The following is a 58,643-nucleotide window of genomic DNA, read 5'->3' as shown; positions in this document are numbered from 1 at the left end:
GCTGCAAGAGTAAGATAAGCATTACTCATAAACATTACTCATCCCTGCTGCAAGAGTGAGATAAGCATTACTCGCCCCTGCTGTAAGAGTGAGATAAGCATTACTCGGCCCTGCCACAAGAGTGAGATAAGCATTACTCGCCCCTGCTGTAAAAGTGAGATAAGCATTACCCATTACCCCGCTGCAAAAGTAAGATAAGCATTACTCATAAACATTACTCATCCCTGCTGTAAGAATGAGATAAGCATTACTCGCCCCTGCTGCAAGAGTGAGATAAGCATTACTCACCCCGCTGTAAGAATAAGATAAGCATTACTCACCCCTGCTGCAAGAGTGAGATAAGCATTACTAGCCCCCGCTGTAAGAGTGAGACAAGCATTACTAGCCCCCGCTGTAAGAGTGAGATAAACATATCTTAACCCGCAACAAGTGAGTACAACATAATTCACTCTTGCAACAAGACTGAGATATACATAACACACTCATGTCAGAAGAATGAGATAGACATGCCTCACTTCCACTGTAAGAGTGTGATAAACACAACTCATTCCTGTGGTAAGAGTGAGATAAAAATAACTCAGTCCTATGGTAAGAGTGAATTAAATACATTTCCCTCCTGCAGTAAGAGTGAATTAAACATAACTCACTGCTGTAGTGACAGTAAAAGAGTGTGACATTACACATTTCTGAAGAAAAATACATAACTCACTCCTGCAATGAGAGAGAGAGAGGTGGGAGAATGAGTTAGTGTTATAAATGAATTTTTGTGATTATTTTCACCTATTTTATTGCCTGGTGGGTGAAGATACTGATCTCTTAGAAAGCTTTCCTCAATAATCTATCACTTCTGTATCTGTAACATGTGATATGGATATTTATATTCTATATAATTATCTAGTTTGATGTTTTCTGACTGTGTGATATTAAATCAAGCCATTGCGCGAGCAACAGTTTCTAAATCAGTGGTTCTCAAACTTTTTTGGCATGTGGTCCCCATTGTGTACGGTGCATACCTTCGATGCCCCCCCAAAGAGAAATTATGCCATAAAACATTCTAAACTTAAATTATACAACATAGTGCTGTTGGTTAGTAGCCTTATTTTTCTGAGGTTTAATTACACAAAATTCATAAAAAATTAATAAATCCATTGATCTAGTGAACTATGACTTACATTTGAGTTAGTCTATCACACAAAGCTCTTGTATGGCCATAAAAGACTGAAAATGTGGAGCACGAGAGACGGACGATGATTCACAAGGTTTTTGAGGTTGGACTGCTTGTCGCTGTAACATTTTTCAAATCAATATAAGTCAAATAAATACTGTACAGATGTACATGTGACACACACACACACCCGGGTAGGGGGGTTATTAGATTGTCAAAACTGTCTGATTGACCAGACCTACAATTTCTTATGATTCATGTTCTCCATGGTAACAAGTGAATATCGGAGAATCAAAGTGGCTCCTAAAGTGAGAGAGAGAGAGAGAGAGCTTGACATTTACAGAACACAAAGAGAAAAATGAGAGCGAATGATTCCCTCTCTAGAGACAAAGAGCAAAGCAAAAGGTGCATTTGTTTCTTTTTTCACATTAGTTTAGTTTTTTCCTGATGTCGACAATATCACACAGTGATAATTCAGGGACAGGGAAATCGAGAAATAAAGCAATAAACAAGTGAACGAACCACAGCGTTACTCAGTTATTCACCGCAAAAACCACACGGTACAAAAATAGAGCAACTCTCATAAAGGTCCACGAACACGAAGCTTCGTCTTTTACATCCATTCAACAACACTTGAATTACTCCTACACATTCAATGTGTTCATCTTAGGACAATAATGATCTTGAAATATTAACAAATCAAACGATCCACTGAGTATGAATAGTCAAAATAATAAGAATTCAACAAAAACGTAAAAAACTTGATCGTCAGTTTTCTTAGGCATTCTTATGTTTTGTTATAAATCTTTCTGTCACTTTATAAACATTCAGCATTCCCGTGTCGCTTCATGAACGACTGTGACAGATCAGATATCAGTTTGACGTATTCAGCAAGCCATGCCCGAAAGATGCGACCGGGGAACAGGCGTTATGTCATCAAGACCCAGAATGCAATGGGGCATGACATCATATAAGGAGCGAGATTACACAACAGCCAAATCCACAAACCGTGCTAAACAACTGGACGTCCAGATCCAAACATTTATGATTCACATTCAGTTCGGCACTTGCAAGACATGCAGAGATAATAAGGTCGATGTCAGTCTTTTGTTCCTCGTTTGTAAAACTTTTAGCGCTTTTGTTTTTAGTTGGAGAATGTTCAAGTTTAGTATTTTTCACCATTTGGTAAAGAAACACAAGATTAAAGGTCAAACCACAAGAGCAAATGGTGTCCAGAATTCAACGAGAAAAGACCGAAATGCAAATTAGTCCAAAACAAACATGCAGAGTCAAAACCGGTCACTGCTCTTCCTCTTCATCCCCGTCCACTTCTTCCTCGTCGAGCGAGACTACGCCAGACGACGCCACGTCCGACACCTTTCTACGAGAGGAATACTCCGGAGGAAGGCAGACTCTTCCTCCGCAATCCTTACAAGGAGTGTCCTCGTTTTCGAATGTCTCGGAATACGTCGCCAAGCAACAAGGGGAGTGGCCTCGTCTGTGGCCCATCCTCTGGAGGCGGGCCAACAACAGCTCCTCCCCTCCCTGAAGAGCTCCGAGGATTTTGGCGGCGAGGTCGGCGGCGGGGGTGTCCGAGTGGCGTCCGAGGTCTCGCAGCAGCGGGTGTCTTTCGTCCAAACTGCACATGCTGGAGCAGAGCGTTTCGGACGGTGACCCCGGCGACCCTACGGGAGGCGAAAGGTCAGCTCCGACGCCGCTCTCCGCCTCGCACAGACCTCGAACCCGCAGGCGATTCTGACACACCTGAGTGTGTATCAGATCTCTCAGGTAGTGAGGGTACGAGGGAAGATCTGGGATCAGAGAACAGGTGCATTAGATTAACGTGCAAAACATTATTGCGACATTTTCTCACCTTACGATTTCACATCGTTGCATATAAAACGTGTTGCTCTGGCTGTAATTGTGTTGTTTAGTTATAGGACACAATATAAATCTGTAAGGCTGCAGACGAGTTTTTCTCTTTGCTCTTTCCGTCAGTGCAAGCCACATTAAACTTGCAAGGGAAATGAATGCTGGGATATCAAGTAGCGGCGAAGAACAAAATGAGTGCATGAGAGAGAGAATAAAAGTAGGGCAGTGGGACAAACAGGACGGCAAGGAAAAATATCACAATTCATGTTGTGGTGATATCAGCATAGATAGAGGAAGTAGGGCTGCAGAATATTGGAGAAATTGTTTGTTTACTGCAATGTTTACTGCGATATGAGAAATACTTGATTACTTCACCAGGTGACTTGAAAAGCTCTCTTAGAGAGGAATTCAATTCTGCCTTGCATTTCCTGTATAGCTCTTGCAAATTGAGGAAAATAGTTGCGTGATGGTATTTGATACCAGTTAACGTCGTATTAAGGCGTAATTACACTGAAAAAGGCATCTGAAAAATGCTCTGCTGTGACTGTTGCAGATGCACACATTGCCATGTCAATATATTGCGCAATCTTATTAAGAAGTTTACCAATCAAATAAATTGATAAAAATTCGTAACTTTGTGATTTAACTCCATGATGTGATCACTATAGATGAAGTGTTTGTGTGTTACCTGTGCTCTGTGTGACCGGCTCATTTGCAGGTAGAAAATCTTCATCATATGAATCATCATTCGATTCATCACCATCTACTGAAGACCAAGCACGAAGTTTCGCCTCCGCGATGGCAAACTGCTCCGCTACCCCTACAAACACACAAATGCATTGATTGAAAACTTATTTCCGATAAATTCAATAGAGTTAATATTTGTACACCAGATCAGTTATTAGCCGCTGTGGTCATTTTAACACGTAGATATGAATGGAGATAATGCAACATGGCTCAATATGGCCACTCTGGGTTCAGCCTTCCAGCCAATCATAAATCAATAAAGATGCAATTTTTGCACACATTTTTTGACTTTCCTCATTCAAGTAGATAAGACTCTACATATTTCTGGACTGGATTGCATATTATAGATTCAAGCACTTTCAATGACCTGTATCTATGTATGTATATTTTCAAAAACTTCCCCCAGATTCACAAACTTTCAATGATTTCAAGGACCTTTGGGAACCCTGTCTTTTACAATTTTATTTTCAATTTATTGTCAATATGTAGATTTGTATTGCATTAGATTAGGGAAGATTAGCATGGTGATGTGCTTCACCAGACACGTACATCAAACCAGCATAAACCACCACCAGCATAAACCAGCACCAGACCAGCACAGAACTTTAATGATTTAAGGTTTATGGGTGAAAGCAGTGATATTATGAATAAATGAATGAATTAAGACTACTGATGACAAGCTAAATGAAATGTACAGCACTAAGTTTAGTTTGACTCTCGTTCATTGATTGACAGATTGATTCTTTCATTAATCTCTTACCCTCTGAAGAAAGCTTTGTCAGCAAACACACACCGTATTTTGTTGAGTTTGGCAATTTTCCCGGATGTAAGCATAGTTTGATTTTATCCAAAGAGTCACGGTGTGCGTTTGTGTGTAGCAGTAAATGCACATCCACACATTCACAAGGACACAGACACACATTAAACAGTGCCAGAGAAAACTCACAACTCAGCTGTATATACACACACACACACACAATCGAATGAATATTTAGTGACTTTTTCAAAAGGAAAGACCAGAGAAAGATGCTGTGACATTGATAAAGTGCAGGGGTTTGTGGGAAACAACACGAGCGAGCTCTCAATGAATTCTGCTCAGGTACGACCAATAAATGGCTGCGGTGGGAAAACGCTTTGTCACAGCGGTGAGCAACAGAAAAGCGATTAACCTTCAGAGAGACAAACCTCAGATAATCAGTCCAAATCTAAATCAATCTCACATGAAGTTTTAAATCAAGATTACACTGCATCTTATTCATTTAGACTTCAGGGAAATCAGCGCTTATTGATATTGAACAGACAGACAATACGGTTGCAAAGAAGTGGAAAGTTTTCTGTAAATTTCTGAAAACTTTTCATGGCAAATTAATCTGGAAAATTTTGGAAATATTCCAATTATTTGGAAACTTAGGGAAATGTACACAAACTATATCATATACAAACATAAATAAACATTTAGTTTGATCATAAGCAGGCATGCATGCAAGGAAATACACATTTTGTACACATCATCAAGCCTGAATTTCCGTTTACATTCCATATATATATATATATATATATATATATATATATATATATATATATATATATATATATATATATATATATATATATATATATATATATATATATATATATATATGGAATGTAAACGGAAATTCAGGCTAATATATATATATATATCCCAAGGGTTTTTACCTCCTAGGACTTTTTGTCCCTCCCAGGCTAAAAAAGTCGGGAGGTTTTTGTCCTAGGGGTTTTTTCAACCCCGGGGAGTCAGTCGACAGCTTGTAAAGTTTATTTATAGCCCCTGTATTTTGCTACTTATATTGTCTGTCGATTTTTCTGTGTTTTCCCTGCTTCTATTAATGTAAAGCAGCTTTGAAACAATTACCAATTATGAAGAGCACTATATAAATAAAGTTGAACTGAATTTATTTGATAAAAAAATCCTTCAGAAACCATTATAAGTGATTTCTGAAGGATTTGTAATAGATAAATGCAGGTTTTTAAAGAAACTTTAAAAATAGTAATGTGTCCAAACTTTTGGGTGGGTTTTGGGTACTTTTTTAATGATCTCAACTAGATGTTATCTCTGTCAGTGTATTTGTCTTTACAATGTTATTGCAAACTAGGTTACACACAGCACAAGAAAGTTTTAAACACATGTATGCAATTTTCGTGAATACATGATTGAAGAAATGATCTGTGCGTGTTATGGATGAATGTAAGTAAGTAGATGCAGGGGGTGTGGCCTCAATGGCCCTTCAGTAAGCAGTGTGCTGTAGTTACATTACATCTTGTGGTTTTTTTTACAACATTTAGGCCTACAGGTATTTTTATTTGTAGTTTTTCCTCCAAAAATATTCCGTCCACACATGCTCGGTTTAAAAGAAATCAAAAACACGCTATCAAGCACTGTCAAGAATCGAACAGCCACCTTGGCCAATCAGAAGCCTAACAAAAATTAACTTTTGTCTACATGACAGCACTGCAACCGGCATTTCTTCAAATCCTCACCCTGGCAGAGGTTTTCAAAAATGTTTGGTTTCAGTGCCCTGATACTGCGTTTTCATGTGGACAAACGGCCGAATTGCGTAAAAAACGTCACGGTTATAAAAATACCTGTGTCCGTGTGGACTAGGCCTTAAGTTTCCTATTATAGAGAACTCTGCATTTTTTTTTTCAATTTCCAGCCTTGAAATTCCCAGAATGTTGCAACCCTAGAGAGAAATACTCTACGTCCTGTATTTTCTGTTTTTGAGGATGTTCAATGTTCTGACTCTCAGAGATGATGTTGTGTTATTGTGAGGACATCAAGGTCTTAATGTTTAGCCTGATTGCTCACGATACACTGACTCATGATGACACAGAATAGAGAAGAAAGAGTCAAACTGACCTGCAGCAAATCTGGCCTCCTGTTCCCCCTCAGACAGATGTGAGTATGATGTGAGGTGAGACTCCAGAGCGCTGGGTGTGTCTGTGGGTTTACGCCAACCATTCCACTCGATCAGGTGTGCCACACGCCCCTGTGCCATCGCTGTGGGCTTTGTCACATGATCCTTAACCACCTGTGAGATACCTGTATGCACACACACACACACACACACACACACACACACACACACACACACACACACACACACACGGTAAGACACGATGAGTCATAGACCTAAACTGTTGTGTCTTTTTGCCTTTTTTTTTGTGTTTTTTTGTTTGTTTGTATATGTTTGTTTTTGAGTGTGTTTCTGTTTTTGTCTTTGTGTTTGTGTGTTTATTTTTGTGTGTGTTTTGGATTGTGTGTTTATTTGTATGTTTGTTTGTTTGTTTGTTTGTATGTATGTTTGTTTTTGTCAGTATATGCTTGTTTTTGTGTGTGTGTTTCTGTCTTTGTGTGTGTTTTTCGGTTTGTGTTTATGTTTTTGTTTGTTTGTATGTGTGTATGTTTCTGAGTCTTTGTGTGTTTTTTGGTTTGTATGTGTGATTGTTTGTATGTGTGTGTTTCTTTGTGTGTGTGTGTGTGTGTGTGTGTGTGTGTGTGTGTGTGTGTGTGTGTGTGTGTGTGTGTGTGTGTGTGTGTTTCGGTTTGTGTGTTTGTTTGTATGTCTGTTTGTATGTATGTTTGTTTTTGACAATATGTGTTTGTAGCTTTGTGTGTGTTTTTCTGTTTGTGTGTTGTTGTTTGTATGTGTGTTTGTTTCTGTGTCTTTGTGTGTGTTTTTCTGTTTGTGTTTATGTTTTTGTTTGTTTGTATGTATGTGTGTATGTTTCTGTGTCTTTGTGTTTTTTTTTTGTTTGTATGTGTGATTGTTTGTATGTGTTTCTTTGTGTGTGTGTGTGTGTGTGTGTGTGTGTGTGTGTGTGTGTGTGTGTGTGTGTTGTGTGTGTGTGTGTGTGTGTGTGTTTCGGTTTGTGTGTTTTTTTTGTATGTCTGTTTGTATGTATGTATGTTTGTTTTTGTCAGTATGTGTTTGTAGCTTTGTGTGTGTTTTTCTGTTTGTGTGTTATTGTTTGTATGTGTGTTTGTTTCTGTGTCTTTGTGTGTGTTTTTCTGTTTGTGTTTATGGTTTTGTTTGTGTGTATGTTTCTGTGTCTTTGTGTGTTTTTTGGTTTGTATGTGTGATTGTTTGTATGTGTTTCTTTGTGTGTGTGTTTCAGTTTTGTGTGTTTGTTTGTATGTCTGTTTGTATGTATGTTTGTTTTTGTCAGTATGTGTTTGTAGCTTTGTGTGTGTTTTTCTGTTTGTGTGTTATTGTTTGTATGTGTGTTTGTTTCTGTGTCTTTGTGTGTGTTTTTCTGTTTGTGTTTATGTTTTGTTTGTTTGTATGTGTGTATGTTTCTGTGTCTTTGTGTGTTTTTTGGTTTGTATGTGTGATTGTTTGTATGTGAGTCTTTGTGTGTGTGTTTCGGTTTTTATGTCTGTCTGTTTGTATGTATGTTTGTTTTTGTTTGTAGCTTTGTGCGTGTTTTTCTGTTTGTTTGTTTGTTTGTTTGTTTGTGTGTGTGTGTGTGTGTGTGTGTGTGTGTGTGTGTGTGTGTGTGTGTGTGTGTGTGTGTGTGTTTTGTATTTGTAATTGTTTGTATATGTTTGTTTTTGTGTGTGTGTTTCTGTTTGTGTCTCTGTGTGTTTTTCTGTTTGTGTTTTTGCTTGTTTGTATGTGTGTATGTTTCTGGGTCTTTGCGTGTGTTTTTTTTGTTTGTATGTGTGATTGTTTGTATGTGTTTGTCTGTGTGTGTGTTTTTGTTTGTCTAACCGTGAAGTGAAGATCTAGCAAGCGCTGCGATCTCTTGAATGGTAACAGCGCGTCGAGGTTTTGGTAACATGTCGTTGTTGTCTTCAACATTTACCTAAGTGATGACAAAATAACAAGATCAGTAAAAACATTTTTTTTTTTATAATTTTATTTTCAATTTAATATAGTAAGTCAACATCCTGTAATATTGGCATAAAAACAACATGCATTCTTTATACAAACTACAACAAATGATATTCTGCTTTCTAACTATGACTCACTTCTCTCTGAAGTCTGTGAGAAATATTTCTGTTTTAACCTCAAAACAAAACCATTAAAGTAAGAGTCATGATGTGATGATCATTCAAACTAGCGCTGCACGATTATCACAAAAATCATAATTGTCGATAATTCATTGTTATTGTCGTTATTATTGCAGATTAATAGACTTTGAAGGTTTGAATGTTTTGTAACTTTCTGTGAAAGAGCTGCAAGGTAAAACTCATCTAAAGCTTTTGTGAGCATCTTGGAAAAATTCTGTCTAGAAAAGAAACCCACTGAAGAGAATCACAAGCAGTTCATTCACACACATATACAGTACACATACACACACTTTGTGCTGCTGTGTTGTGTAAGATCACAGGTTGTGTTGTCTACTGTATGTAACCTCAGGGGCCGTGTGACACGTGTGCACCTGTTGTACTCAAACACTCCAGACGTGACACCTGAACAGGTAAGAGGTTATTCACCAACGTAAATACATTAGTGAATACATCACAGCACAATTAGTGAACAAAATAACAACTGTGTGTATGAAAAAACACACAATCTTGTTTCTGGAAGCTAACACACACACACGCACGCACGCTTGCGCACGTGCGCACATACGCGCCTAATTAACAGATAACCAATGAATAACATCTCTATTAACATGCAAACCATCTCTTTCAGCGCGCACACACACAAAGAGAGAGAGAGAGAGAAAGAGCGAGAGACACACACAAAACGACAGCTACAGGTTTCCTTAAGCGCAAGGAAACAACAACCCGTTTGCACGCGCCTCACGTCTCTCTTTCTCGTTTGTCTCTCGGTAATACACAGGCATACCGTGACCGTGAATCACAGAGCAACTAAAGCCCGGGTCGGTACAGTACAGCGGCACGGGCGCACTCGAAGCATCCACGCGAATCACAGCTCTCTCTCTCTCACACAGGCGCGCGCACACACGGACAGAATGACGGTCATTGAGCAGTTTTACCCCCGTAGTCGCCGCGCCGCACAGAAACACGAGCTTCTCCATTGAGTCCGCGCTCACCGACATGCCGAGTCAAGCGCGCGCGCCCCGCTATATTCCGCTGCAACTCGGAAGGAAACGAGCATTTCTATGGCAACCGGTCACCATGGAGCGACTTCTCCAAGGATACGGCGGGCTGGATGCTCGGATGACGTCACATGCACCACATCTGATGATGGTTTAGTGTCTGTCTGTCTGTCTGTCTGTCTGTCTCTGAACTGTATTCGCAGTCTGTTTGTGAGTCTGTTGTATTTGAGCATCACGTGTTGAAAGCATGAATTGTGATGTTCTTCTCTCTCAAGACTCGCTTGATAAACACACTGAGATTAAAAACATCAATTTGGAGTATTTGAATATTTCGCATGTTTCCCCATTTGTACAGCACCACAACTCTTCTTAAAATAAAAAAAAACCTTTATAAAGCACACACACAACATCACACTATAGTAATGTTTGGTTTCCAAATGTTTCCTGGATATAGATTTTTGCTCTCATTAATTCACATCATATGGTTTGTGTAGACTGAGTTTGACTAAAATACGAAGCTGTTCTTGTCCAAATAAAGCTACAGTCAACATGCTTTTCAAAACATTTAGAGCTCCAACACACACGAGAGAAACCTCAGACAGAGAACTGAATTAATGTGAAGGCGGCAGATGAATTTTATAGAGCGTGGAAAGAACAGGTCAGTTTGATATCGTACAGCAAACAGCACATCTGTTTGAGAAGCAATTGATTCACAACGTAACCTCTGGTGTGTTCATGACTAAAATATCCACTACGATTAATCGCAACTAATCGATTGCAGAATAAAAGTTTTTGTTTAAGTCACATATGCGTGCATTGTGTATAATAATTATGCATATATAAATACACACACTTGCATGTATAATTAAATAAACATACATGTATATATTAAGTATTCATATTACTATATAATATAAACTAATATGTAAATATTTCTTAAAGGGACACTCCACTTTTTTGAAAATATGCTCATTTTCCAGCTCCCCTAGAGTTAAACATTTGATTTTTACCGTTTTGGAATCCATTCAGCTGATCTCGGGGTCTGGCCGTACCACTTTTAGCATTAGCACAATCCATTGAATCTGATTAGTACATTAGCATTGTGCTAAAATTTTAATATTTTTATTTTTCCTATTTAAAACTTGACTTGTAGTGGACGGTGCTCCAACACATGGTGCAGACGCAGTTCTGGCGACCCGAGTTTGAATCCCGGCTCGAGGTCCTTTGCCAATCCCCAGAGGTGTATAATACTTAAGTATTTTAGTTCATTTTCCAAGCATCTGTGCTTTATCAGAGTGTTTGTCTTTGGAAAAAAATTACTTTTCTTTACTAAAAAATGTTCACTACATTCTAAAGCATAGAATCATACATGTGTATTCATTATATATTGCATATTCAAATTGATTTAATGCCTACATTACATAAAAATTTTGTACTTTTACTTTCTTGAGTAAAAGTACGAAAAATTTTTTTACTTAAGTAAAAGTACAAAAAAATTACTAGATGTTTAATGTACTTAAATATTAAATATAAACCAAAAACTTGAAATTATGAAATGTAGTGGAGTAAAAATTATGAAAATATGTTTTGGAATGTTTGTTTTCCAAAGAAAAACACTAATAAAATACGAATAATTGAAAATTTACTTTTATGTAGAAAGTAAAAATACTTAAGTACTATACAACTCTGCCAATCCCATACCCCTCTCTTCACCCTATACTTTCCTGTCATCTCCTTAATTACTGTCTATGTAATAAAAAGGCAAAAATGGGCCAAAAAAAAAACTTGACTCTTCTGTAGTTACATCGTGTACTAAGACCGACAGAAAATTAAAACCTGCGATTTTCTAGGCCGATATGGTTAGGAACTATACACTCAATCTGGCGTAATACTCAAAGACTTTGCTGCTGTAACATGGCTGCAGCAGGCGTAGTGATATTACGTAGTTCCCGAAAATAGTCCCCTTGGTAACTCTTAATAGCAGGGGACTATTTTCAGCTGCTGCGTAATATCATTGCGCCTGCTGCAGCCATGTTACGGCAGCAATATTAAAAAAAAGTGGAGTGTCCCTTTAAACGTATAAATGCGTGTGTGTATTTAAATATGCATAATTATATTGTATAGAATACTCACACATATGATGTAAACTTTTATTTTGCAAACAGTTAGTTGCGAAAAATCATTAAACTTTTAGTTGGCAAAGATTAGTTTTGAAAAATGATTATACTTTTATTCTGCGAATGATTAGTTGCGATTAATCGTTAAAACTTTTATTCTGCAAATGATTAGTTGTGATTAATCAATAAAACTTTTTTCTGTAAATGATTAGCTTCGATGAATTGTTATGCAGCCCTAAGCATCGCTGTCAGTGAAATACTGTTTAAAACACAGAGAAATATAAACATCTATTATCCCGCAGTTACGTAAAGACACCCTGTGGATTATTTTTACTGCACATTAAATAAACACATTACTGTCGAAAAACACATTAAGAATTAATTGCTAATTACTCTGAATGACTTGTAAATGATTAGAAAATTAACTAGTGAACATTAATAAAAACCTAGAGCAAGGAACCAGGTTTAAAATTAACCCTCTAATGACTCTCGGGTCTAATGACACTTGGGTTAATGAGGCATCATTATCAATCCCAGAAAAGACAGAAAAATTTTTTTTTAATTCTAATTCAGACACTTCGGTGCGAAACACGTCATCATATGAATAGAAATAGTTTGTGAATGACAGACGGTATCTGTGGCCCACTTTCTAACGGACTGAGCGGACACAGCGCTCGTCCACATTCAGTGTTGGGTGAGTAACAGGAGGGGATGGTGAGCGTTTCCGGATACTGAGAAATAAAAACGGATACAGAACAGATTGAGAAGGGAACTTTGGCACCTTCAGGTAACGCTCGGCGTGCCCAAATGTCTCATACAGGCCGCTCGCCAGACTCGTCCGTGTGTTGCCCAGGAGCACGAGGTCGGAGTACGAACTCCTCGGACTCCAGTCCACACGCAATCTGTCACCCGCCACTGTTGGGTAAAGACAGAAGTCTGACCAACTCAAAAAACCCATTGACTGATGGGGTAACCAGATCTTAATATACATCATTACTGCTGATGTATATAACAAGGTGACATGACAGATCATCTGGTCACCCTGATATACAAGTTTCAAGAGACTTGATGTCTCCGCTATTAAACATCATTTAATTTATTATGATGGCAGATGAGAGGATATTTACTGTGCATCTCTGTAATGCACTCATGCATCATCATGCAACAGCTTACTGCCAAACACAAAGCACCGCCATGCTGTTTAAATTTCTATCAATTTCTGATTTTCTTGAAATAACAAAAAGATACCCAAAGTAAGATTTATGGGATTTAATAGCAAGCATTATTGTCCAGCAGATTCCCTTCATGTTTTCAGTCCAGCAGGTCACAGATCAGCACTGCTGTGTAATGATGTTTGGTCTAAATGTGCAGTTAATGACATGCAGTGTGCACCAGACATGTCAATGGTTTGGTTACATGCAGCCTTTTCTTTCATTGGTTCTCTCATTTCTGACCCATAATCCTGACTGAATGACACAGATCAGCACCACAGGAGGCGTCACGCTGTCACAGCCAAATGTCACACTCATCACGCACCTATGATGTCATTTCCTGCGTGCATGTGTGGGAATATTAACATGTGTAACTTCATTAACACTTCCAACTCATCGCATGTACGTCTTCAGGTCAAAAGATCTTCTGATCTGTGTTCGGATCTCAATGTGAGTCTTATTGTCTGTCCTGTGGAGAGAAATAATGTCTCATCCACGCAGACGGTCAAAGTGAGAAATGAAACCGTTTTGTTGGTCCATCTTTCAGTCTGGACTCCAGCGGCGGTGTACCTTTCTCTTGTGTGCACCAATTAACTTAATGGATGAATATTGTGACACCTGTGAAAAACATCTTCAGGTCATATTTCACCCCAAACTCAAGAAACTAAATGTGATCCTGGACCACAAAACCAGCCATAAGTCACACGGGGATATTTGTAGCAATAGCTAAAAATACATTGTATGTGGGTCAAAATTATAAAATGTTTTCATGCCATATTAGATAATTAGTAAAGATCATGTTTCATGAAGATATTTTGTAAATGTCCTACCGTATATATATTGAAATCTATACTATCTATTTAGTAATGTGTGTGCCAAGGACTTAATTTGGACAACTTTAAAGGCAATTCTCTCAATATTTAGATTGTTTGGCATCCTCAGATTCCATATGATCAAATAGTTGTATCTTAGCCAAATATCCCGACAAACCAAACATCAATGGAAAGGCTAACAACTTTCAGACCATATAAAGTAAATGCAAAAATAAAAAAAATGAAACTAAACGACAATTTTTCTGGATAACCTCGTCAAAGGATTATTGCCATTTTAGCTCCTTTTCTTAATTTTACTTAATTGTTATTTAGGAAGTAAAATGGAAACAAACGAAAAAGCGATTTTCTTTTTTTGTATTTTTTGTTTTTCTGTTTGCGGGTCGAACATTATTAGGGGGGTATGACGCACACTCTTTCAATGACATACTGTAATAATAGTAATTAGCACATATATTGTCCACGGTTGGTCAGTATTGCGATTGATCCACATCACTCTTTTAAAACATGTCCAGAAACAGTGTTAAGATAAATCAGAACAATCTATCGCTGTACTGACAGAAAGACGATCACATGTAATTATTTTGCTATGACTTATTTGATGTACTTTACCTTGGCCTTTTTTTGCCCTAAGATATTTTGGCAGAAAAATGTGAAATAAAAAGCATGTATCATGTCAAATGTGTACGGAGCCCCTAAGGGGAGAATTTTTTTTAAAAAGTTTAGTTTCGCATGCGCACATAAAACTATCGCGTGTGCATGTGAAATTATCGCCTGTGCACATGAAATTATCGTGTTTAGTTTCATGTGCGCACGCGAAACTAAACTTTTTTTAAGAATTCTGCACATGAAGGTTTCGTGTGAGCATATGAAACTAAACTTTAATTTTTTTACTCCAATGTCACCTTAGGGGCTCGGTAATACGTGTTATACGTATATATTAATGTAAAACACAGATTTGAAACACAGGCTAAAATACGTTACTTTATTTAATGTTACCTTATTACGTTAACATAAACTTATAAAGAAAGAAAAGATGAAAGGAAAACATCATGTGAACTGGTTAATTCATTACTATATTATTATTTATAATACCTCCAGATATATCTGTGATTATAGGCAGTCAAAAACATTTGGAAATACCACATTGTAACATCATGTAATAATGATGACGTAATCAAACATTTAGTTTTTATTTAACTGAAATCACATTGTCAATAATCAAAGTCAATAACTTATGGCCAGTGTTGGGGTAACCCATTACAAGTAATGCGCATTACGTAATAATATTACTTTTCTGAAGTAACGAGTAAAGTAACACATTACTTTATAAATGTACACATTAATATTTGAGTTACTATTTTAAAAAAGTAATGCGAGTTACTTTTCAGTTTAATTAATTTGATTGTAAAAAAACTAAATTAAACTGGACGTATTAATTTAGAATGATGATGGGAGAATGGACGTGCAGGGTGGGATCTGAGGATAATTCATGTAAGTCAAGTCAAATTTATTTAATCCATAAAAATAGAAATTACAGTGCTTACACCCACCGTCATGCTCATATAAATAGATGAAATACAAAAGAATAAAAATAACATACGAATAACACTACAAAATAATAAATAATAATAAATAATGTATGCACACTTGCAGGTCATCTGTGATTTATAAAGGGAGCATTGCATTTTTAAGTCTTAATATTTTTTTACCGTATGCCATTTTTGGCTTTTGGGTGCACGTAAACTTTTAGTAAGGATCCTACACACAGTTTTATAAATGAGACTCCAGAGCTTGACATTTTTGTGATAGAAATATGCAATTTCTGAATGCAAAATATCTCAGACGTAAAAACACCTACAAGGCCTGAAAGAGATCAAGCCTTAGCCAAGTAAGAAAAAGTGACGCAAAAGTAACTTAAAGTAACGTAAGTGCATTACTGTCTATGAAAAGTAACTAAGTAACGGAATAAATTTCTTTTTTGAGGAGAAACTTAATATTGTAATGCATTATTTTCCCCATCACTGCTTAAGGCTCCAAACTGTTTATTATATATCTCCAGTGCATCTGAAAATTCAATACTATAACCTACGAGAGGGGCATAATAAATGCTATGCTGACGACCACAGATTTTCCCTCTGCAGCTGGAGGTCAGGGTAGCTATAAAGAGGGTCTTGTCTATATGGTGATATACAGTATACGTTCAACTACCTCCATTGTTAATATCGTCCGCAGCCACAACCTCGAATGCCCTTGTGTGGAATTGTGTCCCATCAGGCAACATTTAGAAGTAATGCAAGAAACACAGTGTTTGAAAAAGGATCATCCATCACCATATGGACAAAACCCTCTTTATTGCTACCCTGACCTCCAGCTGCAGAGAGAAAATCGAATTGAAAAATTAACGTTTAGTTTCATTGTTTTATTTTTTGTTTTTGCATTAACATTGTATGGTCTGAAAATCGAAATTGTGACGCATTACACGGACTCTTACTTATTCAAATTTCAGATTATGTAAATTTCAGAAAATTGACAATTATGACTTGGAAAAAGTATTTAAGTACCTTTGAAATATTTAGCATTATTGCATGCGAAAAATATATATTACATAAGTTGATTTGTTTTCAAATGTATCATCATCATATTTGCATGCATGCATTTGGCAGATACTTTTATCCAAAGCAACTTACAGTGCATGCGAGTTATGGGAAAACCTGTGAATTAAACCCATGATATTTTGAGCTTTTAATACAATGCTCAACCAACTATAGGAACACAAGGAAGTTATGTTAATAAACCGCATCTAAAATATTTTTAATATACAAGAAATATAAGCTTAATTTTTCTTACACAAAATAGATTTTTTGGCGGGTGAAATATGACCTGAATATGTTTACATAAGATTGTATTTAATTTATTTTTCTGTGTCTCTATAACAGACCTGATCTGTTGCATAAAAAAGTTTTTTCTACGATAATAATAGCTCAGTCAACAGACTGCTCACCGACTCGCCCATATGATTTAACAGACACTTAGTTCAAGCTGGGTGACCCAAAAACGGAGCTGACAATTATCAGAAAAATAAAGTTAGAGCTTTAGAAATGTACTGTATGTAATGTACTAACACACGCTCCTCTATACCGTATCCAATCCATCTGCTTTATAATGTTCAGGACACTCCGGGCCACCGGCGGACCGGGCCATCTGGGGCCGGCGTGTGTCTGACCTCACTCAATCTCAATATGAGCGTGTAACCTCTAAGTGCTGTTTGACTTTTACGTTTGACAGTGAAGCTTTTTTATGCGCTGACGAGTATATGTGCTGATAACTGTACCGAAACAAATATCCTACACCCTTGTCTTCACGAGGAACACTGTATGACTTATAAATCATCAAGTTCTTGGGTCAAAACTGACACAATCTCCCAACAGCATTGCTTTGGCTGGTTTTAAAGAAGATGTTGGTGCGTTTATATTCAGCAGAACAGATGAGGACAAAGTCAAGCAAAGACAGTCATATAAAAGCAGAAATGAGCGCTGACAGAGATGCTGAGGGAATCATCACTGACTTGAGACTGTTCAGAGGTCAAGTGGACGAGAGGAAAATCTAACCTGGGGTGCGTTCTCCGAAACTACCTTAACGCTACGTCGTTCTTAAGTTGTACCTTAAGCTGTACCTTATCGCTAATACGTGTTTTCCGAAACGTTCTTAGTTACGTATCACTTCTGTAAGTCGTTCGTTCGGAAGGTTGGTCTGGAGCACTCTTAGCTATACCTTATCCCACATGATCTCCACTAGGGGCCATCACTTTCATAAAAGCTTACATTGTAGTCTATATAACTAAATATTTGTAAAAAAAAATATGCAATACACTCCGTGTTTAATTAGGCAAATATTTTTATATTTAAATAATAAAACATTTACATAATTAGACATCATTACATTGATGGTTGTTAGATTTTTAATTATGTTTTCCAAAGGGACATCAACTGCGAACTATTATATGCTACAGGATTAAGAAACTATTTAAAAAATATATTTTGGGTGATGGAGTTGGTGAAACTGGCAGCTATACAGCGAATCCTACTATTTCATTTGTGCATTTCATATCCGTTAAATCTTAGTCTAACGGCTAGTATGTTAGCTGCATAAATAAATCGGGTAAAATTACAAAATAATTATGATTATTAATGTTAATTCGACTTTGCATCGAAGTTTTTTAATGTTTTATAACTTTGAGGCAACTGCATGCCATATTCTTTATAAACATTCAAAATAAACTGTGCACTTGATTACTGCTTTGATAATCTAAGGTCAACAAAATTTCCACATTAAAACTAATCAAAGCTAAAATCTAAAGCAATCATACTATATATTTATAGGATATTATATAATATTTGATATGTTATATTTAGACAGACAGGCTCCAGAAATGCGTCCATTAAGCTTAATCCGCATTGTTAACGCGCTGCTTGTGCATACAGTGTCCAAGCACAATAAACGCGTGAACTAATGAACAACAGCAGTTTGTTTTTATATGCACAGCCAAGTACTTGTACAACCCACTTTATTCCCCTGTGCAACGCACTTATTGGGAACCCCTAATATAAATGATCCTTTCAAGGCATAGCGGATGAATTGGAGCAGTTTAAATATGATACGTTTGGAAATAAAGTTGCGGGTTTTGCACGGGTTTGATATCAAATATAGAAGGCTGAATTTAGTTGTTTGCAATTTGAAATATTTTTTACCAGATATTCCTAATAAATTGAACTTGAACTATTTCTAAAATGTTTATTTAATAAAGAACACCGCTATCTCATAACGCAGCGAAACCTATCACATGAAGTGAATAATTGATTGTCGAGCAATCGATATCAACCTATTCAGCACCTTCACCATGGACAGCACCCGCTAAGGTCGAACTTAAGAACGTTTACCTTAAGCAACATCCTAAGGTATAGTTCGGAGAACACACGTAGGAAAGGTATACCTGTAGTTAAGGTTTAACTTAAGAGTCTTCGTAGCGCGCTAAGAGACAACGTTATCGGAGAACGCACCCCTGTTCATTTTCTACAGATAAACGTGTCAACAGGGTTAAACCCAAACACTGTCACAGTAAGGAGGTCAAACCTTAACCACTCGTTTACCTGCAATTAACAAGACACTCGTGGTGTACGGCCCGGAGTAATGATGTGTGCCCGGTATCATGATATCCCATTAATAATTACAGCACAAGATCTGAGGTGAAAATAAATCTGAGGTTGTTTGTTTGGGACTCTCAGAGTGGAACGGCATTGTAGTTTTTTTCCGTACTCGTGTGAGGAAACACTTGATGGACAGACAACATCTTAATGTTTCCTAATCTAAAGAAGAACAGTCTGTTCAACAGATTGTTCGATTTATGTCAAAGATTATGGGGTCACCTAGCTATGCAGGCTAAGCCCCCCTCCCCGTCATCATTATAGGGTCGCTGTGATTTCACAAAGTAACATGTGTTCATTTTTTGTTGGTCCTGGATTAACGTTTTAAATAAAAATTACCCTTTTTACACTGTAAAAAATTAGCTGTAGTTATGCAGCTGTTTGCCAGTAACTTACTGTAGAATTTAAATTTATGTTATTTACTCGCAACAGTTTGTTTAATGTTAAATGAACATTAAACATTAACAAGTCTTTATCTTTACAGAATAAAATTATAAAATAATAGCCACATGCAAAGCATTTTGGGACCCAAAATCTGTTTTTTCATTCAGATTTTGTTTCTCAAAATGCTAAATCTGAATGCTAAGTTACTGTTTTAACAGTGCACCCATACAGCAAAAATATATTTTATATAATTTTAAATATATTTCAAAATATACAAAAATGGCCAAAAAATATATTTGCTGAAAATTATTTAGAAAACAGTTACAAAAAGTATTTTTCACCAATACATATTTTTGGCCATTTTTGTATATTTTGAAACATATTTAAAAAATAAAAGCATTTAAATTCATATTGCACTGAAAGAAAAACTTTGTTTTTGTTAAAAACCTGTAAACATAAAAGGTTTGAAAAGGTTTAAAGTAAATATTCAACTGTAAAAATGTACAAACTTCTAAAAATATGCTTAATATTTTTTTCCTGTATGGCCGGTAAAATTAAAAAAGTATTTGTTGCCCTGAAATACATTTTGAAATATATGTTAATAAATATATGTTAATATATATGTAACTAAATATATGGTCAAAATAAAAAATATATATATAACTTTTACTTTCTTCAAAATGTATTTAGCATATTTTTTTAATTGGCCAGAGACATTTATTTTTTGCCATATGGGTAACCAATTTTACCCCTCAAATGAGTGTGAAATAATAAATTGAGAAGCTTTAAAAACCCTTACCCAATCCTAAATATAACCCAAAATCTAACAATCTGTCAATTACTCCACATGCACAGCATGAGGTGCACTTAAGAGTTTATATTTATTTCAGAAATTTGGATTAGTTTATTGCGAAATTGCACCAAATAATGGACAGTATTGATTTGTGGCAGCGCAGCACTAGAATTTTAAATCCATGTATTATTTTAATTTGAATACCCCCCCTTTAATTATAATTTTGTGCTTTATAGGGGGTCAGGGACCACCCCAGCCCTCCCCCACAATTTAAACACTAGTTCAACATACTGGTTAGCTGTAATTGTCAACAGTTTTCCCCCAAATTTTTGTCTAATGTGAGCACACAGCTCCATCAATAAGACTTATGCACACCTCCATTATTATGAATAAATAATTCATCATAATTCATTTTTACATTAAAACATGATTGAAAGACTCACCACTAAACTCTTAATAAAGGTTCATTCATAATGATGTCATAGAAGAAGCAATTTTGGCTCCACAAAGAACCATTTAGTCAAAGTTTATTTTCTTTCAAGGGTACTTTACAGCCAAAAATCATTATTCTTTGGAATCATTTGGCACATTGTTTTAAGTGTTTAGCTTCCTGAAGCAATTACTATATTTATCTGTTATTTTACAAACGCATTTGTTTTGTATTGGTTTGGCTGGATGGATGAGACCCAACACATATTAGTTTAAATGTAACTGGATGTAAATGTATAAATCTAATGAAGAACAAGTATAAAGTACACATGCGCACACTCACTCACTGCTGTAAACAACCCTATAGATGTAGACGTGGCTCGTTCTACTTCTGTTTACATGCGGCATGACTCACGTACGCTGCACAAAAGCTCTGTAACCGGATCCATGTGAGAGAGAAGAAATAATCTACAGCATGCTAAATGAGCGCTGAAGCGGTTTAAAATGCATCTGCATGCGCAGGACGTCCACATTCAATGTTTCTGCAGTGAGGAAAACCTCTGTAATCTAATCTGATCATTCAGTCCCATCCACTCACACATAATGCAGATCAGCATCCATGCAGTCCCTGTAAATCAGAACTGTGTGTGTGTGTGTGGGCTGCGGTCTGCAGGCTCAGGTTACATATATATAAATAAATATATATGAGTGCTCTGATGAGATCTGATCTCGACTCTTTCTCATGCGCACGGGAGGAATAACAGAGAGTGAGATTCTCACCTACTGGTGTTCTGGAGGCGACACAGCCCATGCTCCAGGTAATTATGTGGCAAAAAATAAACCATAGAGCTGTATAGACGCAATGATGGAAGCTCTCTCTCCTCTGCCCTCTCTCTCTTTCTCTCCCTCTCTCTCTCTCTCACTCATCCTGCACGCACTTCTTTTACAACTCAAGTTGCTGCACTGCTGAGGCTTGCAGGAAAACCCCTCTGCTCTCATAAACACGTGAAGAAGACTCAACCGCTGTTCACTTAAACCTGTGAAGACTAAACCACTTTTCACCTAAACACCTGAAAACTAAACCGCTGTTCTATTAAACACATGAAGACTAAACCGCTGTTCACTTAAACATGTGAAGACTAAACCGCTGTTCACTTAAACGTGTGAAGACTAAACCGCTGTTCACTTAAACGTGTGAAGACTAAACCACTGTTCCCTTACACACATGACGACTAAACCACTGTTCTCTTACACACATGAAGACTAAACTGCTGATCACTTAAACACATGAAGACTAAATCGTTGTTCACTTAAATGCATGAAGACTAAACTGCTGTTCACTTAAACACATGATGACTAAAACACTGTTCTGTTAAACGCGTGAAGACTAACCCGCTGTTCCCTTAAACACGTAAAGACTAACTCGCTGTCCCCTTAAACACGTGAAGACTAACCCGCTGTTCCCTTAAACATGTGAAGACTAAACCGCTGTTCACTTAAACGTGTGAAGACTAAACCGCTGTTCACTTAAACGTGTGAAGACTAAACCGCTGTTCACTTAAACGTGTGAAGACTAAACCACTGTTCCCTTACACACATGACGACTAAACCACTGTTCTCTTACACACATGAAGACTAAACTGCTGATCACTTAAACACGTGAAGACTAAATCGTTGTTCACTTAAATGCATGAAGACTAAACTGCTGTTCACTTAAACACATGATGACTAAAACACTGTTCTGTTAAACGCGTGAAGACTAACCCGCTGTTCCCTTAAACACGTGAAGACTAACTCGCTGTTCCCTTAAACACGTGAAGACTAACCCGCTGTTCCCTTAAACATGTGAAGACTAAACCGCTGTTCCCTTAAACACGTGAAGACTAAACCGCTGTTCCCTTGCACACATGAAGACTAAACTGCTGTTCTCTTAAACACGTGAAGACTAAAATGCTGTTCTGTTAAACACGTGAAGACTAAACCGCTGTTCTCTTAAACACGTGAAGACTAAACCGCTGTTCTGTTAAACACGTGAAGACTAACCCGCTGTTCCCTTGCACACATGAAGACTAAACCGCTGTTCTCTTAAACATGTGAAGACTAAACCGCTGTTCTGTTAACCACGTGAAGACTAAACCGCTGTTCTCTAAAACACGTGAAGAGTAAACCGCTGTTCTCTTAAATGCGTGAAGACTAACCCGCTGTTCCCTTAAACATGTGAAGACTAAACCGCTGTTCCCTTAAACATGTGAAGACTAAACCGCTGATCTCTTAAATGCGTGAAGACTAAACCGCTGTTCTCTTAAACGCGTGAAGACTAAACCGCCGTTCTCTTAAACCCGTGAAGACTAACCTGCTGTTCCCTTAAACATGTAGGGGTGGTTTCCCGGACAGGGATTAGTTTAAGCCAGGACTAGGCCGTAGTTTAATTAGGAAATATAACTAGTTTTAACAAACATGCCTTACTAAAAACGTTACCTGTGTGCATTTTGAAGTAAAATAAAGGGCCCTGATGTATTTTAAGATATGTAAGTGTAAGTTGTTTTCAGTTTGGACAGCTCTTTCATTTATTTTAGTCTAGGACTAGTCTAATCTCTGTCTGGGAAACTGCCCCGTAAAGACCAAACTGATGTTCTCTTAAACGCATGAAGACTAAACTGCTGTTCCCTTAAACATGTGAAGACTAAACCGCTGTTCTCTTAATCACGTGAAGACTAAACCGCTGTTCTCTTAAACGCATGAAGACTAAACCACTATTTACTTAAATGTGAAGACTAAACCACTGTACACGTAAACGCGTGAAGACTAAACTGCTGTTCACTTAAACGTGTGAAAACTAAACCACTGTTCACTTAAACGTGTGAAGACTAAACCACTGTTCACTAAAACACATGAAGACTAAACCACTGTTCACTTAAACGAGTGAAGACTAAACCACTGATCACTAAAACACATGAAGACTAAACCACTCTTCACTTAAACGAGTGAAGACTAAAACACTGTTCACTTAAACACGTGAAGACTAAACCACTGTTCAATTAAACACATGAATACTAAAACACTGTTCACTTAAACACGTGAAGACTAAACCGTTGTCCTCTTATACATGTGAAGACTAAACTGCTGTTCTTTTAAACAATTAAAGATTCTTGCTTAAATATAAAGTAATGTTGAGTAAAGGCATATATCAATCATAAACTAAGGAAGAGTCATCATTAACTACAACTTGACTCATGACTCAACACGTGAATTCATTGTTAATTAATAAAACATTAAAAAACATGGCATCTCTTGTACTTAAAGATGACTCTTCATTATTTATTATCAGTATATGCCTTAACTTTACTTCACTTTAACATGTGAAGACTAAACCGCTGTTTTCTCAAACACGTGATGATTAGCCGTTTACTTAAACATGTGCATCCAACACAGTCTCACACCCTATTCGTCACATACTGCCGTTTGGTCATGACCCCCTCACGTTCATAGCCGACGTTGAGGGTACCCCCTATTCGTCGCTTGAAAACGTAGAGGGTCGCCCTGTAGATTTGAATGCAAACCCCTCATCTTTGAATTTTGACGAAATGGGTTTATCGGTTTGCCTGCGCAATATGGTTTTAGGCGATTGATTATATGCTGCAAATGTGCATTTTGCACAAGCGTGCGGCGCATAAACGGTTACAATCATTATTAATGCGGTGACCAAACATTTTCGTGGAGCGGAAAGCCTTGTCTGAATCGGTGTATCACGACTTTTCTCTCTCTCTTTTTTATATAGATATATTTGGTATACAATAAAATGACATATTTACAGGGCTGTATTTGCTGTGTGTTTAAAACATGCCTTAATTAACGTAGATATTAAGATATTTTATTATTTTCGATCACGCACAGTTGGTCATTCCCCTCACGTCTATAAGCTGACGTTGAGGGTACCCCCCAATTCGTCGCTTGACAACGTAGAAGGGTCGTCCGATATTTGAATCCAAATCCCTCATCTTTGGATTTTGACGAAATGGGGGTATTCATGCCTGCGCTGCAAGTATGTTTTAGGCGATTGATTTTATTGTTCAAATGTGTATTTTGCAGTAGCGTGCGGCTGTTACATTCATTGGTGCGGTGACTACATTTTCGTGGGGCAGAATCCCTTGTCTGAAGCGGTATCACGACTTTCTCTCTCTTTAAGTTATATATATATATATATATTGTTCTACATTAAAATGACATGTTTACAGGACTGTATATTTGCTGTATGTTTAATTAAGATAGGACCCAGTCTCAAGGCAGTTCGTGTAATTTAATCTATTGATTCGTGTCCATGGACACGATTTTCCCCTTTTTTCGTGCCAGTCAGAACGACTTTCAATCTAATGTATTTCAATAGGAAGTATTTTTCGTGCCTGCACCACGTTTTTTTGTCCTATTATTTTTTTCGTGTTTATAAGCACGAATTTAATCTAATGTATTGCAATGGTATATACCAGGGATTGTTTTACTTTATTTGTCATTAATTGATTACACTTTAAGCGCTACTTTACTCAACATTTAATCAGGAGATGTTTATCCTATAATATTGATTTTTCGATCGGTTTCGTGTGTCAAATACAAGAGTAAATACTACAGTACCCATGAGCCTTATCGACATCTACTATGGTGAAGGCACCAGCTAAAACTACATGTGGGCCCGCTGCAGATCACAATATTTTCTCAACACATGAACACTAACGTGTGCTTGATAATTCAACAATACGATGTTATGGCCATCAATTTTGATTGTTTCTACTTTGATTGTAAAAAAAAATAAGTCAGTTTCGGACGCCTGCATTTCCCAGAATCCTCTCTGCCTCCGTTGCTATGGAATCTGAGCCAGTCCTCTTTGCTATTGGGTGATTTCTTCTTCGGTACTCGTGACAGGGATTCTCTCATACGCGAAAATCATTGTCCAGGTAAGTCACGATGCTTTCGTTTAAAGTTCACTATTTGTTTAAATGTTATAATTCACGCCTTTCTTTTGGCATTAGGCTGACATTGCCATACCCGTACGAAAATTAACCATGTTTTTGTGGTAAAAGTGTAGTATCTACGGTTTGTGTATCGATTATTTGCAAAATGGTTTTACTAAACCAAACATGGTTTAACTTTTTTTTTTTTCAAATTCATGGTTCTTTCTTAACTTGCAACCTATCTCTATATACTGCATCTGTTGTACCTGTCTGTCCAGCTGTGTGTTTGTCTTTCTGTCTTTGTCTGCTTTGCAATGGCCACCAGATATACCCATCACAAACAGGATCCCCACTACCAAGAGGGGAGGCTCATGGCTCTTGAGCTGAACCATGACCACATTCTAGCTGAAGCCAAGGTTAGAGTTTTTATTTACCTGTTAGTTTATACTTAAACATAATGGATGTGTGACAACTTAAAATAAAAATTATAAATATGGAAAAGAGATGAGTGTTGAAGATTTAATACGGTATATTGTAATAGCAACTTATTTAGCAACTAATATCCTATAATGTTCCGTGGCATGTTTTAATAAGGTAATATATTTTGGAAAAGAGAGGTTTCATCCCCTGAGTTTCAGAGGCTTGGAGAATCTATGCCAAGGCTCATTTAGGTGTTTCAATACTTACACTATGCTGTGTTTCCTTTTAGTTGTTGCATGTCTTTCACGTCCTGTACCTTTATTAGTCTTACAAGAAATATTCACTTCAACACACAGAGAGCAGCTGTGGAGACGAAACGTTTATGCCCTAGAAGAGACCCTTCACAGACCTCTAAAAGGATCTTTGTTGGCTGGGGCAAGCCGAGGGGGAGGCAAGGAGGGTGACGCCAAGCCTCAGCTACAGGGTATATCTGAATTATTTCAGATTTGTAGGAATTGAAATGTAAATGGTGGACCAAATCAAATTACGGAATAACATTGTAATTGTATTTGAGTATTAACAGTTTAAAACATTTAAATATGACAAAACACGTAAGAAATAGAGTATAACACTTAAGTATACTATCATGTCAAGTACTTCGTTATGTCTTTACCAAACCCTTAACAGAAATACATCTGATTTCATAAACAGTTCTGTATATAAGTTGAAAAGATCATGTATGTAGTGATAGCCTAACCTGTTCTGTGTACTGTTGCAGTCACTTTTACAGGTTTAGTGCTTCCTGTCATCCAGTGTGGAGTTTCCACCTAACTGTACCCTCAGCAAAACTAAATCCTCATGAGGAATTTGGTAAGTCGCATTGATTAATTTGAGTTTAATTTTATTTAGTCAATAATATTAAACTTTAATTACTTAAAGTATGCTTGCTAAGAATTAATGCACAGTGCCCTGCTTTATGGTTTAAGATGCATGTTTTTGGGGGGATTTGAGAAACCAGATAAAAACACATTTAAGAGAAAATTAAATCTAGGACCTTCTTGCTGTGAGGTGATAGTGCTAAACGTTGAACCACTATGCATTCCCATACAAAAAAATCAAACCTAGAATCCAACTAAATCTTGAATAGTCTGGTTTAGTGTATTATTTTTATATGAGTTATTCACCTAGAATAATGTTAATTTATTTTTCTCCCAAGGTGCAGAGAGTGGTTCTGTGGGGACCGTGATGTATTACGTCACAAAAAACAGCCACTCCCCAATAGGGAATGTGTAATTAATAGGTTTTTTGTAGCCATCCGTCCAACCAAATGCATCATTAAAGGGGAAGATGGATATTGCACTCAACACAAGGTATGTTCTCAAAAAAGCCCTAATTTTGATGTTTTTATGTGTCTGCAGCGAGTAACAGGTAATCTAAACTAGTGGTTTTCTTTCTTTTTGGCAGTCGGCAAGATGACATACCACTGTTGTAAACGCACAAACGTAATAATGCTTTCAGGCAAACCAATCATTTTAATTACCATCAATGGTAAAACCAATTCACAGTTTAGATTTCCATTTTAGATTTGATGTTTTTCACACTATGTTTTGATGTTTTCAATGCTGTGGCATTGTGCTTACAATTGCAGTAGAGTCAATGTGCATTGTATAGCACATTACAATCCAAGTAGGGCATCGTGAGCAAGGCCTGTTGTGGGAGTCTAAACGGGGGTCAACTGCATGCAATTTATGTTTAGTTATTATTTATTTATTTTGTGATTTTAGATATGTTCATCATTCATCAGTTCTCACTTCCCTGGACTTTAACCTTGCTACACACATGGTATCGTTATTAATCGAAACAAAGACAGATATCTTTATATTTTTGTTCTCTGCAGACAAACAAAAAATGTTAGCTGTTGCAAAGCAATTTGGTGAGTTAGCAAATGATACTACTCGAGAAGTTAGGCAGGAAGGAGTGCTATACTTGGATTATAGAAACTTATAAGATGTCTCTTAAACATTCACAATGTGCAGAATGAACTAACTGTTTTAAAATATAGTATGTGGTAAATGTTTTTTTTTCCAAGGGTGTTTTGACTTGCATTAGCCACTATATGTCTGTTAAACATGCAAACAGCAAAGGACCCCAGACCTGAAAGACCTTCTGAGGAGTGGATATTGGCCAGCTTCAATAAACAACACCACACTTTACACACTGGACCTCCTGATCTCCTTTCAAGAACTCAAGGTCATCTCTCCAAGCTTCTCCAGACAAGCCTTCGCAAAGCTGCTGGAGCATCGCACGAAGTGTGGAGGAAGAGTAAGTGTAAATGTTATCATTTTATTCAAAACTCCATAAGCAGACAATATCACAATTACTATTTCATTCTATATATCTTCCAGTTTGGATATATCAATGGCGATGCACTGCAACGCAGCTTCTTGGAGTTTTCATACGCTTCATTTGAAGCAGACCAGCTCTGGTGTGGTGCTCCTTTCACCTGCCAAGCCTGGACGCTAGAATTGTTGGCTGCTTCAGCAGATCGAAACAGAAAGCTATATCGCTTTTGCCCAAACAGAAGGTGGTCTTTATTCCAGTATTTTTATTGGTTTATTTATTTACTTTAATTGATGGATTTCCTATTTTTCTTTCTTAGCTCTGGTGATCCTGTTTTTTGTGGCTGAAGACAGTGCGGTGTCTAGATTTGTCAACACCATACAAAAAGCACTGAAAATGCAAGTTTTAATCATAACTTGACAAAATAGTTGTTACACAAAAAAATCTTGTTCGGAGTTGATTTCTACTTTTGCCTACCAAGTACTCCTAAATCAAATTAGGAATAAATGCCATATACTGTATTGTATGACACCATCATTTTAATTTGATTTGTTGTGTTTGTTGTGTGTTTCATAGACTGTGGCTTGCAAATATTGGCCATACTTGAAGAAAGTTGCTAGTGTCCTTCCTGATCTTCAGGAGCTGACCTCAATGAAACCTTTCCTTAATGTTATGCATGCTTGAGCCACACAAAAAAGTTTGAGGTATGTATAATATTTTTGCTTCATACGTACATGTGTAATGTACATTCATAAGAAATAGAAGTTAATGGCTTGACTACACTATTTAGATTCTTTTTGGCATAACCATTTCTTGTACAGGTTGTAAAAGCCTTTTGAGGACAAATGTGATATTGGGCTATATAAATTAAATTTATTTGAATTGAATTAGTCTTGAATTCTTAAATTAGTCTTCCACCATTTATTCACAGATTAAATGAAGTGGTAGGAACCAGGAAGGAACAGGGACAACCACCGGTGAGTGGAGCAAGTGAACAGCTACCGTTCACGTTGTGCCCGTACAACCAAATATATGTCCAAAGCAGGTGATCAGAGTGTTTGTAAGATTTTTGTATACTTTTTTATATTGAGCATCATACCCTCATTATTTTCTTTCAACGGCAGGGGTGGACATGCTTACATTGCATGCAATGGGCTGGAACCATAAAAAAGTATCTCTCTACATCAGGCACTTTCCACAATATATGTGAAAGTAAGTTTTTATTTTTATTTTTTTATAAATGTTTTGTGTGTCTTTTAGTTGTTGTGTGCATTTTGCCTGTTGTTAATTGTACAATGTACAACAATCCTGATTATTGAATAACACTGTTCATCAGACATCCAGCACGAGACTGCAAGGCTAGCAGAACTAAAAACAAAGCTACATCGCACAGATAAAGGAATGTCACAATGGCTTTCTGATGTGAAAGAATGGGTAGCTCGTGGTACTACTATGTAACATTTTTAGTTTGATATTAAACAAGTGCCAAAGATGGTAGGCTTATCATCTATTTCTTAACCTCCTAAGACCTGGTGTGTCCACATACATGGACATCACATTTTTTGTTGTTTGCATCATAATACTTTATTCTGTGTAACTGGAACCTGGTACACAAACATGAACAATTACACTGCTTCATTTTCAAAAAAAATATATTTGGTTAATATATTTGTTGATTTTTCCTGACCCCAAATAGCTGGAAGAAATCTAAAATGCAAGCCAAACCAAAGCTCGGGTCTTAGGAGGTTAAACAGTTGGTGACATCTCCTGCCACCATAAACAAGCCAACTTCATCTCACCATCAGATGTTATTGCACATTTATGTTGTGTTTATGTTTATTATAGTTCTTTGCAGGAACCATACATATCAAGTAAAGTTGTTTTAAACCATTAAAATGGCTTTTATATACAAATTTATCCTCTGAAATGTTTGTGTGTTGTTTAAACAGTGAATTTGCTTTCATTATCCCTTCTACAGAGACATCAGAAACATCTCATGCCAGTCAAGACACCACACACAGAAAACTTCAGCAGTCATTTGAGGGGCTTTATCTTAGTGTGATGCTGCGCAAGCAAACTCTCTACTGTCAGAATGGTATAACTATTATAATTTAATAGCTTGATAAATTCAAGCTAATGTATGCATCCTACTTTCCAACAACAATTACATGGAATTAGCATTTAATTCTGAATTCTGTTCTTGAAATGTCTAGTCTGTAGGATTTATGTAGCTGTAACATTTTAGCTTCCTCCCCCAAATGGATCTTTCAGTTACCTCTTTGTCAATCTAAATTGTAATTTTCACATAAAATTCAATTGCTGCTTTCCCTTTTGCTTGTAACATTTTTTCTTGGTGAACAGTATACAAATCCCTGTAAATGTCTTTCTAGACAGCAGCAAGCTTTGCCACCGCCTTCAAAGGAAGCTGGCAGATGACAAAAGCTCCTTCTTCAGGAGATACAGAACTACAATGATCTTGTACTAGACTCTGCCACAAACATCATTGACCTAGCTGTGGTGGAGCATTCCCTCACTGGAGAGAGCAGTGTGTCTCAGATATGGCCATGGGACCTTCATGGCAGTGGTATGTCAAGAATTTATTTACAGTTTTGCTTTATAGAGTATTCTGAACAAAAGCATGCAAAATAGTCAGTGTTAAAATATTCATTTAATTTATTGGTGTTTGCTTATTATGTATCAGTTTGTAACAAATATGCATAATGCTATTATGCAATATGGTCTCAAATTAACATATAACTGTTGATTGATTCTTAGCAAACATTTCAGTCAAGAAACGATTGCATGACCAAGTGATGTTGACAATGCGACTGCACGAGGAAAGGGGCATTGTGGTGTTGGAGATGGCTCAACAATACACATGTGTGCAGAGCCTGGCAGTGGCTCTCAAGAACAAGATGGCTGAGGAGGGTAAGTTAAATAAAAATCCTGTCAATTCAAAGTTTGAATAAAGAAGTCACCCTCAGTCTCCGAACTTATATGGAGTAGAACGGTTATTGCTCTGTTTACCATGGTCATTTGGCTTGTACATAATAAAATAGGCATTATTGTTGTTTTCAACAAATACGGCTTTGCTAGACTGTGATTTAGGTAGTACTAGTTTAACACAGGACAGAGTTAAATATTTAAAACAATGCCAGTTTCTTTAACTCACGAAAGTTTTAAAGGGGTCATATTATGACATGTTTTATTGTGTTAAATAAATGTTTGGTGTCCCCAGAATGCGTATGTGAAGTTTTAGCTTAAAATACCCCACACATAATTTATTATAGCATGTTAAAATTGCCACTTTGTAAGTGCGAGCAAAAACGTGCCATTTTGGAGTGTGTGGTTTAAAGGAAACAGCCAACATCTAAACCTGAGTTAAGAAAATAACACATAACACAGAGATGGTGATAGAGAGAATAAAGTAAAAGATTGCAGATCTTCATCAGTGTTACTTTTTAACACACTTTAAGATTGGGACAATATATATATATATATATATATATATATATATATATATATATATATATATATATATATATATATATATATATATATATATATATATATATATATATATATATATATATATATATAACCCAGCAGTGTTCGTTTAACTAGGGTTCAAGGAAAACGAACACAAAAAGTTTAAAAAAGTTCGTTACAGTTAAAATAGGAGCATTAAAAATGAGTTTAAATAATTTAGTTTCACTGAATGACAGGCGACCAGCCCAAACGGAAGACTGAAATGTGTGGGTGGACTGTAATTGCATCTCTAACTGTATGTTCACAACGCTGATGGAGACTGCTTAAAAAACCCTCTGGCTGCCCTGCAAACGACGCTATAGAAAAAGAGTAGCAGACACTCGAATACATTCTCTGGAATCCTTTTCCACCTTCTGATTGGTTGCCGCCGAATGTTTTCTCTGACTTCTGGCCACATTAACGCTCTCGTCGGTGGCGGTGTGAACGCATAGTAAGGAAACTGGCATTATTAACTCTGTCAATTAACTCCAACTCTGAACAACAATTTACTCTGAATATGTTAAATCTACTCTTTAGGTGTTCAATTCAAGTCAGAAATGTTTAACACTGAAATTTTTACTGTCCAATTTTGCTGTGTACTTAAGCACAACTATATTGAAGAAGAAAACGGTTAACCAAAAGGACCTATCAGACATTGGCTGAAACACAAAATGCTTTTTTCTGCTTTTGGTCTTTCTGCATTAAATTACCTCAGTGAGCCATCATGTTGCCTCAGTTTATACAGAATCATCTAGCTGGGTACCATTGCAACAATGCACAGAAAAATGACAGCCATTCTTGTATGTAGATTTGAATGGGTGAAATTTTTTTACTCTATTGAAGTTCTTTGGCCTCAAAAAGCAAAATTAATATCAAGTTAGTTTACATTAAAGACAATCTCTTTTGTATTTTAGACAAGGGAAATGAAGGACTTTGCTGTCTCTTAAGAAGAAGATCGTCAGTGGTGTCAGAAGGGTTACAAGTCGTCCTTCAACAATACAAGACTGCATTAGGTCTTGAGGCCTCTGTCCTTCTACATGTTGAAGAAGAAGATCAAAGTGGCCTCAGCAGTCCAGATACCAGCGAGGATGAAGAGGAAAACATAATTTAGGTATTTTATTTATTTATTTATTTATTTGTTTGTTTGTATGTTTGTTCTCAAAAATTGACCAGAGGCTGTTCCATCAAAGTGGATAAAGGAAAAGATTTTTGATAAGTCTCACAAATTTAAGTGGGAGTTATGTTCCATTACTGTGGCTTAAGCCCAGTTCAGATCAAAGATTCACAACAAGACAAAGCTGTTTTAAAAGTTAACAGGGGGAAGTTGCAGCCACATGAACTGGCTCATCTCAGCTCTACTCAAGCCAGCTAATGGGGTTGCTGCAACACAGCTTGTCAATTTGCCAGCTGCTGGTTTTAGAAGGTTTCAACACACTGTCAGCTTGTAACAGAGTCAACTGGTCAAGTCACTATTCAACTAAGTCAACTATTGGCTGGTTCAAGTTTTGGACGAAAGAAATTGGGGAACAATTAGTTTATTTGTTTGAGGAACAGCTGTGTCTGTTTGCCTAAAAACGTAAAATGTACTTAACTCTTCAGGGCACCTTATGTGCACGAGCACACTATATACCTATTCTGGCTCGGTTAAAGTCAACATGGACTTGTAATTGCTATATTACACTGACTTTCACTGTAGGCTCAAGCCATTTCACTGACAATGTTAATTTAAGCAAGGTGTTTTCAAGTGAGCACAGCTTTCCTTAGCTGCATTGATGGAATATCCCCATTACTGTTACATTAAATCACATTTTTGTGTAATTAATAATGCTTTACACACTTAAAACAGCTGAACTTAACCTTCTTTTCCTACCTCTTGCTTTCCCAGATAGAAACTGCACAAAGGACTGCGTTTAAGGAAATGGACTTGGCATATATCTGTGTAGTGTTAGTATGCTAACTACATTATTATCTGTATGCATCCTATATTGTTGAAATGTTCAACCTGTGTCTAGATTATCAAGCATGTTATTTAGCACGTTGATGCTCCTTAAATATGCACAAACATCTCAATATAGGTGCAACCATTGTATGATATTATCAGATGTAATAATTGAACTGATGTTATATTTGGCTAGTGTATTCATAATTTGTGTATTTAAAGTTGCTAATGGGCATTGTTAGCCACATCACAAACTCACTGTTAAAACACTGCTTGTTGTGCCTTATTGTGTTTATGTACTTGCATTGGTGCAGTAATATCGATGTTATGCAGTAAGGTCATTGGTGTGTTTTACAATGGCTTTGAACAGAGCTCAGTCCAATCAGAATAATCATTGATAATAAAGTAAGTTTTATAATGGGTAAGTTGATATGAAATATTGTAAGCACATTCATCAGGATGACTTTGCTGACCTTGTGACCTTTATTACCACATTTAGGCCAAAATGTGAAAACTCTACTTGATTGAGTGTATTATAGGATTGTGCACCATTGAAGATAAACATCATAAATTCTTTCTTAAAGATGGATAATTTGTTGGCAATGTGTCTGTCACTATCAGTTCTGTTCTTATAAGCACATTGTACATTAAAGACTATAGTATGCAAAAGAAAAATACACTACATTTATATTTTATGATTACACTTATATTGTGTATTACTACATTTGATAGATAACTTTATTCCCTGTTCTGCTGGTGGTTTTCAAGTGAACTTCACAGTCTAGTGTTATTAAATTCAGCCTTATGGCTTGATTGACAAATTTGCATTTCATGTATTTTCATTGCTTTTATTGTGAAAGACAAAAAATAAAGTGTTTCTAAACATGAGCATATTATGTTTTTACTTGTTCATACATTTTTAGTTAAAAACAAAATGTGATTATGCATATTTATATGGGGTTTCTTGGTTAATTTGACAACAGACTGCATTATATAATAAATGCATTACTTTAAAGCAGGGGTGGGCATTCCTGGTCCTGGAGGGCTACTGTCCTGCAATGTTTAGCGCCAACCTTAATCAAACCTTTGATTGCAGCCTTTGATTAGGGTTTTCAGGTGTGTTTGATTAAGGTTGGCGCTAAACTTTGCAGGACAGTAGCCCTCCAGAACCAGGAATGCCCACCCCTGCTTTAAAGCATTGGTTTCCAACAAGGTTGCCCTGTGAATTGTCTGCCAAAGCACACTCTGGACTATTTATGTATTACATATTTTATATTAGCTTGGCTTCTTTTATGTATGTTTACATTTTAAACAATTATAAAACATCAAGTAAAATAAAATAAAAATCACCAAGTAAAACAAAAAAGTTTTAGTAGACTATTTAAAAAACGTGGCCCTGCAGAATTGTTTTATCCATTGTGGTAGCCCTTGCTCACAAAAAGGTTGGAGTACCATGCTTTAAGGCAGGGGTCAACAATCCTGCTCCCGATGGGTCGGTGTCTCTGCAGAGTTTAGCCCCAAACCTAATCAAACTCACCTGAAGGGCTGGAGCTAAACTCTGCAGAGACACCAGCCCTCCAGGAGCAAGATTGGTGGTGACCCTTCCTTTAATACATATATTTTACTTAACTTCAAACCGCTTGCTTTTGCTTATATTTGATGATGTAATGATTTTGTATTGGTATTTATACATTAACTGCAGGTATTTTGGCATTTTTAGGGAAATGAGTGATGTGGTGGGTAGTGGTTAGACATTGGAGTGTTCTAGCAGTGGTAGAGCTCAAACTAGATCAGTAGGACCCACAGCTCTGCATATTTTGTATGTTTTCCTTAACTGATGCACCCAGAACCCAGATCTGTTCATGGATCTCTCCCTTAATGAGCTGATGATCTAAATCAGATAAGGGAGACATGCAAAATGTGCAGAGCAGTGGATCACCTGGGAACAGTTTCAGATCATCAGCTCATTAAGGGAGATCCATAAACAGAAATTGGTTTGTCAGTTAAGGTAGACCTAGAAATTATGCAGAGCTGTGGGTCCCCTGGGACAAGATTGAAAACCACTGGTTAAGGCAGACAACAGATCTTGGATGTCATCATCCAAATAAGGTAATAATTCAGGCCATGTCAAACAATTTCTTTTCAAAGGGTTCTGTGAAGCTATGGATGCAAAGTCATGTCCAAGAATGTATGAGAATTAAAACTTTGTCACATGACTAAACATATTAAAGAACTCAAACTAATTTGGGCACTATTTCTACATAAAATATCAAAATAAAAATGAAGCTTTGTGTTTATTTGTGTAAGTGCTCTCTAGGCCAGGGACAGCTTGAATCAGTGAAATGAGGGGAAAAAAAACATTTTATCATAGAGCTATACCAAATGCATCCTTGGAAAGGTCTTGACCTGGGGAGTAACATATGTGAGTATAAAGATTCTACATGGCTCATGCTTTCTAAATTCTGACCTTTGAACCTTAACATTTTACCATTTTTGAAAGCTTATAATCCAGCAACAAGAATGTCTACAGATGTGAGACCAATAGTTATACACAGCTCTGGACCTCACTTATCACATGAGTATAGTCACTACTGGGCACCATTTGAAAGTGCAGTACAAATAGCCCATAAGCAATTTTCACCCATTTAACAATTAGACTTTTAAAATCTGACAACACTAATATTTTCCCCACCCCTTAAAACCCCTAGAAGTACCATCAGTTTTATATTACCTACTTCTAATTATGGTGAATATACCAATGTATTTAAAGACTACAATTCCCAGCAGAGATACGCCCTGAACTTTTTACTAAGCATGCAAATCGGTGTCCATATTTGAAGTTCTTCAGACTTGAATTAGGGTTAGGGTTATAAAATGTATTTATACTATGTGTTTCAATAATCTACTACAGCTAAAACATACATTATACTATATAGCGAGGACGTCAGTTTATTGGTGATATTGTAGAGCGTTCAGCCGTCTCCCATGTGCTTATAAACTACAACATCCAGAGTAACGCGCCATAGAGCTTCGTACAAATCAGCCATAATAGTTGTAGTTCTTCCGGTTTTCAGAGCGTGAATATGGTTATACGGATTTACTATTTATATATCAACGATATTTTAGTTTAAACAGCCGAAACATAAATTAATATTTTGTATTTACATGTTCAGGTTGAAAAACACGGCAGTATGTCAGTTCATTCGGGGTAGTTTAGCTAGTAGCCTACTGTAGGAATTCAAGGTCAGTGTCGGCGGGTGTTACTGTACATTTCAAATAGCGATCTTATATTAAACAGTACCACAACAATAAATACTTTCAAAAGGTGCAATGTCTACTCTCCAGACAAAGACTTTCAGTTCACAATAGTTGTTAACTAGTGACAAAAACGGTTTGCTAGTATATAATAGTGATCCAGATAGCCTATTTATAATTAAGTATTACAAACCCATCCACTTAAAACAACCTAAGGCAAAGATATTTCTTTGGTCTACTTTTTCATATGTCACCGTCATATTGTGTTTGGAATTATGATGTATGGAATAGTGAAAACAAAAAGGATTATCTTTTGCAATATTTGTGGTTCTTCACAAAGATACAGGTAAAAGAGACCAAACGCTTATTTATTGCTTAATTATTCACTAGAAGCTTAAAGAGTGATCAAACAAATGCATTATCGAGATGCACAACAAATTTAAATGATGCAGCCTTTGGGAAATTGACCACATGTAGGTGCAGAGAAATGCATGATATATAAAGGAATCCGTGGAGTCTAAACACTGGTGGTGGTGGTGATGATGAAGAGGTGAATAGCAATGCTCAAGCTCCTGATGAACACGCACTGGAAGGATACCTAGGAGCTTAAAGCAATGAGGACTGTCTGCAGATGGAAATGGGGTGAAAGAGAGTTGCATCACTTTACCCTGAAATGACAACTGACTACAGCAGAGTGTAACATAAGATGAGAGTAAGATATGATTGGTTTAGGAAGTAACAACATAGAATAGCATAGTGCAGGGCCATTCAAATCTTACCCTGGAGGGATGGAGCACTACTCAGGTGTGTTTGATCAGGGTTGGAGCTAAACTATGCAGTGCTCCGGCCCTCCAGGGTAAGATTTGAATAGCCCTGGCATAGTGCAATGTATAATCATGAAATAAAACATGTTTCTGAAGATCTTCTTTTGAGCATTTTGAGATTAAACTCCATTTGTAGTGGGTAGCACTGGTGCCTCACAGCAAGAAGGTCCCCGGGTTTGAGCCCAGACTAGGTCAGGTGGCCTTCCTGTGTGGAGTTTACATGTTCTCCCTGTGTCAGCATGAATTTACTCCGGTTTCCTCCCATAGGCCAAAAACATGCTAGTTATTCAATTTGGAAATGTCAAATTGTCCCTCTCACAATGAAAATAGCCATAGATGCTGGAATGGCATAAAGAATAATAAAGAAACTCCATGCGTCACATTTCTTGAACATTTCCAACTTTTTACCACTACAGAAGGTAAATACGACTTCAAATGCAGCACAGAAAAATTTAATAAATAGTCAGAAACCAAAATGGAATTTTAGTGTAATACAATTTTTATTTAATTAATTTGGAGAGAATCCTTTGGCTGCCAGGGATGGGTCCAAATCTCATCACTAAAACAGAAGAGAAAGTGTGGAGCACAAATTATAACATGTCTTTTATAAATAAAAGTTTCTTTTTTGTCATTTGTGAAACAGTTCAGATAAGAAAATTATTGTAGCCAAATAAAAAAACAAACAAAGTTAAAGTGAATAAATAAATAAATAAATAATGCATGCATTAATTGATAAAGCAAGCAAACAGAAGATTACATACCAAACTGGACAGGGCTCCCAGTCCACCAAAATGTCTGCTTTGCCCTATTAAGGAAACAACAAAACAAAAAAGCAAACACATGAATTTCATTTTTAGCATGATGTTTAGATTATGTTTGGCTATAGGCATTAAGTTTAACTAACACAGTGGGTCACTGTTGATATTTACAGCATCTGATCATGGATTTTTCTGTTCCTTCTTAGCCTGTAATTCAAAAAGACTAAACACAAAGTATCCATCTAACAATTATGATATCAATGTTATTTATTACCCACAAGGAAGTATTTGAATCCTATATTAGACTCTGCAAATGGTCTACACTATACATTTCTTTTATGACTGTCTAACCTTTGTGACTGTTGTAAGTAGTTAGAGAAATAGACAATAGAACTATAACAAATAACCAGGGGAAAAAATAGCAATGTCAACACACTGATAAAAGCAGCAATGTTTACGTACACTTACTCCTTTTAAGCTTTTTCTTATCAGGCATAAGCTTTGGTCCACCTGTAGGATAGAAGATTACAGTCCAGTCATATACCCATTTAAAAACTCATTAATAAAAAAAGACAAAATGCTTAGTTGTAATTTGTGCCTAGTACTAAACATGGGCATCAGAAACAAAATTGTGGGTGGGTCAAAAATATTTACTGGGGTAGATACCATTTTCTTGTATTCTAGTGCATTTTAATAAAAAAAAAAACCTTTTATAACCTAAAAGCTTTGTTTAGCGTGTTGTGTTGTGGAAGTGCATCTTGCAAAGTAGTAAAAACAAAATGGACTTTAATTTATAGGGACTCTGAATTAGACAAGGGAAACGGATTTGAAGAAGCAGCAACTAAAACGTGGAACGCAGTTGAATTTATTAAGGCATTACTCTAGTGCAGTGTTCTTTAACCCTGCTCCTGGAGGACCTCCTTCCAGAATGTTTTAGATGTCTACTTAATCAACACACCTGTTTAACTTATCAGCTTGTTAGGGAGACATTCTGGAAGGAGGCTGATGAGTTGGTTCAGGTGTTTTAAATAAGGAGACATCTAAAACTTAGGCCCTGTCCCAAATGGCACACTCCGGACTTGTGGTCCTCCTCAGAGTCCACAATTTGATGACATCATGTAGTCCAGACTTTAGGGACCCTTGATGCGAGTCCACGTGGGTGCACAGGAGTTGTATTTTGGGACAGACTCGAGCGTCACACCGGAAATAGGTAGAGAAGTTGCTCGTCAGTGTGAACTCCCTTCCGTCGTCTGATTGGTCTGATTACTCTTTCGCTAGGACTTCTGGGTTGGTAAAGTGCGCAAAGCCTGCTGCAGTGCGGGCTTCACTGAAGACCGCATCAAGGGGGGAAAGGATGAGCACACTTCAAAGCGTAAAAATGACATATGGGACACACTACGGCCTCGTAGACTAAGCGAGCACGCGCAATTTAAGGCCACAAGACCGAAAGTCCACATGCAGTGCGCCATTTGGGACAGGGTCTTTCTGGAAGGGGGTCCTCCAGGACCAGGGCTGAAGAACACTGATATAGTGATATAGACTTGATCGACGGTGCTCTGACAAGTGAAAAGACTGAAGGTACATTCACATAAGCGATTTTGTCGCTCGTCTCTTCAAGAGGTCGTTTGGGGGTGTTTCTAAATCTGGTTGTCATAAACAAATGAGTAACATCCACTCCAGTAACTGATAAGAGACGGATGACATGAACTCCACTGCTTTGCTCTCACTGGTAGTTGCTCCAGAAAAATCGCTCATCATTTGCACAAAGTTAAGCTGCATTCAGACTAGCAGTAGCAGTGCGACGCGATTTCATTGATTTCAATGGAAGCTTGCTGACTTCTGGCGACACGACCGACAATGACCGTTGGCTTCTGAATGGGTGTGTCAAAGTTGAGACAAAGTTGAGAAAAGTTTAACTTTATACAAATGATGAGCTAGACTAAACACAGGTTTAAACAGTGTTCAAAACGTTTTGGGCTCCTCCACTTTCGACCACATTCAGAGGTAGGCTTTCATTTTGTGAGCATGTAAAAGTTGTGCAAACTTATTTCATCAATGGCTCGGAAATATCAGAGAAAGCTCTTACATAAACATGTACAAAACACTGTGCAGCATGTTTACTAACACCACAAGCAGCAGACTTTGACATAATATTAGTTTGCGTCAATTTAAACCCGCCAATTCTCCCGCTCACTTTTAAACGAAAGCAGAGGGACTCGCTCAGTTTCTCACAGTAATTAGGATGAAGTGGACGAAAGTGGACAAAACAGATCAAGTCAACTCAAGGTTTATTTATATAGCACAGATTTAACACAAGTGTAGTGTGTTAATCCATCTGTAAAACAGATCAATTTAAATACCACCAATAATTACTCTACAAACATTATTTACATACCTGGCTTTTTCTTTTTGCGACAGAGTGCAAGATTTGTGACTGTGGCTGACCATGTGTAGACACCTGTGGGTTTGAAGAAAGAAAATTACTCATTAACCAAATAAACCTTTAACTTCTTATTTCAAATACTGGACAATCACAACATCACTGTGCAGCAGTACATGTATAAGTGTGAAGTACATTTATAGTTATTGTGATTTAAAGTTTTAAGTTAAGTGTTTATAAACAAGGACATTAAGGATCTACTGTATATATGATACTTAACATCTTCTGTTACTGGATTTTTTAAAAAAAATAGCCTTTTGTTATGGGTGATCTATAAGCAATGTAACTGTGTTTCAGCTGGTGCAAAGAGTTTGCTTTACTTTTAAAAATGTCTATAGTGTATTGCATGCACAAAAAATGAAGCATGACCAAAATCAAATCTACTTTATGGTTGATCTGAGTGGCAAAATATTCTGGTGCGGCTGAACAGATTTATACAACGTTACATGTCATCTTGTAAATACAGATTAGTGCTGTCAATCTTCCTCTATTATCCCATTCAAAGTACATTTAATAGTTTTTTTAATATTCAAATTATCCCAATATATTGAAATCTTAAAATGTAGCCTAGTCACAGACCTGTAATAAGCACATCTAATCATTCAATTGTGTCTTTATGGAACAAGAAAAACTATGACCATATTTAACACCTACAGCTACAAGTATAAGTGTAATAATTGACTCCAGTCCTTTGAATTATTTGAAAATAATGTACACCTGCGTTGTAATACTTCACTTTGCATCATGCCACATTACCACCTTGAATGTGCATTATTTTTAATATTCAACTGCCCGTCATCAATTATTCCTAACGCAAAACACATATAAATAGTAATTTTGCACTTAAAAATGACAATCCACATTGTGTGTTTTTTGATGTCTTTATGACACATGACAAAGACACCTATTTTAATGTCAGAAAACCCTATAACATGATATGTTTGAGTTCATTTTCGCAACTTGATTTCATGCGTCCTGCAATGTGACCATTTCACATGCACACAATGCAATGTTGATGCTGAAAATATATCAGCCTTAACCTAAATAAAGCTCTATGGGAAAAACACTGGACAACAGGTAGCGTTAAGGTAACCCATAGCTTAAATACTTGAAACCCAGATATAAATTGCAACTCTTAAAATCTGTCTTAATTACCTTGGCCCTTTGTAGTGCTCGCCTGCTCCAGCTGCCCTTCCATAGTGTTCGCTGCCTCCACATGTCCCTCTGTAGTGGTCGCCTGCTCCACCATGTTTGTCATCTCTTCCAGTTGTTTGGATTCTCCAGTGGGTCACAGGGTGTGAGGTGCAGTGTAACCAGCTGATCATAATGCCATTGGAATCCTGGGTCCAACCTGTGCAGGTTAAATCATATGGATGTTTTAAAACATAAGACTTTAAAGGGATAGTTGACCAAAAAATTTATAATTTTTGATCCTCATGTTGTTCTAAACTTGTATGAATTTGATTTCTTCTGTTAAACACAAACAGATATTTTGACAAAATATTTTCTTTGTGTTCATTTGAAAAAAAAAAAGAATCACTTTAACCATGAGATTGGGCTGTGCCTCTTAAGTGTTTGAATCATATGGTCTAATTTTTCCAAACCAGATTTATTGGCACTTTAGATTAGAGCTGAGGTAATGATAGACTACTGGATGTATTAGATATGTGCAAATCTATATTTGATTGATTCTATAGGACTATAACAAATGCAATATATCTTTTGATCAGGAAAAAACAGAGCGCTTATATTATCAATTCAAAGAATAACACCAAGTGTGATGTTTGTTTAAAAGAAAAATGTATGCTTTACGCTTTCAAGTTAGCAGCAGCGCAAGTGTATGATGTCTCCAGCCAACATTTGGGTCCAAAAAGCTCTATCAGATTCTGAGGAAACAACAAAAATACTGATATACAATCACAATTCTAACCTCTCTCTCTCTATGTGGACATCCCAGATGATTGTTCAGTCGTTACAAGGGTAGTGCTGCGAGCCTGGAGAATGTAGTGCACAGTGTGAGTTTATAAAAGCTTAGCTTAAATGCGTGAAATCAATAAACTACTATGTTGTAAATGTCTGTTTAGATTTCACTCAAAATAAGTTTTTTTTTTTACATTTTCTAGGTTGATAGAAGCACTGGGGACCCAATTAAAGCACTTATACATGGAAAAAGTCAGATTTTCATGATATGTCCCCTTTAAGATTTTAATATTGATCAAATCTTTTGCCTACTCAACACAAGCTGTGAACTGTGACTTTAAAAATACAGTGCATGCATCTCACCTTCACAAAGGTATTCATAAAAGGAACCGATCTTCTGAAGGTAGTCCTGGGCATAGGCAATAATCTCTCACACTTAATATTTTGCTTCTTGGTCTCCTTTTCACGAAGCAGAACTGGCTTGTATCCAGTAGCATGGAGTTTTTCAAGCTGCAATGACAACATTGTGTATTTACTGAATGGAATATTGGTTAATGTCATTCAGGATATTTTTTACTTCATGGTGAGTTTAGCTTTTGCATAACCAAGTATGTGAAAACAGGAAAGAGTAATACATTAAAAGAAAACAGCAAAAACATAAATGACATTATAAGGTTATAATAGAACTTTCTGTAACATTAGTAGGTTTGGCTGGTACTATGGTAACTATTGTGCAATTGGACAGTGACAATCTACTGTATAGATTTATTCAAAATAAAGTCCAAACGTTAATCATTAAATGGGTTGCTTTGGATGAACTACAGAATCTACAATAGTAGTATGAATGCAGTCTATTTGATAATTGTCATTCAGAGAATTCCCAAGTGTCACTTATATTTTGTTGTGGAAGATAATTTAGGACTGTGATGTGTTAAAGTGAAAATGTGGTTACTGAAGGGAATTGCCACTAAAAAAAACAATATATTAAAAGAGATATATAAGAATATGTAAGAAATTCTACTTACTACGGCTGCACGATAAATCACATGTGATTTTCATGCGCATCTCGTCAGTAAAGCCGGTTCTTTGATTAGTAGTACACCAACATCACCTGCTTTCAGATGGAGCAGCATTTACTACACAAAGCCATAGTTCACTGACAACCAGGGCAATTTCGCATTAATTATCGCCTGCGATATGGCCCAGCTTGTCAGTGAACTATGGCTTTGTGTAGTAAATGATGGCTTTTAAAAGTGCCTTTGGGTTTATAAAATAAGCAACGTTAAATCTAAGTTGTGACAGGTGATTCGAATGACAGGATCTGCAGGGAGAACAGAAAATTTTTATTATGTAGTGTAAATTAGCTCTAATATAAGGCTTAAATAGTGTATCCCAATAGTGGGGATTCCTATTTTCTTACAAATATTATAAGACAAATATTAAAACTTTAGACTATATTAAGCTCACACAATAAAACAATGAACACGTTAAGTTACCCTAAAGGTTGATAACTTAAACTAGGTTAACGTTAGCTTATTAATGGGACTTTAATTAGACTTCCCTTGCAAAAATTAACCATTGTTTTACTACAGTTTAGAAAGAACCATGAATTTGAAAAAAAAGTTAAACCATGTTTGGTTTAGTAAAACCATTTTGCAAATAATCGATACACAAACCGTAGTTACTACACTTTTACCACAAAAACATGGTTAATTTTCGTACGGGTATGGCAATGTCACCCTAATGCCAAAAGAAAGGTGTGAATTATAACATTTAAACAAATAGTGAACTTTAAACGAAAGCATCGTGACTTACCTGGACAATGATTTTCGCGTATGAGAGAATCCCTGTCACGAGTACCGAAGAAGAAATCACCCAATAGCAAAGAGGACTGGCTCAGATTCCATAGCAACGGAGGCAGAGAGGATTCTGGGAAATGCAGGCGTCCGAAACTGACTTATTTTTTTTTACAATCAAAGTAGAAACAATCAAAATTGATGGCCATAACATCGTATTGTTGAATTATCAAGCACACGTTAGTGTTCATGTGTTGAGAAAATATTGTGATCTGCAGCGGGCCCACATGTAGTTTTAGCTGGTGCCTTCACCATAGTAGATGTCGATAAGGCTCATGGGTAGTGTAGTATTTACTCTTGTATTTGACACACGAAACCGATCGAAACATCAATATTATAGGATAAACATCTCCTGATTAAATTTTGAGTAAAGTAGCGCTTAAAGTGTAATCAATTAATGACAAATAAAGTAAAACAATCCCTGGTATATACTATTGCAATACATTAGATTAAATTCGTGCTTATAAACACGAAAAAAATAATAGGACAAAAAAACGTGGTGCAGGCACGAAAAATACTTCCTATTGAAATACATTAGATTGAAAGTCGTTCTGACTGGCACGAAAAAAAGGGGAAAATCGTGTCCATGGACACGAATCAATAGATTAAATTACACGAACTGCCTTGAGACTGGGTATATCTTAATTAAACATACAGCAAATATACAGTCTGTAAACATGTCATTTTAATGTAGAACAATATATATATATATATATAACTTAAAGAGAGAGAAAGTCGTGATACCGCTTCAGACAAGGGATTCTGCCCCACGAAAATGTAGTGACCGCACCAATGAATGTAACAGCCGCACGCTACTGCAAAATACACATTTGAACAATAAAATCAATCGCCTAAAACATACTTTGCAGCGCAGGCATGAATACCCCCATTTCGTCAAAATCCAAAGATGAGGGATTTGGATTCAAATATCGGACGACCCTTCTACGTTGTCAAGCGACGAAATGGGGGGTACCCTCAACGTCAGCTTATAGACGTGAGGGGGAATGACCAACTGTGCGTGATCGAAAATAATAAAATATCCTACGTTAATTAAGGCATGTTTTAAACACACAGCAACAGCCCTGTAAATATGTCATTTTATTGTATACCAAATATATAAAAAAGAGAGAGAAAAGTCGTGATACACCGATTCAGAAGGCTTTCCGCTCCACGAAAATGTTTGGTCACCGCATCAATGTGGTCACCGCATCAATAATGATTGTATGCGCCGCACGCTTGTGCAAAATGCACATTTGCAGCATAAAATCAATCGCCTAAAACCATATTGCGCAGGCAAACCGATAAACCCATTTCGTCAAAATCCAAAGATGAGGGGTTTGCATTCAAATCTATAGGACGACCCTCTACGTTTTCAAGCGACGAATAGGGGGTACCCTCAACGTCCGCTATGGACGTGAGGGGGTCATGACCAAACGGCAGTATGTGACGAATTGGGTGTGAGACTGTGTTGGTGCATCAAGTTTGTGTTTAATTCAACAAATGTGGACAGACACCCACCTAACCCGCTATTTTCTCATATAGAAATATATATTATATAAATGTAAGCAAAATTTACGTTCTTCAAACCACATGCAGACTGAAGAAAATCTGTTTGCATTGTACTTAATAGTATTAATGCTTACTGTAGCTGTTAGTGTTTGTTTCGTGTGGTGTTGCTGTATTTCTGTGTATCTCACCTCGGGATGGACGCGAAGGTTTCAGCACCGCAGCAGTTGGACAGCTCTCTTCCGCACGGGCACGCGCGCATTGGCGTCGCTCGCTGCTCGGTTCCGTTCACAGACACACACAGCCGATGTGAACACACAAACAGTCCTGCTCTTCCGTGCGCGTGAAACCTGAAAAACACAAGCAGGCGGAAACTGCGTTTATAAAGCAACCATGCGGTAGACCCCCCTCACTGAACCATAGGATGCGCAACGAGCTCTGATTGGACAGATCATGTGCTGACCACGCCCACAAGACTTCAACTGGGGAGAGAGAAAGAGAGAGAGAACATTTTTTTTCTCATCAATCACACACACAGAGATCATTTATCTCACTGGTGGTGTCACATCTTTATGTTTAATGTTGGTCTCCTGTGTACACTCAGATTAAAGAGCTTCATCATCTTCATCTTCAATACAGACACTTGACTTATTCAGAATGAAACCTTTTATAACATGAACATGAAAACATCTGCTGCTGAGATTTTGATGTTTATCGTAAGAATAAACTTGAAGTTCAGATTTAAACAGGTTTATGTGTTTTGGATGTGCAGAAGACACAAGAAAAAACAGATCATACAGAGACCTGAAACCACAAACCAACAACACAATAAGGTTTAACTGGATTACACAACATCAGAAAAGCAAGCCAGGGCTGTCCTTCAAATGTGTCCTACAAATATTATTTTGATATATTTTTAATGTAATAATGTTTTAGTCTATTTGTAGGTTAAATGATGAAGAGTTTTTAAGACAGCAGGGTTTTGTAGTAAATGAGATCATTAGCTGTATAGAGATACAAACCCATGCAGAAATCTGAGAGTTGAGGATCTGAGAAGAGACAAAGAGAAAGTTAGTATAGAGAGATCACAGATCTCATGTGTCTGTACGGTAACAGTGTGCTCAGATCAGATCACACGCCAAACCAGAAAAGACTCATCAGGACATAATGGACTACACGTTTAAACGAGCCGATCTGACACAAATGAGCGTAATGAGACAAACTCTCGCCTGCAGAAAACCTTCACACTGTAGAGAAGTGATAGAGTTGAGAGAAAAAACAACTCAACCTTATAATGATTATATCGTTTCTTATTCCCTTTGAAACCTCTTCTCTGAAAATCTCTGGGAGCGAGAGAGAGAGAGAGAGAGAAAAAGGGAGGGAGGGAGAAAGGGAGAGAAAGAGAAACAACTAGAAACTGATCTTTCTGTTAGAAGAACACAAGGACTGCAGTGTGTGTTAACAGCACATGAGAAAATCAATCTGACCTGACTTAATCTCTCCATTATATGTAGATACTTCATGTATATTACTGCTTTATTCTGTTATTTAACTCTGTGTTTAGATTTTTGTTTAATTTTGCACTATACATTTTGTTTTATTTGCACTATTTTGTGCTCAGCCCAGCTGCAAATGTTTTGGCAATACAAATGTACAGTTTTTGTCATGCAAATAAAGCACACTTAAATAGAGAGAGAGAGAGAGAGAGAGAGAGAGAGAGACAGAGAGAGAGAGAGAGAGAGAGAGAGAGAGAGACACAAATCTGATCAACAGTTCAGTAACATGATGATGATGATGATGAAAGGAACTGAGAGATGCAGTAACAGTGAAGAGTTTTGTTGATTTATCTGATACCATGAGCAAATTGTTTTGTATTGCTTTGTCTCAATTGAAAGCTAATCTATAGTTCATGCTAAAAAATTGTCATTAAGTTCTAAACACAAAAACAAAAGCCATAATAATATCAAATATTTAATATATTCTGAACTGATCTGCTTAGATATGTAAGACACTAATCATTATAATAGTAACATAATTTACATTTAGGCATTTAGTCTGCGACATACAAAGATTAGTAAACATTGAAGTGATTTGTCATAGGAAGGCAATAGTACAAGAAGTCCTTATAACAAGTTACAAGTGTTCAATATTCTGAAACAATACCTGTCGAGAGAGATAGAGTTAGTCATTTTTTTAAGATAGAAGAGGTGTCTACAGTCAATATCAATTTTTTAAGTGTTTTAGGAAGAGATGAGGTTTTTTAGTTGTTTTTAGAATTGTTGCAATTGAATGTTTGAATGTTGAACATCATCTGTGTCTTGACTCTAAACCAGATGTGCCCAAAGTTGGCCCGCAATGACCTTTAATTTGGCCCGTCATGCCACGTGATGACGTATATCTAATTAAACATTTTCTAAAATGTTGGTTTTATTTGTACATTACAAAAATGTAAATTGAAATGAATTAAGGTGAATATTATTTTTTATGTACATGCATACTTGAAGGTGTATAGCGTGTGCATTATAAAACTCAACAAACTCACTGTAAAAAAAACCTTGGTTGCCTTAAAATTTTTTGTTGAATCAACTCGGATTTACAAGTCATTTCAACTTAACTAAAGATGACTAAAGATGAGTGTTTATAACTACAGGTGAGTTGTTACAACTTATAAAATTAAGTTGACTTTTCTCAACTATATTTTATAAGTTGTGACAACTCATCTCTGTTAACATTACTTGTAAATCTGAGTTGATTTAACAAAAAATGTTAAGGCAGCAAAGTTTTTTTACAGTGCGGGTAGGCTACTATAGGCTAATAATGGAGAGGTCGAGGCAATGGCACACAGACAAAAGGAAATGATTGTAAAATGAAAAATATTTTTTTTACAACATTAACCTTTGAAAATAAAACTGCATTAGTTATGCATAAGCACAGTAATGTTTCCTTGTTTATTTTTTTTAAATATTAGACTAATAAATTAGGAGAATCAGGCAACTATAATTTTAATATAACACAGCAACATTTACTTTCGGCCCACGGCCCCCAATCGGGTTTGATTTTTGGCACCTGGTAGGAAAAAGTTTGGGCACCCCTGATCTAGACAATGCAGTCAGCCTGCTTCCATCTACCTGTTGTGAGGTGTAATGCACACTCACACACACATGCATGCACACACCCACCCCCACACACACACACGCACGCACGCACGATGACATCAACTGATTTATATTGCATTTATTACATGAATATCAATAACTCACCGACATGATGTCACAACTCCTGCATTCATTTATATGCACATTTATTTAAATATTTTTACATTTGACATATTTATACATTTATTTAAATACACATCTGCAATCTTCCATCAGTATAAAATGACTTTCTCTATCATCTTTAATATTTTGGCTATGTATTCTTGAGAAACACCGTATATTATAAATGTGTTGACATTTGTTCATTTTTAAAGCACGTGGCCGTGGCCATTTTTGTAAGCTCAGTGGTTGATTCACAGAAAAGTAGCCTGGCAGTTTTATTTAAAAAGACATTTATATGGTCAATTGTTGATGTATGCAAGCACAAGTTGGATTTTTAAAACCAGATCATTTGTGATGCTTAATTGATGAATAATTGAAATCGTCTCTCTCAGTACAACAGAACAGCCGTCATCATGCTCAACAGCAGTGACATCATACTCCAGAGGGGCGTGTCTGGGGCGGCGCTTCCTGGATCAGTATTTGTGGGCAGGACGGGAGTGCAGTGTTGCTGATTGGCACCGATGCATGCTGCGTAGGCCATGGCGTGTGCGATGTAGTTTTGCTCATAAACACCCTGAAAGAGATGAGCCATGGGACCATGAGCAAACAGGGCCACATCTTCTCCTCCATGAGTCTCAGTATCCAGCGGAGCAGCTGACTGCTGAACATAGTCCTTATGGGCTGAAGAAGACAGAAAGACAACACACATTTATACAGATTCACACACGATCATCTATAGTTGTGATATAAAGTTTCTTACTTGTGTCAACCTTGCGGATGTCTGGACGCTTGTTGTTTTGGATTTTGTGTCCCGGGCCGTTTCCGTACATCAGAGTGGTGTAGGGTAAGAAGTCCAGTCCAAAGACAGGAGATTTACCTGAGAAACACACACATGATGGACGGATCAGATTTATTATATGATACCGTATGCACTATTAAACACTAAAGAAAATTACCCAGAATGTTGTTTCCTCTGAACGGATACCCATTAAAGTTAAATGAGTGGGAGTGGTCAGCCGTCACAATTGTCAGAGTATCGTTCTCATTGGTCAGCTCTAGGGCCCGAGCTACAGCGTTGTCAAGAGCAACCGCTTCATGCAGTGCCATCGAAGCTCGACTCTCGTGATGACCCTGATCAATACGTCCACCTATTAAAAGAATCTGATTTGATTATCGATTGACTGATTCAGTGATCAATGGAATGAGACTGATTGATTAATCGATTGACCGATTGAATGATTGATGCACTGAGACTGATTGATTGACCGATTTAATGATCAATTGACTAATTGATGAATCGATTGACTAATTGATTAATCGATTGACCGATTGATTAATTGTTTTACTGATTGATTAATCGATTGACAAATTCAATGACAGATGGGCCGATTGATTAATCAATTGACCAATTCAATGACTGATGGACCGATTGATTAATCAATTGACCAATTCAATGATTGATGGACTGAGACTGACTGATTAATCGATTGATAGATTCAATGATCGATGGACTGATTGATTGATTAATTGATTCAATTATCAATGGACTGATTGATTGATTGATTGATTGATTGATTGATCAACAGATTCAATGATCGACGGACCGACCGGCCGACTGGTCTGATAGATCGACTGACCGATTGATAAATCGACTGACCGATTGATAAATCGACTGACCGATTGATAATCAATGGACTGAGACTGATTGATTAATCGATTGACAGATTGAATGATCGATGGACTGAGACTGATTGATTGACCGATTAAATTATCAATGGACTGGTTGATTAAATGATTGACTGATTCAATGATCAATTGACTAATTGATGAATCGATTGACTAATTGATGAATCGATTGATTAATTGTTTTACCGATTGATTCATCGACATGGATGAATGGACCGATTGATTAATCAGTTGACCAACTCAATGATTGATGGACTGAGACTGACTGATTAATCGATTGACAGATTCAATGATTGATGGACTGATTGATTAATTGATTCAATTATCAATGGACTCATTGATTGATTGATTGATTGATTGAAAGATTCAATGATTGATTGACAGATTCAATGATTGATTCAATGATTGATTCAATGATTGATTGATTGAATGATTGATTCAATTATCGATTGACTGACAGATTGATTAATTGATTGACTGATTCCATGTTTGATTGACCTATTGATTAGCGACTGACCTATTGATTAGCGACTGACCAATTGATTAGCGACTGACCGATTGATAATAGATTGATAATCGATTGACGATTGATAATCGATTGACCAATTTAAAGACCAACAGGCCGATTCAACAACCAATGGACCGATTGATTCATTGATTGACCGATTCAAGGACCGATTGAACAATTGATTAATCGACTGACCGATTCAATGACCGCCACACCGATTAATTAACTGATCGACCAATTTAACGGCCGACGGACCAACTGATTAATTGATTGACCAATTTAATGATCAATGGACTGATTGATTGATTGATTGAACAATTTATTGATTGATGGACTTATTTAATGATCAATGGACTTATCGATTAATTGATTACCCTCCACAAGCAGGAAGAATCCATTTGGATTTTTTTGAAGGATCTTGATGGCTTTCTCTGTTGTCTCTATGATCGAGGGATCCATGCGGCTGTCTCTCTCCACATCATACCTCAGATCGCCCGGCTCAAAGAGGGCTACAGAGAGAGAGAGAGAGAGAGAGAAAGAGACAGACAGACAGACAAAGACAGACGGAGAGAGAGAGAGAGAGAGAGACAGAACTTCCATATAAATGTGGAGACATCTGAGTGCGATCAGTCAGCAGATCGTGAAACTCTCTGAGTCTGTGTGAAGCTCTCTCTATCTCTCACCCATCAGATAATCCGTTTTTTCTGGGTCTACAGCATCAAAGTCAGTCTTATTCCACACAAATCTGGCCACCTGCAGCAAACACATCACAGTCAGTCGACAGGTAACATCACATGTGTAGAAGATCCTGAAATATTTTTTCTTGCGGCTTACCACATCATATCAAAAACTGCACTGTTACATTACATTACTTACCCAGTTACATTCTTTAAACATTCCTGATCTAATTAATAACAAGTTATGATTATTTTCAGACAGCTGTCATATAGAGACACTTTTACTCCCATAGTATAAAATCAAGCCCTGCTACATTTGACTTAAAAACATCACATTTCTCTCTCTTTACCTTCTCCTGCTTCATGCCGAGCCACTCATTTATCAAATTTCGCTTGTCTTTTCTTTGACCCTGTGAGCTCACATCGGTGGGATACTCGGGGTCTGGATCTCCTTTAGGTGTCATGTACTTTCGACCGCCTCCGATAATCACCTGCATAAACACAACAATGGTTTCTTCTTGAATTTGTCCAAAGCTTGAAATGGTCTAAAGAGGTCATGAGAAACACATGTGACATTACATCACACATATATAGTGTAAACTTTAATGTGTCCTGATCAACATCAGAGGCCATACTGACCTGTCAATCAACAGTTCATCTGAAAGGGTTAAAACAGTGCTGGTTACGTCAATCTGTCTAACATCACACACTCACATCGATGTCAGTGTTAGTGATCAGTTGAACGGCGATATCCACACATCCTTCATTGACAGCAGATAACGGGAGATCAGCATCGCTGTACCACGTGCGGCTGGCACTATGAGCGTATGAAGCTGCAGGTGTGGCGTGTTGAACACGGGTCGTCGTCACAATGCCAACAGACTTCCCTGCAGAGAAAAACTGCTTTTACTGGTGATGCTCTCAAAGATAAAAACAATTTAAAAGACATGATTGTGAATGTTTTCACTAAGGTCAGATTTAGTCTGTATTGTTTTGTACCTGCATCTTTAGCCCATTTAAGGATGGATGTGACTTCATTTCCCTTCTGTGAGCGACAGACGCCATTACGAGCGGCTGCATTCACACCCACAGTATTCAGATTAGTTTTCACCCCACACAGATATGCAGTACCAGTAGACGCACTGTCTGGTATCTGAAAATCCACAGAGTAGACCTACACAAACACACAAACAGTAAATCACACTGTTTGTCAGTCAGAAGTAATGTTAGGTGTGTGTGTGTTTACCTTTGCAAGGCCCACGTATGGGAACGTGTCCATGTTCATGACGGTCTCTTCTCCTGTACGGTTCTCCATCTGACCCTTCAGGATCCTGGCGGCTGTGATGGTGGTCACACCCATACCTTCCCAAAATAATTACAGTCCATGAGTTTTTCTGTTTGCAAATTGGTTTTATTTGAATAATTTGAGGTATTATCACGCCTGTCATGTGTTGCTGAATTTAAATAAATGTGACATTTATGCATTTGGTTGTTTTCTTTCCAGGAAATAATGGATCTAATTAGTTTTTCCGGGGTAGCAGTGGAGTTGTGCGTGTGCGTTGTTTAAAGCTGAATTGCGTTGAAATGGGGCGGTCTCAACCGGGTCATGAGCCGCAGGCGGTAAGTAAAACTGCATCAAATGTCTGTTTTGTTATCCAAAGATAGTGGGATTATGTTTGTGTGTGTTGCTTGCTCGTGACTCGCTCATCCCACTGGACACCTCCAGAATTTCATGCTTTTCCGGAAACCATCCCTAAAGCTGATCTGTCTTTTATAAAACTAAAGACTCTTCAAAGATATGAAAGACGTAATACTACTCTACAGGTACTCAAGATTAACATGAGATGAGCAGAAACAGCGTGTTATGGGAGCTTTAAAGGGTGTTATACATTCATCTTACCGTCTCCGAGAAACAGCACAATATTTTTGGCTACATTAGTGTTTTGTCTTCTGGCGAGAGCTGAACGCAGTGTACTTTGTGCTAAACTCCTCCAGAACTCTGGGTTCTCCTCTTCAACTGAGACAACAACAAAACATCACACACACATCAATGCATAGACAACAAAATGATAGTTTTCACATACTGGGTACACGGGGGCTAGTTGTCACATGTGGAAGTGGTTATATGAATCTATAGCAGCTTATCTTTGTATCTAGATTAGGAGTCAAAAGTCCAGCTCTTAAAGTCACTGGAGTTGTATGATGCACATTCATTTTGTGACTATACATACTTAGCAATTTTGTAATATCATTAAGGACAAACAAAGTCAATACTTCAATGATATGAAACTAATCAAGTCCCATAAAAGAAATGTCTGAGCAATAACAAATCAAAAACATCTAAAAGATGAAAGTGAAGTGTCTCCTCTTGAATGAAAACTGAAGTGGATTTAATTCACTTTGAAGGCAGTAAGCTACAGGCATTGATTTATAAACCCAAACCCACCCACTCTCACTTCAGTGTGAAGTAAAGATGGTTATCTAACACGCCCCCCCCCACCCTCTCAAAAATATGATGATACATCAGCTGCAGTACCACTATTATATCACCATGGCATCACGTCTAAAATAACCTCCTTGTAAAACCACGGTGCTTTATGATGATACCACACAGCATAATCTCCAAAGTTAAACGAACACCATTGGGTGTATATATTGTCCCAAACTTACAATGTTAAAAAGTAACACTAAAGCTGCAATCTGTAACTTATCCTCTATCATCATCTCAGTTTGAAACCTAAAATTGCATTTTAAATCTTACTTGTAGAGTCATTTTCTTACTTTAGGTTTAGATGGCTGTTTTAGTTAAATTGACCATTATGGTGATTAATGTTTGTTTTAGTTGGAATTGACAACTGAATCTGGGCTATAACTTTGTCTGTTTAAAACATGTTTGTTATGGCAAATAAAAGACAACAGTGCAGTTTTATGGTGGTGGTGGTTAGTACATAATGTCAAACATCCTTATCTAGAAAATGCATGTATTATTTTATTGTTTCCACAATTATCAGAACTATCTTTTTCTGTCAATAATGTGATATTACAGTACGAGATCAAGCACTTTTATAGCAGTTTGTCATTCTGAATAATTTTGAAACACTGACACAAATTAAGCACTGTATGATGTAGTCACACAAACATGAAGAATCAGAGTATGAATCACAACAATGGTGACAATAAAATGAAAAGCTTCATACTGCAATGCATGCTGGGTATCAACAAATTACAAATCTCATTCAGGGCCAGAATGCATTGTGGTATAAATAATGAAAATGTTTACCATTTTCTTTGTCACCATTGCTGATTTTTGATGTTTGTGTTTCTACATTATACAGTGGTCATTTTTAAGTGCGTCTTAATTTACAAACTGCTATAAAAGTGTTTGATCTTGTACTGTTGTATCACATTATTGACAGAAAAATATCATTCTGATAAGTGTGCAAACACTCAATTAATACATCAATTTTTTAGATGATGATAGTTAGACTATATGTACTTACCACTAAAAAATTGCACTGTTGTCTTTTTATGTTTTAAACACACGAAGTTATAGCAGAAAAACTAACACAATAAAAGTTAAGTCCAACTAAAACAAACATTGATCACCATAATGACGACTTTAAATGAAAAAGCCAACATCTAAATCTAATATTTACATGATACAGCACATTAAAAAGACTGTCATGACAATACCATGATAATCTGAAAAACTGTGTAAGGGACTATACTTCAGGTGCTTCAATAACATGTTACGAAATTTTAATTATTAATAGTTTGACCAGATAAGAGATGAAGCGGTCAGATGTCTTACCTGGACCACAGGTCACAGACACCACAGCCAGCAGATAACAGACAACGGACAGATGGACGGTAACCATGGTGAGAGATGACAAATGGACTGTCAGAAAGCACTTTTACCAAGAGAAAGTGTCTTCTGAGACATGTATGGTTCATAAACCATAAATCATTTCTGATCTGTGACCCTTAACCCTCTCGTGATGTAAACCACTTCTCCACCAATCGCCACAAAGATCAAGATCAGAAAATGATGACCGTTCACAGCAGCGGCTGTCAGTCTTATAAACAACACAACTGAATCAATCTCAACACAAAGCACTAAAAAAATAAATGAAGCTTGAAAAATAAATTAAAATGAATAGAGTATAAAGATTAGAAATGACCTTTCACCTTAATCATTCAGTGTTAACAAGATTATTAGATGATCATATAAAGATATTAATGGTGTAAAAGTTCAAGGACTGACAGATCAGCGAGACTCATAAAAGAAGAGAGACCGAGCTTATGTAACACAGGAAATAAAATCAGTGAGGATTGAGAATAAAGAGTAGCCTAAATAATCCACACACCCATAAACGTGAGCATTAAACAAATGTGTTCAAGTCTTTATAAAGGAAATATTGTGATATGTCTCATTACTCTATAAATAACAAACGTGACCCAGCTGTGAAAACCCAGCTAAAGTCATGTCTTTGTGATTCACTGTTTTCTACTTAAACTCATTTAATATAATGTAATCATCATTCTGTAAAAATATAATCTTGATATATTTAATATTGATTAAGATCGAAATTAATGTAATATCAAACTTTGGTGAGACAATTAGATTGAGACAATTTTACAGACAGGATCACAAATGTGCAAAACTAAAAAATGTGAAATTGGGTGAAGACGGATGAAATGATAATCATGCAGTATTTGGATTAACATCCCACTATTCTGTACATGTGACTGGTGTGCAATGTACAAATATTAAATGCATGTGATATTTCTATATGCATAGTGCAATTATATATGTAAGCAATAAGGTACGAGAGGCTGTGCTGTATCGTGAATAAGTAACGGCTGAAGGGCGTTCGTCGTGCCTGCAACCCATTCAGCCGTTACTTATTCACGATACAGCACTTGCCTCGAGTACTTTATTGCTTTTATAAAACGGTTACCACACAATATTAAAGTAAAAAAAATATTAGTGCAACTTTCATGAAGTTAAATTAATAAAAGCATTCCTTCCGCTAGAAAAAATAGTCCCTGACTGCAAAAAACAACATGAAAGCTCAAATAAAAACAACAAACTGTTCTCAGACTTTGTCTCATTATATGTTTATGTGTTGCTAAGGGTGTTGCTAAGGGCGCAGTGATATTAAATAGAACCGTTGGGTGAAGCGGTCATAGCAGTGTTTTATTGCGAATAAAGCACACCTATTGACCAATCAGAATCAAGGATTGGAACTAACCGTTTTATAATTATACATATTTAAGTGCACTATGCATTTAAAAAAATTGTGTATTAAACATTAATTTGTGAGATAACTTGAATTCCCTCATGTGACAAACTTTTATCACTGAACGTTTATCACTGAATACACCACAATACATTATTATACTGTACAGTATTCAGAAGTGGATATCAGAAAATCATCAACGCTGTACAAACTCTGCTGATGTCTAAAGTTTATAGGAACAGAGTGATGACAGATGTGTTTATAAAGGAAGCAAAAGGTTTAAGAGTAATGTTTGCAATAACAGAATCTGATAATACATTGATGAGGTGACAGCGCCATCAGGTGGTCAAGAGATGAACTGACACACTGTGAATTTACCAAACAAACTAAAATCCTGATAAAATATGACAAATTACTGAGAAATGTTACCCTGGACCACAAAAGCAGTCATAATGGTAATTTTGGAGATTTATACATCATCTGCCGAATAAATGAGCTGTCTATTGATGTATGTTTTGTTATGAAAGGACGATATTTGGCCAAGATGCAACTATTTGAAAAATCACCTTTAAAGTCCAAATGAAGTCCTTACCAATGATAAACACATCTTTGATAGATTTACGGTTAAAATGTACAAAATATCTTCACGGAACAAGATCTTTAGGAATATCTAGCGTTGCAAATTCCAGGAAATACAAAGGCTGAAAACTCTCCATGGGAATATATGGAAATTAATA

At 36.8% G+C, this 58,643-nt stretch overlaps 2 protein-coding genes across 6 annotated transcripts; both read right to left on the bottom strand.

The window, feature by feature from the left end:
- Positions 1–298: 298 nt before the first annotated feature.
- On the bottom strand, positions 299–46,933 carry LOC141349069 (protein FAM131A-like). Of its 4 annotated transcripts, none has more exons than XM_073865690.1 (6): positions 21,587–21,857; positions 12,737–12,870; positions 8,539–8,632; positions 6,684–6,866; positions 3,726–3,857; positions 299–2,976 (listed from the first exon to the last, which is right to left on the bottom strand). In XM_073865690.1, exons 1-6 carry the CDS (start codon positions 21,615–21,617, stop codon positions 2,465–2,467), a joined length of 1,086 nt encoding a protein of 361 aa, XP_073721791.1. In that variant the 5' UTR covers positions 21,618–21,857; the 3' UTR covers positions 299–2,464. The 4 variants fall into 4 exon arrangements, with proteins under 4 accessions (XP_073721791.1, XP_073721793.1, XP_073721794.1 ...); XM_073865692.1 differs by lacking the exon at positions 21,587–21,857 and adding an exon at positions 46,727–46,933 and having other exon boundaries at positions 302–2,976; XM_073865693.1 differs by lacking the exon at positions 12,737–12,870 and having other exon boundaries at positions 302–2,976; positions 21,587–21,646.
- Positions 46,934–49,989: 3,056 nt separating this feature from the next.
- Positions 49,990–56,759, bottom strand: LOC129437395 (alkaline phosphatase). 2 transcript variants are annotated; one of them, XM_055195525.2, is made up of 11 exons: positions 56,475–56,757; positions 54,564–54,680; positions 53,910–54,025; positions 53,663–53,837; positions 53,378–53,550; positions 53,014–53,154; positions 52,670–52,739; positions 52,361–52,495; positions 50,749–50,940; positions 50,553–50,669; positions 49,997–50,473 (listed from the first exon to the last, which is right to left on the bottom strand). In XM_055195525.2, the coding sequence occupies exons 1-11, from the start codon at positions 56,539–56,541 to the stop codon at positions 50,181–50,183; spliced, it is 1,596 nt and encodes a 531-aa protein (XP_055051500.2). In that variant the 5' UTR covers positions 56,542–56,757; the 3' UTR covers positions 49,997–50,180. The 2 variants fall into 2 exon arrangements, with proteins under 2 accessions (XP_055051501.2, XP_055051500.2); XM_055195526.2 differs by lacking the exon at positions 50,749–50,940 and having other exon boundaries at positions 49,990–50,473; positions 56,475–56,759.
- Positions 56,760–58,643: the final 1,884 nt, after the last annotated feature.

Source organism: Misgurnus anguillicaudatus, unplaced genomic scaffold (genome assembly GCF_027580225.2).
Source record: "Misgurnus anguillicaudatus unplaced genomic scaffold, ASM2758022v2 HiC_scaffold_33, whole genome shotgun sequence".
NCBI classification, from domain to species: domain Eukaryota; kingdom Metazoa; phylum Chordata; class Actinopteri; order Cypriniformes; family Cobitidae; genus Misgurnus; species Misgurnus anguillicaudatus.
The sequence above is the reverse complement of the archived record's forward strand: the minus strand, read 5'-3'. Positions and strand labels throughout refer to the sequence as shown.

Excerpts from the sequence above, each read along its gene's own strand:
- LOC141349069 (XM_073865690.1), bottom strand. The coding sequence starts at position 21,617 with ATGGGCTGTGTCGCCTCCAGAACACCAGTAG. Across the intron at positions 12,871-21,586 it reads CGCCTCCAGAACACCAGTAG|TGGCGGGTGACAGATTGCGT; the intron begins GTGAGAATCTCA and ends TTTACCCAACAG. Across the intron at positions 6,867-8,538 it reads TGCTAGATCTTCACTTCACG|GTATCTCACAGGTGGTTAAG; the intron begins GTTAGACAAACA and ends GTGTGCATACAG.
- LOC129437395 (XM_055195525.2), bottom strand. The coding sequence starts at position 56,541 with ATGGTTACCGTCCATCTGTCCGTTGTCTGTTATCTGCTGGCTGTGGTG. Across the intron at positions 52,740-53,013 it reads TCGGCATGAAGCAGGAGAAG|GTGGCCAGATTTGTGTGGAA; the intron begins GTAAAGAGAGAG and ends TGTTTGCTGCAG. Across the intron at positions 52,496-52,669 it reads AAAAACGGATTATCTGATGG|CCCTCTTTGAGCCGGGCGAT; the intron begins GTGAGAGATAGA and ends CTCTCTCTGTAG.